A 68,777-nucleotide genomic window follows, 5' to 3' on the forward strand; every position below is an offset into this window, starting at 1 on the left:
AGACCTTCATCCTGCCAGAAGCATGGTGCCAGGATTGCTACTCTCCTGAGGACTTAGTCCCTGAACCCACCAGCCCCCAAACTACAGCCTGTGAATGAGGAAGAAAGCAAATCTGAAGCCTGGTTTCTTCTCCTGGAACCTCTGGAGAACAAGCCAGCAGGAGTACCTTTCCAGAGCTTTGCTCTTGCTATTCCCACAGGAAGGAGGCTTCACCTTAGATGTCATACCTACACATTTCAGAAAAGGTACTTCCTCCAGTTACTGACAATCTACATTAGAAGAACTATCACTCAACGGTTGTGTGATCTTAGGCATGCCACTTGACTTCTCTGGGTTTCAACTTCTCTCATCCATAAAATGGGAAGATACTATTTATCACTTGTCCTACCAAACTCATCAAGTTGTTCGGAAGTTCAAATGAGATACTGTGTATGGAAGATCTGCTGAAAACAGACCTTCTGAGCAAATGCAGAAGAGAGTCTGTGTGTGCCGATCCCTGGAGCTGTGTGCTGATCTGGAACGTGAGGGCCGAGGAGGCACAGGGATAGCAGCCAGAAAGAACACGGAGAACTGGACACTTCCTCACATAGGTGACACTGAGGAGGAAACTGAGAAGTGCAGGAGTAGTTTCTAATAAGTGAATCCTGTCTTTGATTTTACTGATAATAGATCTTATCTACTCCATTCCAGCGGTGCAAGATAAATGAAAATTAGAATATCTGCAAAGGCTAAAGTCAATGAAGGGAAACACGTTGGGTCCCCACCTAAAGTCAAATAACACGTACGTTGGCCAGGGCGCCAATGCATCTTCCGGTGCCCCCCTGCCCTGCCCAATGCCGCTGAGACGGGCAGAGGAGGAGCCCCAGGCCAGTCTTGTGAGCTCACTGAGAATTCAGACATTATCTTCTCTGAAAATATACCACGTCAGTGACAGAACCAGTCAGCAATAATAATTTACCTTTATTTAATCTCCACACTTATGTCCCTTGATCTTTTTATATTTTACTAAAAGGGAGATTGAGAGTAGGTCTTAAAACATGAGGCTGCAGAAAGCCCACATCCATTACTTGCCTTGGGAGAGGTCGGGGCCCGATCCCTCAGTAGGATGTGGACTGTGAGATACTCAAGAAAGACAAGAGACTGGCAGATGCTGGCAGCTCACAAGGAAAACTCGAGATTAGGGAGACGCAGTAAATCCCCACTGTGTAGATATTTCAAACATTATCTCTGCAAGCTGCAGATTAGAACTAGGCCTCTAAAATCCCTCGGGGAACTCAGACCCAAAAGACAAGTGAGGTGAGTGAAACAAAAGACCAGAGATACCACACAGTACAAAATAGTCATTATTTATATTTTCAAAAAGAAAAAAATTAACATTTGGAAGTTCTCCCCTGTAGGAAAAGGGGCGAATTGGAAGGAACAGGACTGGCTCCGATGCAGGTGGCAAGTCAGGTACGAACAGCTGAGCAATCGGGGCTGGGATTTTTTTCACACAGCATTAATAATAAAATTTCCTTTTCTTTTTGTTCTCTTTTTTGTTTTGTGTTTTGTTTTTTTTTTAGAAAAGGGGGGAGGAAGGAGAAATAAAATGAGAAAAATGCCAAAAAACATTTTCCACAATATCTAAAAACAGAGAACCATAGTTCTTGTCAAGACAGTATGAATTCTGGGCGAATTATTTTTTTTCAGTTTTCAACACCAATAAAGATTTTTTGCAAAAGCTACCACATCAGAACACTCATCCTTCAGATCAAATAACCTCCTTCCCCTTTCGCCTTCACTTGTCATTTTTCACAAAGGGATAAAAAGATATATTCTGTTCTTGCAAACAATAAGTGCTAACAACAAGAGAGCTCTTCTGAAACTTGTATGGTGGTGGCGAGTTTTCACAAATATCCAAGTATTAGCACAGTTGGATGGACTGAAATTTCTCTCAACATAAATACTATTAGAATCCACACACTGATTTTTGAGAGATTCTGCAAAAATCCTTTCTTCTTTCCTTTTCTTTCCCCTTCTCTTAAAACTACATGTCCTTTTCCTTTTGCTCCAGGCACCTGATGATTTGTTCTGCTCAGTCAGATGCAGACAGGTATCTCCGAAGTACCACCGCTGGGGTGTCCTCAAGGCCAGCGCCTAAACTGAATCCCCACAGGATCGAACTCCACCAGGCCAAAGGGAACACAGTGACGCAGTGACAGGGTTTTCATTAGGTTGAACAGCCCCGAGTCCCCGGCCCTTCCCTCCCCCCTTTCCCCCCAAGTTTATTTAGTGCTGTTTTAAAAGTCTGGGGCCACGACGCAGTCTTTTCCCCCTACAGCAGAGTAAAAGCTCCACAGATTGCGCTGTCTACCTGGTGGTCAGTGGCAGCAACAGTGGCTGCTGCTTCTGGAAAATAAATGGAGTCTTACAACACGCAGGATCTTACGACTGCTTCAGACGCTTGCGTGGGGGTCCCAGAAATGGGCACTGTGCTGAAGCCAGAGAGCGGTATGCCTCAGCCACCAAGTGGGGATGTGACACCACCATTGACTTCCACCCAGAGGTCTCCAATACATCTGAAGCATGACTAGGAGAAATGAAGAGAGACGGGTTACCAAAGGAGTGAGTGAAGGATGGATTAAACAGCCTCTTAGATAGCCCAATTTCTGAGAGTTTGCTGTAAAGGGTGTCAATGCAAGAAACACTCAGACAGAACCCTTAATATGCACGAGAATTCACTTGTTAGATGATGTGCATACAGGTGACCAGGTTGCAGCTGTTGTAACTCTGGAAACCAGGACTCTGAGCCACACTCTCTTCCACATTGTCAATGCTCTTTATATTCACTGCCAATGCTAATAAAGAGACAGATCTAAGCTTCCAACTGGCTTTGCCATTTACTAGTCCCGTAACCACAGAGGAGATCACAGCCTGGTGCCAATCTGATTATCAAAAAGGAGGGGATAATAACCACACTTCATTAAACGGTTAACATCTAAAGAGCACCAAGCAAGTGTCCAGTACAGAGTGAGCACTCACTAGGCTGAATGTTAGTGGTCTTTTCCCTCCTTCTTTTGCCTCATTCAGTAACTCTTTCGAAACAATCTTACAGACAGACTTAGAGGACCTCGTTTCCTGTTTTGGATCATTTGCGGTGTTGAATAATGTTCACTCATCTACCTGGCAACCTCTTAGACCCATCTTACCCTAGAACTTCTGTTGTGAGGGCTTTATAAGCCCTGATTCTCTTCCTTGGGTTTTTCTCAATATTTGCTCCCCATCATGCCCCACTGAGAATTATTTCAGGAATTAATATGGCCAGGTCATTTGTCATTTAAAATGAAGGAACAGATCTACTGGAATGAGCTTTCTTTCGCAAAACAGTATTTACTGATGATCCCTTCTTTCGCAAAACAGTATCTACTGATGATCCCTTCTCTTTCCTCCCTTCTACAATGGATCATTAGATACATTTTACTAACTCATAAAAAATATACTTCTATTCTACATGTCTTTTTATTAAGCCAGTGCATGTGAAGTAAAGATGTTATCACTTGAGGAATACATATTTTTCAGGCCAGCAAGTTATCATTTTCATCATTTCTGATCGCTACAAGGAAGTAAAAAACCTCACTCAGCAATCAAATTAGACCCATGAAAGCAAAACCATCTTCCACACCGTCAAGCTAAAGGGAAAGATGAAAACTCTATACTTACTACTAAAAGGTTAATGAAGCTTCTCAACTATTTTATTCACTAATTCAAAGTCTTTCTCATTTCTCTAGCTATCCCAACCACCCAGAAAGAAGAACTTTGAAGATGTCAACTCACTAGTTGATGAAATCCACTGCCTGAGTTTTCAGCTGATCTGCGCTGTGGAGGTCGGCCAGAATGAGAATTTCTGCTGCGTTCTCCACAGAGAGGTTACTGCAGAGGGCATCCTCGCACATGACCTTTAAACGCTCCAGGGCATACTGTAAAACACAAGCACTCTGTCAGAGCAGGAATAGCTCTGGGCTGACTGCACTGAAGCTGTTTCCTGCAGCTGTACCATCATGTAACTGGATACCAGAACAAAACTGCACACACCATGAGAAGGTTACTACTGCAATTATAAAACATAACCACACTCAGAAGGCTGAAATAAAGATAGCTAAAATAACTTGCGTAGCTGCCATTCAAGTTCTAAAGTCTACCTATTAGGAAGATGGCAATATGGAATAGACCTATATCCTCAAGTTTACCCTGCCCTAACTATGATTAAAGTGTTTCTTAAATCATCACCACCTACCCTTACAATGAGGCATTCCTCTGCTTCAAGTCACCGGGGACATTACATCTTAAATTTCTGCAATCCTTTTATTTAGAGCCAGACTAGGGTGAATGAAGCACAGTCCTTTCAATTTAAGCATTGTCACTAGTCCCGCTGGGTATCCTAACTGGCCCATCAGGCTGTGCAAAGGAGCCCTGTGGTGACTTTCACTAGCATCTCTGCCACTAGTTATTCCTGAATGAGAGTCAACCAAAGGCCTCCTTTTAAACAGAAAAGGATAAATGGAGGCCTATTTTATTGGGGTTGAGGTTAAGACTCCCAGGGTAGAAGAACAAAGCAACAGAGACCCTGGATCCAGCTTCAGTCTAAATACTTCCTATTTTCTAAGGAAAGGGTATAAATGTTCTGGAAATAAAGGTCTAGATAAATATTGGGAATATTTGATCTAGTTGATTTATTTTGATGCAACTGTACTTACTCCTTGTTCTCAAATATGAGATCGTGAACTTACGAAGGAACTTTAGGGATAAGAAGGAGAAAGGGATAAAAGGCATAAAATAAAATATCATTAATCGGTTCACAGGAAAATGGTTTGCTTTGAGGGTACCCAGAGTCTACATACAGCTCCCTCTTGAGGGCCTCAGAACTCAATGACACAATACTCCTCCAGGCTGAATCATGGCAATCAAACCAGGACAATTTTATTTTTATGAATTCTGGGTGAGGAGGCATAGCTGCTGGCACTGTGATCTCCGGCAGCAAAAAGGGTTTTATTGGTTTTTGGTGCAGCTTTAATTTTTTACATTTGAGTAACTGGAAAGCAGTTTCCATGGAAAACAGGAATGACACTAGACAAGCAAGAAATTAGGTTTTTGTTTTAAAAGGCTGGAAAAGGTTGAGTAAATGTTCGGTTTTCATACAGTGCTGCACAGAGCATTCTTCTCATCTTTTCTCAATACATTCTTTTAAAAAGACTTTTACTGTGAATAGCTCTGATCCCTACTGCATAATTAGACAAAAGTAGCCATTCTTATCCCTTCGGGGACAAAGTTTTTTTCTTAATTATGCTTCTGAAAAACCTGCCTAATGGCAGTACTTGCCCGGGAGAATGAAACTGTATCTTCCAGGCCTGGCCAACGTGTTGTTTTGGTTTTGGTCTAATTACACATGTCCCTAGGAGACTAGAAAAGCTCAGAAGAAGCTGTTTCAGCCTCTTGGGTAAATTCTAGATGTTTAGATCCTTCCATGAAAGATTTCTTATTCTGTTTTCCTGAAGCTCACAAGGAGGTATAAAGGTAAAAATGTTTTCAAATAACCCTGGAGCAAAGACTGTTTAATGGGAAATTCTGAATGGAATTTAAAAACACATCCTTTAGTTACTTCTCATTCAAAAATTTAAAACGCTGCTGTGATTCAACTGCTTTATCTTTTAAAACCATAAGTTAACATATTATACTGAAAATACCATTCTTGGAATGTCGGTGCAGGCTGGTCCCCATGCTCCATGCACTCAGGTTCCCAGCAGGTTCTCTGGCTGAGGAACAGAAATGAAAACCCAGGACATGGATGTCTAACCCGGTCCTGAGATAGACAACTCTGAGCCTCAGTATTTCTGCTAAAAAGTGGGTCTTTCAATACTAGTCATCCTTATGGGAGCTAGAAGATGAGGGGCATAAATGTCTGATGTGTATAAGCACAAGTGACTGCTTCACTGAAAATCAGTGGGCAGATGAGGCAGAATCATTACAAACTCATGTTTATAAAAAGCAGGCACTGGGCTGTGCCGTCAACTTCCCCAGAGCTCACAGTGTATATTTTATTACTATCTCCACTAAAAGCAACTTTCCTCTGGTCAGAACTGAGCTAGACTGGAAGGGCATGGTATGTTCACATTGTTTAATTGTACTAATAAAGTCTTGAAAGGTGATAAGAAGGATAGAGCTATTATTCAATCCTTTTCACCAGTACCATTGATTGAGTTTACATGCCTTATCCTCTACAAACACTCCAAAGAACTGATCAATAAAGGTAAAACCTCCACTGTAAACACAGGCACTTTCCTCTGTCCTCAGCGGGGCAAAGGGAGGTAGAAGGAGGTTATTCCCATAAGTCAGTCCTGGGAAGGCTCTCGCGCCCTTAGGTCAGAGCCAGTTTTGCCCTCAGATGGGTGCTGAAGCATCATGGCAGGAAAAGGAGGCACTTCCAGCAGAAAACATTTTTCTCACAGGGTCTATTGCTGTCTGAATTTAAGCCTTTTTAACACACTTGCCTCAATCCCCTGCCTCCAAAACAAGTAAAGCTTTCACGGGATAAATAGCAAACACACACACACACACACACACAGAGACACACACGTTTTCTCAGACCACAGGGCCTTTGAGGACAGGTCACTGAGCTCTCTGTTGTTATCTACACAATGAAAGTCAGTTTCCCAAAGTGTGTTTTGAGGTACACTAATCACTGGGGTGATGCTTGAAAAAAAAGGATTCCAGTGTTAACTAAACTGGAGAAATCCTGTCTATCATATTCCCTTTTAGAGAACTCACAATGCACATTAACATAATAAAGGTTCTGAGAAATCCTGCAGTAAAATAACAACACGAAAAAATCCCAATTTGACTTGGTTAAACTCACTGCTTCGTTAACCTTTTTCTCTCAAGTTTATTTTGGGAATCACTGCTCTGTTGTTTTAGGTAATCAACATATTTCCTTGCTTCTAAGATCCACATTTTTATTTTCACACTTTAACACTTCTCAAATCAAAATGTATCTTACAATCGAAGTATACACTTACTGTAGTAGTACCTCTTTTTTCCCCAAAGAGCTATTAATTACCTTATACCTTTGAATATGGTATATTTCAATAACTATTAAGGGGAAAGTTAAAAAGCTAACCAGAACACTGGGTAAAAGATTATTCTCTCATTGACAAAGTTTAAACAAAAGTTAATGAATTCGAGAACATTTTGTAAATTATAAAGCCAAATTATAAATTATAAATCCAAATGTCAGTATTATCTACGTCTCTACTATCACTGTGGTTAAATTTGAGATGGGGAAGAAAAGAGAAGTGAACAGCAAACTTATCCTTCTTTTCCATAGGTAAGGTGACCTCATATAATTTACCATTCAAAGCAGGATACTTCTGAAAATAAAAAGGGTGCTGTCAATAATTGTGTTGGAACACAAGTGTAAACCAGGATTGTCCCGACCAAACTAAGATATGCTCATCTTACTTATAATGTAGCTTTCTAGCCCCATCATGAAATTCAAGAGGTCACAGAAACTCCTAGTCTTGTGATTATTTTTCTATTCTTATCTCACCTTGTCAGCAGCTGCCAGCAAATCATCAGCCATTTTGTCGAGGTTTGGAGCCTTTCCCGTATAAATGAAGCACATCATTTCCTTAAAAACTTCAGGCTCTACATCATTGATTTCAACCCGATTCTATGTTAGAAAAACCGAAAGTGAGAAACATTCCAACAGAATAAAATTCTTAAACACTTTTCATGATTTTAAGTTCTGGTGAGGAAAGAAGCTTGTATCATTTAAAACCTAACATGAATGGAAAATTTTGTCTTTGCCCTATTTGATTATAATAGCCTTTTCTCCCATCATATGTACCACCTTTGTTTTCTCAAATACAATAGCAAGATAACGATATCTTTCACTTTTCACTTTTCTTTTCTTGAGTAGAAACACATATCTAATATCCTCACCCAAGACCGTTTGGACACTCTGCCTGGGATAGAGTGAGTCTGCTTCACCTAGAATCCTTCTGGACCACCTCTCTGCTCTCAGAAAGTGTCTGTCTGTTCAGGGAATTTGTACTCCATTTTTATAATACAATAAGAAAATAAATCTGCTGTCAAAGTGGAAGAATCATCTAAATCTAGTCACCTAGCCAAAAAGATGCATCTTCATCCTGTCACATACCTTTTTGCTCTCTTCCATTTCATGTTCAAACATGGCACTAAAAACTGGAGAACGAGCTATAAAGTGAAAGGGAAACAGAGACAGATGTGGTTATCACATTATGAAGAAGAGATCATTTTCTTTTCTGTCCCATTGGTACAGGAAAATCTTAGCCTCAAATTACACCAGAATTATAAAATTCTTTTCTTCTTATACCAATAAGTGAATAATTATAATAAATAGAGGGGAAAAAAACAGGAAAAAAAGAAATCGCTTTTAAAATAACTTATGGGCTCCATTCCAACAATTTACATTTCAAGAAAATTACCCAAATTACCTATGTTAGATGACAATGATATCCTCTGGGTAGATCTGGGAGTTCAAATGGAAGGTCCTTCAAGGTCTAAGCAGGATGTTCTAATACCTAGATTTTTGCCTGGAACAATGATACCTACTTTCCCCACTTCCAGGGACCACACGGCAAGGAGGTCAAGAACAGGGTACAATGGCATCCACTAACTAAATGAAGTGCATGTTTGTTTATGACAGGTTGTCTGTTCCTCCAAGCCATGCATTCTCAACAGAGATGATAATGCTCCAAAGAGTATAAAAAAATCTTAGATACTACAATCATCTGTGACTTTCAAAGCTCAACCCCACCTGAGAAAATATTATCCTTTAGTATTTAATGTCTCTCATTGGAAATAATTTTTTTCCTTAGGGGTGGGGATAATGAAAAAGGTTGAGAGACAGTATTCTAAGCCATTCTAGTCTAATGAACACTATATATAATAAGTAAATGATGAATAAACTTAATTTCAACCATGAAAGTAATAAACTCAAATTTTATCATGTTGTCCAATGAATCCAGATTCTGGTCAAAGCTGAGACTACCAATCTCTACTTAAGAGAGGAAGAACAGATGGAATATACAGCAGGACTCTGAGTGAGCTAACACGTAACTTGAACTTTGACCTGTTTATGTCAGAAAGGACTAATTTTAGATCCACCCTTTTCTAACCACATAATCTTGGGGAAATCACTTAACCCTCTAAGCTTCAACCCTTTAATCTATGCCAAAAATATTAATTCTCATTGTTCTTATCTCAGAAGGGCTGTAGACTAAAAGCTACTAAATAAATAAATACATTACAGAACTTGAAGACTAAAGGGCTGGTGCTTTCAATAAAGATGGAAGGTTTCAAAGCAGTGATATGCTTAAAGGGTCTTCAGTGGATAGACAGAGGCTGATGCTATGCTATGAGAATAAATAAAATCACCCAGGGAGAATATGTAGAGCGAAACAAGAATTGAATTGAGCAGAACCTTAGGGAACAGCAATGGTTAAAGGGACGGGTAAAGAAGAGGGTGGCCACACATCAGAGGTAGTCAGTGAACTAAGAGAAAACCAGGAGAAAGGAGATAAGTAATATATGAACTAAAGAGTCCCTCAAATTTAGGAACTAGCAGGTCATTTAACTTTAGAAAACTGCTTTCACTACATGGAGGTGAAATGAGGATAAGTGGGAGGAAAGAAGTAGAGATAGTGAATGTGCTATGTTAAGCAACTTGGCTCTGAAAAAAAAAAAAAGGAGAAAAAAACTAGAGGGAAGAAGCTTGAGCCTGTTTACAGGTAGAGCGTAAAGGAGATAGAGAGATGGTGAAGATACCAGATAAGGATGTAACACTTCTGAGAAGGCAGTATGAGATATGAAACAGATCAGAAGGAGAATGCACAGTCTGCTTTGGACACAAGGAAGAATAACCCCTCCACTGAGAATGCAGGGGAAATGTAGGTAAGGTGAGAGGCAAGAGCAGAGGGAGAAGAGCCTCAATTTTCTCTTTCTCTTGGAAGAAGTAGCAAGGTCATCTTCTAGGAGTAGGAGAATAAAAGAGAGTGCTAAAGGTCTGAAGTACCTATTGTTGAGAAAATGAAAGGGAGCTAATTGTAGAAAGAGTTCATGGAGCTCCTAGCTGAGTATGGAGACACTAAGTTAATAATTTCCTTTAGCAATACACAGTCACATCTAGTTGAAAAAGGGAGCAGGAAGATGCGTTAGACTGAGCCAGACTCAGATTCTGCCAGGTGTGTTTTAGAATAACAGAGCTGAGGGTCTTGGTAAGAAATTTGTTGCCTGAAGGTTCATGCAATTTCCTCTTATGTCTTATGGCCTGAATAGAAGTTTGTGGCTGACTGCTATGCTTTCGTGTAAGTCAATTCTGCTTTATTAGCTCCTCCTCTGTGCTAGTCTTTCTCGTCTTAAAAACAACGGGCCTATTATTAGAACAAGACCTGATCCTCCGTGTCACTGGTAACGTTCTCATTCTTCAAGAGAGGGCTAAGACCTCCAGGGCTAGGGACTTAGCTAGATGGTGGTTTAGTCCTGAGTCCAGAATCCTCTGTTACATTCTAAGTTGCTGTCTAGTAGTAATACCTGCTCTTAACCAGTGTTTTGATATTTACTCTCTAAGTACAAAGGCATTCAATACATATCATCATCCATTCCTTGAAAATGGAGAGGAAAAACAGAAATACTATTTTTATAGAGAGCAGCCTTTTTGGTTATGGAAATCAATGTCATAATATAAAAATATATTTTTTGCACTAGTTCAAAAAGTTGAAGTTATTCAAAAGGTGATTATGCAGTCACTGTTCTTCCTTGTTTCCCCAAAACTAATGTTCCCCATGAATAAATACCAACCTGCTAAAATAGCTTTGTGAGCCTGGAATTCTTGGCCGGCAACACACAAACAACAGTCTGTGAACCGGGAATTCTCCCACAGTCCTCCTAACTCATCAGCCAACCGGCACTCAGGAACCTTCACCATATTCATGGTATTCTGGCCAGAAATGTTGACAGAATCTTGTACCACACTCACCTGTGAAAGACAAGGAAACACAGTCCAAAGCTTTTGTTACCAGGAATTTTCTTCCCAGCAGGAAGATATATAGATGACTTTTATCTCACTGCCATAGTACATTCAGATACGAATGTTAGTAATATTCTCTTGAAACCACTGAAACAGATCAAGGCTTTATCCTCTGGATCAAGTAATTTCCAATCTATCACAATCATACTTACTCTACACCATCTCAGGATGAGAGAACCCCAAAAATCTTCTCCAACTTCTAATAAGCTCCACTTTCCCTGACCTAAAACCTGGGCAAAGCCACCAGAAGGAAAAAAACTGACAGAAACAAATGTTAAACCTCAAGTCTTTACCTTATTCCGCCTTATTAAGCAAAGGTTAAATACAAAGAACTCCTATAGAAACTACCATTTAAATTAAACTCTTTAAAGAGAAAAATCTAGTAAACACAAAGCACTTCACTTATTTTAGTTAGGCCTAGAACATGAAAATAAAATGCAGCTTCCATAGGGCCTGGTAAATAATTGGCACTTCCTCACAAATGTTAGTTTAATGAACAGGACTGGGCTTGGAAAATCTTTCTGGTAGTGCTAACTAGGTGGGTATCCCACACCATTTATACTCTCAGTCATTTGTGACAATGACAAACAAGATGGCTGGCTCCAGCTAGCCACACACGTATAGCTTTGGAACAGAATCATGGCAACAGGTTTAAAGAGGGATCCAATTTGCCACTATGGCTTCAGCAGTAGCATGTTCAGCTGAACTAACAGTTCCCCCTAGATAAAAACCAAGGTAACTTCTAGAAAGGTCAGTGAAAGTCAGATAAATTTGTTAGGATACCAATACAAAGATTTATAAATTATATAACATTATAAAATAAATTTAAGATACCAAACTGAAGATAAGACCCAGCAGATCAGTCTTCTGCCTAACAACCATTGCTATGCTTCATCTCCTATATCATATTAGGTTAAAAATGTTAAAATCAAAGCAGAATTCATAAATCTTGAGTATCAGCTCTCCACACTTGCTATTCCTGTAAGTTGAGAAAGACAGCTGAGGAACATCCTAAATGACCCAAATTTCCTTTAACCTTCAAAGATGCAAGTCACCCCTTAAATGCAGTCATAAACCCTGAGGCAAAGTTAATGCCCCATCCGAATAACCCTTAGTCCCTTCAGTGCAGGAGAAAGAGATATGTACTATCAGGTCAAGAAATTTATTCATTTGTTTAAAATGAGCAATAGTCTTGAGCAATAAAACAGCCAAGTTAATCAATTATGAATGTGCTTAGCATTAGTAGCACATTTATCAGAGCCAGATTATAACATTATGTTAATATTCTTGAGACAATGCCTAAACCAGCACAAAAAAAAAAAAAAAAAAAAAAAGATTCTCTCTTGTCCCATTTAAGAGCTCTAATTTGGTTCTGCTATTTTCCCATATTAACACCCTTACTTCTTTGATATAATATTAATACCCAAAGTAGAAGTTGCCTGTTTCCAGTTATAGCTTCAAAATACTTCTGATTGAATTAAAAAAAAGAGAAAAAGACCAATTAAACCCAACTTACTCATACATACAGAAAGGCAGGGATCTCTTAAGCTGGCCAATGAAGAGAATGGAGAATGTTTTTGGCACTGAGTTCCTAAGCTTGAATTAAACCAGGCTGACAGGAGCTCAAAGTCATTAACACTTGATGGCAATTTACTAGACTGGGTAAAATGAATTGGCAAGAGATAAGGTGAACTGCAAACTACGGTTACCAATGGACCCTCTGTTGGTTAGATGCATGCCTAGTAATTAGTGAGGCCCAAAGACTATGACTCCTCTCATTGGGACAATTCCTCTCTCTAGACACAGACAGGAACACAGCAGGAAGGAGAATGTACCTTCACTGTCTGAGCCAGACTTGTTCTGTAGATATATGGATGCCTGGAGTCTCCAGAGCTCTGAATGTCTGGCACCTCTTATCAACATTAAATACGCTTAATTAAAAATAAATTTTAAATGGCATTCACAAATGAGTCTTTAGAGCCCAAACTTTTAACTTAGAAAGAGATTGTTTTCCTCTGCAAATGATGATGCTAAAATGAAACCATTTTGAGAAAAACTAAAGATTTTTTTTTTAATGCCTATAAAGTTGACTATGGAGACTCATTCAGAAATACAGCTGTGAAGATGACGTGACTGTGACATTTATGTCATCTGTCTTACGAATGACTGCATAAAAATGTCTCAGGAAGGCTGTATAACCCTCTAAATTTCAAGTTGTAAAAGGGTCTCACTTTTAAAGTCAATTCCTTTTCTTAAAAAAGAAAATTTCATAAAAGGCTAAAGATTGTGCCAATTGTACATTTTATCTAAATGTAAAAAGTCGAAACTAATGGAAATATATTTAACTTCCATATAATTAAAACAATTGAAAAAAAGAACGGACTTTGTATATGGATTGTTTATAGCAGCAGCACTATTTCTAATCAAAAGACTAGCAACAATCTAAATGACCATCAATAAAAGAATGAATAAACTGTTGTATATTCATATAATGGGCTATTTTACAGCACTAAAAACAAATGAACTATAGTTACATCCATAGTATAAATAAATTTTAGAAACATAATGTGAAAAGAGCAAGTCCTTAGATGACTACATTCGTTCTGACAGCATTTTTATAAAGCTCAAAACCAACCAAATCTAAACAATATATTGTTCAGGCATACAAAAAATAAACAAGGGAGTGATATGATACAATTCAAAATAGCTGTTTATGATATCATCTTCTGCATGGAGAGACAATAGGTCTAAGGGATATGGGAGAAACATATGCAGGTTAGTTCCCAGTTACTGGTGATATTGTTGGGTTGGGTTGTAGGTTTCTACTATATTATCATGTTTTATAACCTGTAATAATGTTACATATTAAATCACCATTTTTGTAGGTCAAGAATCAAAGACTAGCATTTTCGTATAGTTCAACTAATATATCCAAATAATCCATTAATAAAATTTTAGATAAAAAAAGGAAAAATGAACAGACCTACATATTTAAAATTTGGCAAAAATCACATTCAGAGGCTATGTAGGAACAGTCCATGTCTGAGAAGGAAAGAAATGTTTTAAGAGTTAACTAGTGTCTAGATATTTCATATTTCCTATATTTCATATTTCAACTTTAATTGCAGCATTACAAAGTACTAGAATCTTATATCTGTCAAAGGTATAAACAATAAACGTGGAATATATGCACCTTTATTGCTAACAGCTACTTGTTTTCAATATAAATAAATGTAAAGAAGGGTCAACAGAAGCTGAAACATTTCATGTATATTTTCTGTGGTCCAAATTATTAACAGAAAATTAAAAGTATTAAGATTTAATGATTCTTTTTTTCATTACCTAAATAAATACTCTCTGCTAAGAACCTGGTAGAGCCCTTGTTTCCCTGGGTGAATGGCATTCAGCTCCACTTAAGAGTGGCACAGCACACTAGAGATGGAAAATGGAGAGCTGACATGGCCCTGACACTAATTTGCTGCACGATGTTAGGAAAAAATTACCTGACCTCCCTAGGCACTGCTTCTCTACCCAGTAACATGAAATGAAGATAACAGAACTGAGCTAGCTCAAAGGACTGTGATAGACAATGCAAGGAATGCTTTGCAAATACGTTAACTAAGCAATATCAACTTGGAAGAACTGCCACGTTTCCTAATAGATAAAAACATCCATCAGAGAGAACTGAAAGTGAACCCAGTGCAGCACATTACAAAGAAGACTACCCTTCCAACATTTTCAGAATTTGCAATCTCATTTCATTTACATATTCATTAATAGTAATACCATTAAAATAAAGCTCAAACACACAAATATGTGATTCTCAGTCTTGCACCTTAGGATTCCCTCTTGTGACCCCACCCCCAAAATTTCATGAAACAACTATATATATTGCATCACAATAGGACAGAAGTGTCTGGGCCAAAGGTTGACTGAGGAATGGAGGAGTAGAGTATTCATAATCTCAATTTGTATGTGGACGTCAGTTTCATAAAAGCCTCTAAAATAAAAAACTAAACCAGTAATAAATAACATAAATATGAACTAGAATAAACTTGTTTATAAACATTCCATTGATAAAAGGGAGCAACAGGTCAAAGGTATAGAATGTGCATCAAAGAATGATTTAGCTTTGTAAAGCGCTAAGAACTTAGATGGAGCTGCAGACATTTTTAAAACCCACATATCCAACACACACCCCCACACAACTGTCTTGCAATGCTGAATGCTACTAAGTCCACAGAGAGCCTTGGAACAGAAATGAGTCTCACTAGGCACAAGCCCAAGTACGAGAAGCAACACTCAGCACCTGTGGCCAACAGAGAAGTGTGAGATGAACAGATGGCATACCTGGTCCGATGGTAAGAAACCGATGGCATCAGCAGAACCCAGCAGACGTTTCCCTGTTCAACATCTCCTCATTTCCAAAGTGTCATCTCACTTCCCTTCTAAGTCAGTAAGGCAAATCTAAACTTAACCACAGGATTTCTCCTAAGAGAATTTCATACGGGGAAGAGAATGGGGAGAGAACGCCTTGGACTTAACTACAGGAGGAGAGATTGCCAAATGAGGGCAGGACAACTGGTTTCCAAACCAAGTCAATACAGGGGTTGGAGCAGATTGGGGGAAGGGGGAAGCATATGAGAAAAGGCTGGACACACAGTAGACTTGAAAATGCTGCAATAAAGGTTAGGGCACTGCCTAAAACACCAGATGCAGTATTTAGAGGAGACAGCTCTTTCTTCAGAGAACAGTTCAAAGATTGGGTTTCATTTCCAACAGAAATTAGAATTTTCCACTATTTTAAAATTTTAAGTCTTTAAGATAGGTGAAGATTAAATTGATGGTCTGTTCATATAACATCTAACCTCACATAAAACCATCTCATTGTTTTCATTTCTTCACCTGAGCAACTGAGTATGTAACTAGTTGGATTTATATAGAATTCAAATTTCAAGTTCATAAGACAAAAAACAACTGCAACAATTTATGTATTTATATAGATGTCATTGGGTTAATAGTTCCTTCTTTTATTTAGCCATTAAAAAGAAGAGAAGGTAGCTATTACACAACTGCATTTTATATATTCAGTGTAGTATTTTAATAAAACATATCCCCAAATTTTCTAACCACCAGGAACCATTCTATGGGAATATTCAATAAGCTGTAACTCGGAAAAGGAACCAGTTGCTGCTGCCCAGGCCTCCTCCACAAAAGGGCAACATTCCTCAGGGACACCTTTCCCAGCTGCACAGGTGGTGACAGGCCTTTGAAAAAGTCGTTAACTCAGTGTGAGCCTATTACTTGACAGAGCACATTGGTAGTTAGGGAATTTGCCTGCACCTTCTCCGTGAAAATACAGTAGTCATTCTCATCAAGTGGTGCTGCTCAGAAAGTGGTTCCTTGACCATACAACGTATAGAAAACACTAACATCTCGGTTGACTGGCGGTTTTAGTCACTTATTATACCGTGAGCTTATGAGTATTTATAAATGTGTTGATAACAGCATGAAATGACTTATTAGTATACACTCATTAACGAAACCACTTTACAACTCACTCGCAGTCTGAGAATTTCTCTTTAAGGCTTCTCCTGTAAACCTGAGAAAGGCTCTTGGGTCATTGGTGAGAGAAGAATTCTCCTAGCTGACTACACATTACTCTCAGCTAACTATGAGTTAGAGAGCTTTACATAACCTTCACTAGAAAAAAAGCCTTCTTACCTTCCTATTTCACAATTATTCTAGCAAGAACAAACTAGAGACATTCAATTCCTGGTAGGTCATCCAGTTCAAAGATCAGGAAAGAAAAGTGATCTATATTTAAAAATATGTAGACTCATATTCAAAGAGAAGTCAAAAGTTTAAGAAACAAACATACATATCTAGTTGCTGTCCATTCTCCTCAGCTTGAAGTGACAGTCTTTACAAATGCTGATAAAACCCGTAATTAAAAAAGGTCAGAACTCAAGCAACTCAAAATTCACACATACCAAGATAGTGCACAATCTTTGTTTTTAAGACTAGTAACAAGTGAAAAGCTGATATGCCCAAGAACCCTGACAACGTGGCACAGTTTTCACTCACATAAGTAACTTTTGTGCAGCACTACTCCACTTGGGGATTTTTCTGTTTCCATCCTTGATACAATAAAATTAAGTCTACCAATACCGATCAGGCCTGGGAAGTGCTAGTCTCAGAGTGGGGTAGAAGGACTCACCTCACAGAAGAGGGTAAGCTTGTCATCAGGGAGAAGCCCGTTGGCCTCATCCAAGAGAAAATCTCTGCGGATGAATTTTTTGAATCCCCAGTCTTTGCCTTGCACAAACCTATATGCCCGTTGACTCTCTGGGGTGAAAAAAAGAATCATATTTAGGGTTACTCGAAAAACCCTATTATGATTCTAGATGTGAAAAAGAATCAAACAAAGAATAGAACATTTACCCATAGCTTTGGTTTCTTCTCCCTTGGCATTCAAGATGGAGAATTTGAATTTTGCCCGAACTTCACTCTTTGGACAGCTGACCAGTAACAGGTAAAGTGACAGGTAATCTTTGCTTTCTTCATCTAGCCCTTTTGGGTTTACTCGCAAACACCTGCCCAAAACATATAGGAAAAAACGTATATGTTGAAAACATCCATGTTTATAGGCTCGTGAAATGACAAGAGAAAACTAGAACATCAAAATCAAGAGAGGGAGATGTTTAAAAAACAAACAAATTCAGGCCCCATAAGCAGGAGATTCTGCTTCAGTAGAATAACTACTTGGGAACCACTTTTCTAGAGTAACCTGAATCACCTTTTAAAAAGCAAACAACAAAAAGGGGCATTCTGGAATCTGAAAACACATCCCTTACATCTCTGCCTCTTTTCTCATAATCTCCCAATCACTCTTCCCCACACAAAATATTTTAAAAGTCAACCTTGTTTTCTATTCTAATCCTCAATCTCAGGAAAGACAGCCCCTAATTTTGTCGGGACTCTGGTGAAACCATGAAAAAAAATGTCAGTGAGCTCTTTAATATCGCCTTGGGAGAGAAAAAGTTTTCTAGAAAAATACGTGAATAGTCTCTAATCTTTTACAGGTATTTTATCAATCTGGTAATAATATTCTAAGATTATAATAAAGGAGGCAGTATGGAAGCACAAATAAAAGCAAACTCCCATTACACAGGGTAGAGCTCCAAGCCAGGCTTCTAAATAGTCAGAAATGCCAATCTGTTACCAATGAATCAAAACAAAATTCAGACAGAATTTAATAGGCTCAACTGAGTAAGTTGTAAATGTCATTAGTTGAACTGCATGTGGTTCAGACACTGTTTCTACCATATATAATACATAGACCATATGTATCCTTAGGCCTTGCCAGTGTTATGGCACCTCTCTCAAACAGGTGGCCTAATCCAGTGCCTCTCTAGGGAGTGAATATGCCACTTATGTCACTATACACCATGCTAAAGATGTGGATTTAAATACAATGCCTAAGAATAAGCATTCTCTCAGTACCCAGTAGTACATTGCTTAATGCACATAGCCAACAAATACTAAATAACTCTTCAATGGGTTATCAGAAGTCAAAACTGGTGGTTCACAGACATGTGCTCTGGTCTTTGCAGTGAGCACATGGTTGTATCCTTAACTGCCTGTCCCTCCTCAAGAGGACATATGGTTTGGATGGGACTGACCCCCACTCCCACACTGTATTCCCCTTGCCACAGAAATTAATTGAGGTAACCTAGGCCTAAACCGATCAGTACATGTATGACGTATTCTTGGCCACACGGTTAGTTCGGAAGAAGTTCAAAAATTTCTGTTGGATGGTAGTGGGTTATGCTCATTACTAGTGCCCGTCATCCTTTAACCCAAGGAAAATTAGACTTAAGATGTTCCACAATGTGGAGAGCAGGGCAGAGCAGAGACGGGGTCCTTAATCTATCCACCGGTCTGCTGGATCAAACTAAGCTGCAATACCATCCTATAGCCTGAGCATTCTAGCTATGTAAGCAAATAAATCTCCTTTATTGTTTTTTAAAAAGGCAATTCAAAAGTTAAGAGATTGTATGTTATAATCTAGATTTCTTGCGATCTTGAACAATTAGAAAATCTGGGAATGGTCAGGCCTTTATTCACACACGTTAAAGTCAGCTGGAGCTGAGGAGCCACCACCCCTTTTAGAAGGACACTCACTAATTTGCCAAGTAGTCAACATTGACACCAGATAGGGATATCATTTATAACACTGGCCCTCTTTACTCATTTACATTACCCTCCAGACAACTGAAATTATGGATCCCTGATATACTTATTAAATTAACACAATAAATATAGAGCGAGCACCTCTATGTGTCAGGCAGTTCTAGGTACTGGGGAATATATTAAGAATAAAACAAAGTCCCTGCCTCCAGGGATCTTACATTCCAGTCAGTCTCCCATAAAACCAAGCAAAACAGTCAACTTTTAGAAAAATTTTTACAGCTAGATATATTCTTCCTCACCATTTCAGTTTATCATTGGCTCCTGATGAAAAGGTTGAACTTTTAATGACTTCACCCATTTCCTCCCGGCAAAAGCTAAAGTTATTGATGGTCCACATGTAGGAGAATTTCACTACCTTGATCTGTTGATAGAAAACCAGGAAGCGATTAAATAGCAAGTGGGCAACCTAAAAAATAGTCTGAAGATCAGATCATCGTCTCCCTTCCCTCCCTCTGCATGATCCCAAGGAAGACAGCACTGTTTGGCCAGCACGAAGGCTCAGCTTTTTCTCGCCTTAGGTCCCTCATTCACATTTTCAGAAATCTCACAGTGACCCAACTGCTTTCGTAACTTTTTTCAGCCTCTGAGAAACACTGAATGGAAAGTGAGAGAAACATTGACGGAGTTGGGAAAGCAGATGATAAAGTCATACCTAAAATGAACCTCTGCTCAAAGCTGTGTTTAACAACTGAGATGTTGACGCCAATACCTGGGGTTGCAAATCTCAAACCTAGTTAGTTTCCCCTTGAGTTGCTCACCAGAGGAACACATTTTAATCAAGGAGGATGTAAAAAGATCTAGTTTCAAAGACTTCCCCCTTTCAACCTTCTGTGAAAAATACTGGCCTAGGGCATTGAGATTCCCCTTGGAGATCCAAGAAATGGAAAACTGACAAAGTTCCTTATCTATCTTCTGTTTGGCAGTTATAAGATTTCTTTCTACACTGGGTTTCCTGTGTAGAAAGAAACCCAGTGTAGAAAGAAATCTTATTCCTTTCACCCATGAAATCCTCCCAAGATCTAAGATTTACAGGGTGGAAAACATGAACTTACCTGTGTGTAGCACCAGCTCTCAGCTACAGGGCCACTCGACATTTCTGCCGGAGGTGGAGGACTTGGAACCCTTGACATCGCCAGTTTGAAGGTTAAACGAGATTTCGAAAGTCAGGGGACAAAGATTTCTGTTCTCTCTTCACCCTAGTCAATCCAAGAAGCAAGAGGATATTTTAGATGGAAGGTACACCATCCTACTGTTTGTATGATCTTCCAAAGACTGGAAACTTTGTCTCTTGCCTGGAATTCTCTACCTGTATCATTCAAATGGCTCCTTAGCATTCTGATCCCAAATTTAAATGTTAACCTCACAGAAGATCACCTAATCTAATCTAGTCTCCTAGTCCCAATGATACCACCCCATTTTAATCCTCTGCACAGTATTTGTCACCATCTTCCTCAAAGGGGATAGAAATCAATGTACTCAAAGGAGATAGAAAGTACATCCATGAAAAGACTGACTGAAGCAGAGACAGCATAGTGAACACCATGCACAACTTTGCCACTGGCTCCTTCAGCTGGGGCACAAATACCCCATTCCTGAAGGAAAATGACCGTGTTACCTCTCTAACTACTGTCTCATCTTCTCCACTTCAGTGCAAACTAATGAGTGGTCTTCTATTCCTCAACTGTTAGCTGTTCTTTTGAAGAGCAATGTTTAACCCTTTCTTAGATGTGTTCCTTTCCCTGCAGCAATAGCGACCTCTCCCTACTTACACTCCATCATTATCCAATTTTCTAGATTCTTCACCTTGCTCTTGCCCTATTTTTTCATCATTTCTCAATCTCTTTTGTTGAATTATCTTCCTCCATTGTTATTCCCATGTTTTAATCCTCAGTCATTTCCTCAATCTACATTCTTTTTTATGGCAATTTTACCCATCCCAACAGTGTCAAACTTCTGCCTTCTACAAATATTTTCCAAGTCTAACTTTGACCTCTCTCATAAGTCTCAGACCATTTTCAAATAATTGCTATACACCTCACCAGAGTGTCCCAGCAGCAAACCAAATCCGACTCAAAATCCAACTGATAATTTGCATTTCTAACAAGTTCCCAGGTGATCCTGATATGCTGGTCACATTCTGAGAACCACTGCCCTACAGAAACTGCACATGGGCACGAGAAGACATAGTCAAGAGTGTTCAATGTGGCATTGTTCATAACAGTGAAAAACTAGAAACAAACTGAAAATTCATTAGAAGAGAAAGCTAACTAAATTGGGTTATTTCCATATCATAAAAAAATATATTTCAGGATTTTAAATTAATAAACTAGATCTATAGAACCATGCAGATGAGTTCAAACACAATGCTAACGAAAAAAAAGCAAGTTTTGGAATGTTATGTGCAGTACACTATTTATGCAAATTTAAGATTATATATTATTTACAGATATATGCATGTAGTAGAAGTAAAAAAACATTGACAAGCTATGCATCAGATTCAGGCTGGGAGAGCAAGGGAGAAGAATAAGACTGGGGAAAAGAACATAAGACATTTCAAGCTGATTGCTCATATTTCGTTTAAAATAAGAATGATCTGAGGAAGATATGACAATATAAATGTGTTAATTAGGGATGATAATTATTTGAGTATATAATATTCTTTGTACTATTCTGCTTTATATGTATTAATTGTAGAAATAATGTAAGGATGTGTTCCATTATATCATACATTGTCTGGTCTGTAACATCCAAGGGAAAAATTTCTTTCCTGAATACTTGGTTTACTTTCAGCTATGGACAGACAATATGTGTTGTCTCTGCTTCATTACTAAGAAGCCCTGAGACAAATTTGTTTCTCTTGAAACTACAGGCTCATACGCTTATCCTATATGCTATAATGTATATAAGGTTCATATGCTCATTCTATAATAGCTTTATTATTTACTTAATGTTGTTATTCCCTTTGCTATAATTCTCTCAACTGATTACTCCTTTATATGTTAAGTATTTTTAGAAACTGCCTCAAAACATTTGTAAAAAGAGGTACAAATGAATATGAAATAATCACTCAACTCACATACATGCACTGACCACCTTAGTAATAATCAGGGAGGGGGATTAATAAAATATAGTTGTACCCTCACAGAGTAATATCATTGATATTACCAGAGTTCCCATTGGTTTTAAACACTATTCTACAGGTATTTACAACTAAAGCATCCCATGTAATCACAGATAAAGTTAACACATGATATGCTATTTTATTTAAGCTAGCAAACTAAGCACTGTGGCATTTGAGCCTCCCTGGTTCATCCAATTCATGATTCCATGATAACATCAAGAAAAAATACCAAATGCTACACCTGATCACCTGATGATCAAGGTAGGCTTGGCATTTGATGGAAAACACATTCTCGCAGAAATGTTCGTTTGTCTAGGAATGAGTAAATGCACCTTAGGCAGTTTTACAAACCCCAGTTACCATAATAATGCCAGGAAGGGCCAGAATGAAATTTTGAAATTCCTACTTAAAACTATCTTTTGGGCAGGTTGGCAAAGAAGATGTGAATTTTACACATTAGTAAGAGCATAAAATTTGGCTCTGAAGGTGTGGGGTGCAGGCTCAGTTCTACACTTAGCGATCACAGAATTTATTTTGAAGTTAAAAAAATACTTCAAATTTATCTAACAATTAACAATTTAAGAATTCTCTAAGAAAAAGACAAATATAAAAATCAGTTTATTTTAATGGCTTAATTGCTGCTACTGAACCATGGTTCATTATTATGACCTGAAAAAGTACTACTTTGGGCTTGGCTATTTTTTTTTCTTTTTTGCTTGTTATTTATTTTGTAGCCAAGTCTTTTTTTTTTTTTTTAATATCACTTTTCTTCTAATTTTTAGAAAATGTCCAACCCAGCAGCTAGGAGAACTGGAGAATCAGCCTTAGACTCTGAGGAGCTCTAACTACACAACCTGCTGAGAGGGAAATTGACTAGGATAGCATAAGTCTAATTAATTTCACTTGTAGTAGGCACCATGGGCAAAGTGTTCATCAGCAAAGCAGCCTGGTGTTACATGAACTCTAGCATTTCATGCCAACTGCTGCAGATACCCAGCAGAAAAACAATTTTAGAAAAGAGGAGGTTTATTTGAGGGTCATGGTTTGAGAACCTTTGCAAGAGATAACTAGTACCAAAATATATTGTTCTTGTCTTCAAACAAGTTAAGACAAGTCTGTCCAAGTTCTCTCATGAGAAATTTATTCTCCAAAGCTTAGCAAACTTCCAAGTAAGATGACAACTTGAGGCTGAACATATCTATTACATACCACCATTTATTTTACTGTTCACTCTATTAAATCTTGACCTATGGGTTATATCTCTTCTGGGTCACACCAAGAAACATATTTTAAAATATCTGTTGATTTTAATACTGCTCAGATGCCAATGAAGGTAATATCAGTTAGCAAGTAATAACAATCTATAGCAGAATGCTTCCTAGCAATGATTATGATATACATATAATGCTTTAAATGGAACCTACACAGTGCACTTCTTTTCTGTTTTCTTTTACACTTATGAACACTTCTGTTGCCTCTAGTAGACTTTAAGTTCCTTAAAAGGAACTTGAAACTATTCTCTGTATCCCCTTTACCACCTAGCACAGCCTGGCAGGAACAAGGCATTCAGCAAAAACACTTTGATGACTGAAACATTTATCCAGTTGCATTCAAGTTCATTAACTTTTCTTGTTTGTTTCTTTCACATATCTCTAAAAGAGCCCTTAGAACAGTGCTGAGTATATTAGATTTGCAATGTAATGAAAATCATCTGTTTGTTCTTTTGGATGAGTTATGCACAAAGCCAAAACCTCCAAGCCTGGCACTCTCAAGCATCAGCCCTGGTAAAAGTGAGTTTTTCGTCCAGTATCAAGTATATATATTCATTCTACATGCAGAGAAAGACTGGTTATAATTTTTCATTTTGAAAACACAAATCAGTAATATGAACTAAACTCTTACATAATCAGGATTCTTTCAGAATAGAAGATGAATCCCTGTACAATATGGGGAAATGTCACAATAGTTTAACCTGCAGTCTATGCAGAGCTAGGCTAGAATATTCTGAAAAGTGTTACATATACAGTTTATGCAGTAATTTTTTACTCTTCTTTTATTCTCTATAAGCATTCCTCCATCTTTGATCTAATTCAGTTATCCAGAGAATTTTTTTTTTTTTTTAAAAACCAACAACTAACAGAGGCATATCACATACAAGATATCTATGAGTTAGCCTCATAGCCATCAGCCTTAAAATTACAGGAGTAAGATTGTGGCGATATGAGCTTGAACCAAATAATTGTTCTGTAGGCCAAGAACAGTAGAATATCAGCAATTTCGTGTGGTTCAACGTAACACAGAAACATGCACAAACTAGATGGCTAGAAACATAGCTTCTTGCTAAAGGATGGTTTGTTATGGATTTTTTAAAAGCCTATCACTTTTTTGTCTTTTGATTTAAAGCCCTGTACAGTTTCCAAGTAAGGAAAAAAATCCCGATGTCATAACTATTTTAAACCTGAGAGACGTTTGCATTTTCCAAAACAGAAGATGCCAAAAAGATTGATAATTAAGCAGGGAGTTGGGAGGGGGGTGGGGGGAGATAGAAACTATAGAAAGACTTGGGTCTTTTTTGAGAAACTGATGTGACCTCAATGGAGTGTTTGTACTTCTTCTGTTACATGTCCTCAATCATATATAGTCCAGGAGGTAATAACTTCTTTCCAATCACCCCAAGGACAGATTATTATAGGTCATACTGACTTCCTCTGTTGCAAGGTTTAGATGACTTTTGAATATTTGCTATGGTAAACTTTTTGCAGTTTAGTCTAACAAAATACTAAATGGCATTTTTAAAATTTAGAGATACTTCTTAAAATGAAACTAAGAGCAATCAGAGAGAAACCTCAATCAGCAAAGGAAAGACTGGGTTTCATTTATGTACTTTATCAGGTTCATGCTTTATAAAATTTACAAGTTAAAGATGACTGCTTTTTAAAACAGATATAATTTGACATATAACATTATATTTATTTTTGCCTTTTTAAATTCTTTAAGAGAGGGATTTAGTATTAAGTAAATCTAAAGACCAAGAAGAAAAAGTCAACAGCCTATAAGAAAAAAAGACAAAGAACAGCCAACAGTTTACAGAAATGTAAATACCAATGGTTCTCCAATGTATGAAAATATTTCCAACTCTCATTGATAATACAATAAATGCAAATTAAACTGCACATTGATTCACCCAGTGAATTGGCAAAGATCAAAAAGTTCAATAATATTTGTCATGGTAAGAAAAACATTTCTGATTAGAGTATAAATTGTACAATCTCCATGAAGGGAAATGTATATCAGAATGCGTAAGAAATGCATATACCCTTTGTTCCAGCAATTTTGCTCCTAGAAATTTACCCTACTGATATACTTAATATGACAAATACAAAAGGTTTCTCATTGTAACACTATTTGTAATCACAAAGGAATAGAAATAACCTAAAAGTTAACCAACAGTGGATTAAATAAATTACGATAGAGACAATGTTTATTAAACTGTCTATTATTACACTGTCTATTAAAAAATGAGGGAGCTCTTTCTATTTAAAGAGGCACAAATATTTTTTTGTTTTAAAATCTCTATCTATCTGGAAAGCTACACAAGATTCTAGGGATACTGGTTACTTCCAAGGAAGGAAACTGAGTACTTGGGAGGAATTCCTATTGTATTCCCTTGAACTTTCTGAATTTTGAACTATGTGACTATATTATTTTTTCAAGTAATAAATTAAAAAATTTAAAATTAGCATTTACAATTAATTTTTCTAAGTTATGAGATGGCTTATAGATCAGACCCTTATGAGACATTGCTATCTGAATAAAATCTACTTCCTGTCATAACCGCCAAGGCCTCAGTGCACCTCGCTAACCTCATCTAACACTTACCTTTCTCAATCACCATGCTTCAGTCACTCGGGCCTTTAATTCTATTTGGTGAACACATCAGGCTCTTTCCTCCACCTGGAAAGCTCTTTCTTCCTTCAGATCTTTCAACAGCTGGCTCCTTCTTGTCATTTAGATGTCCTATCAAATGTAATATCCTCAGAGAGGTCTTCCCTGACCACTCGATCTGAAGTAGCCCCAACTTCTAGCCCATCTCTTTCATCGCATTATTCTATTTTATTTTCTTCTTTATTATCACCATTTGAAATTATCTTTATTTTTTTACTTGTCTATTGGCTTCTCTACTAGAAGTTAAGCTCAATAAGAGAAGAGCACTCCCTGTTCCTAATGGTACAGAGGGCACTCAATAAATATTTGTTCAATTAAATTGTTGTTGAATAACTAGACTCACTGTCTTTTGGGATATTTTTTCTTAATGAGCTCTAGTTAAAATGTGAAAGTTTGGAAGTTGCTGAATGAATAACAGCTACAGGAACCCAGGCACTTTTAACACAATAGAACATTAAAAAAAGAAAACTATCAGTTCATTTCACTCCAATTTTAAAGAATTTATTCAATACATTCCAAACTACACTCTTTTTGATTAAAAAAAAGAAAAAGAAAAATCTAAGAAAATTTGGAAGAAAAGGGAAGCCTACAGGGCTAAACTGAAAGTTCCTGAACCCATAGGACAATGATAATATAAGCACATTTTCCAGAATAAGTCAATCTTTATTATAGAAAGTACCATTACAGCAGCTGTCAGGAACTCAGGCTAGATCTCTATGTTATTTCAAATCTAAATTTTATAGAATAAAATTCTAATATATTGATAGAATGAAGCAGATCCTTAGTATTTACTTAGATTTGACCTATAATTTTCTGACATGGGATTTGATTTCTTTAAAACTGACGTGTAGAGAAAAGATAAATAAATATATACACATTAAATATACACACATGTATACATGTATACATATATGTTTAAGAATAAACATATATATCTTTAAAACATGTCTAGATACATAAGTAAGTTTTTTCTATACAAGGCTAAGATGTAGAATTTGTTTTCTGCCACAGCCAAATATTTATCTAATTAAGAGTTGAATTGTTCTTATAACTGTAGTATAGAAGGAAAACTCAGAAACTAGTATTACGTATGCACGTCAGTACCTTTAAGGTTTTTCTAGTTTACCAATACCTCTTACGCATAAACTCTGAAATGATTGTGAGGATTAGATATGCCTTCATATGTAAAATGGCCAGTTTTCATTCTTTTCAATCTAAGTGTTATTAGATAGTTTTATAGAATAGCTTGGCTAGTAAGGCTCATCCAGACAAAGTCAAGATGAAGATGAACAAGAAGGTACATGAAAGAATCTCAAGTCACAGAAAGCAGTGGGATTACTAACAAAATGCTCCTGACTCCCAATTTTAGTGTGTGCTGGCTGTTTACAGCCTTACTGCCCTTTTCTACAGGTTATAAATAACTTCAAAGTGTCCTTGTCCCTAAAGAGACCTTAGCAGCCAACTCAAAGGTTGAAGTATGGAATAACTCTCACTTTGGATACATTTTTCCAGGTAGCAAAAAAAGAGCAGAAAAATTTATTGCCAATTTAAGTTAAGGGCTGGGGAATCATTCCCTTCCACTGAAAACTATCCATTATGGAAGAGTTGCTGACATAGACATAATAGCAAAATTCCCCACTTCAAAAATATATCCAGGAAGAAAGCAGTAGATGCTCTGCTCCAAAGGTAAAGGTCTATCCTGGAAAGGGGCAGGTGCGACTCGATAGTTTTGTAGGGTACATATCCTTAGACCTTAAAAAGACTTTCTGAGTTTGGCTTTCCCTTAATTTAGGCACCAATCACTAGTGAGTTAAGTATATGCACAAAACAACACCAGAGGAAAAAATTCCTGTCTCCACTTGGATGGAGAATATAGCAGAATAAACCATGACTGCAAAAACAGGTTTCACAAGGTGATAGGCTGCTCTTGTTAATTACAGAACTCTTGCTAGGAAAAAGAAAAACTCCTCCAACTGCTTGGAAAAAAAAAGTCAGATAGGGTTCATCAGATTAAGCTTCTCCAGACATCACTTTCAAAATACATCATTTGGGAGATGTCTGAAATGGAACGACATGAATCCAAATCAGGAAACAAACCTGATTATAAAGGGGCTATTTCACTTCAAAGTGGATCTCAGTTCCAAAGAAAACACCTTTAGAAACGAACTTAGATAGGCAGAACCAAACAATCAGCAACTTCTCTCTTTTCACAAATTATAATAATGTGTTGATTCCACTGAATAGCTTGGGTGAAAATCTCTAAGGCCACAAAGAGCAAACTTTGGAAAGATGAAGATTTTAACACATCCCACGTGTTATCAACGATTTTTTCCTCTAGGAAAAAATTTATATTCTAAAACAAGTGCTGGAACAGAATTTTAAAAAAGAAAAAGGAGGAGGAGAGGGAGAAGGAGGGAGAAAGAGGGAGGAGGGAGAAGGAGGGGGAGGAGAGGGAAGAGGGGAAGGGAGATCAGGGAAAGAAAACCTTATGGCTAAAAACATTCTATTTATAATTATATCCCCAAAGGTGTTTTGAGATTTGAGAGGTTACAGTTTTTTATCCTCTCCCTTACACTACAACTATGAAGAACCTTATAAAATCCAAATAGTAAACAGATGAAAGGCTTGGGTCTAATATAATTTAAGCGTGTCCAATCTGCAAGGAATTAAAAAACAGAAGAATCATTTCATGAAACAAATAGGGAGAGGTTGCATAACCCCACAGGGTCCTCTGGCCTTTACAGAAGCCAAATTCAACATGTAGTTCTCTTTGGCCATCTATACTTTAGTCAAAGCATTTAAAAATACTTCTTGCTAACACCATTTGGCTCCAGAAAGGGCCCAAGGAATGAATATCAAGTCTAAATTAGTCTTAAGTTAAGCAATTTGGAGTAAATTCATTAACTTAGAAGCTGATAAGGCCTGCCTCTTCCAGAGGACTTGATATACCACATGGACACCATTCTCTTCAGCATTAATTACTGTAATACGATCTAGCTTAAAAAAATTTTTTTTAAGTACAGAGTTCAGTATTTTCTGAACACACTTCTCTTTATGACAGACACTTAGACCTCCCTCTAACTATGAGAAATCAAGGTACACATATGCTTTAATCTTCTTTCACTAGAAGTCTTAACTGAAGAAATCTATGACTGTTTACATGGACCCATGCTCCTTGCCTAGCAAATATTTGCAGAAAATAAATTCTTTTTTTCTAAAGTTATTAAAAATAAGCCAATTTCTATGTTCATGTTAAGGTTCTAACTAAATTAAACGGAACGAAGAATGGCCAGGAAGTTCTCAGCTTTAAATGTTCATTCCAAAATTCATGACACAAGGAAAAAGTAAAACCACATAAGCAGACAAAACAGGGGAAAGTTAGGCAGAATGTCTGTCTTAACAGAATTTCCTGGCTTCTGATGATTTGTCATAATTTAAAAGATTAAAATGCAATAACATCTATTTTACTCAATAAAACACTGTAAAAACATTCATAAGCATTAGAGGCAATAATCTTTTACCACAAAGTAAAAGTTTTAAGATGCTAGCCAGAATGGTAGGAAGATTTTTTTTAAGTTACCCCTAGAGAGATGGGCTCTAAGGTACATATACAAAGGCAATCTGCTCAAAATCAAAATCCTTTTACAGAGTAAAATGAAGCCCACAAACTGCTTTAGGTATCTCATTTTATAAACTGTAATTCTAATTTCCCTACAGATCTTTTCTAGGGAGAAAAATAATTTTACTCTAAGGTCTCAAAATCATGTATTATCAACTGTTGATTAAAAATTAAATCCAAATACCTTTTCTCCCCTTCAACATCAGTGTAAACCCTAATCCTATATACAGTAGTCACCAGAGAAGATCTGAATAACTCTGGTTTACTCCAGGAAAGAATATTCAGAATAAAACTTTCGAAGGCACTTATGAAAAATGTTTTTTTCACATTGTTTGTAATGCTCATTATTTAAAATAAAAAAAACCTTACATGCTTACCTTATATGACTTCCAATTTTACATATCATTTGCACTGAAATGAAACAGTAGATTGCACTCAAGATGTGCATTTTTTAAAGTCATGGTAAATATTTCTATGCATTTCATTCCACTTTTTCCTCATCATCTTAAACTATGTTTAAAACAAAAATCATGTAAAAACTCACCAAGTTAAGTCAGCAGGAAAACTCTAATTTGTCTTGTCTAACAGGAAATCTCTGTTGGAAATAGAGATGATGAATCAGACTTAACTAGATACAAGTTCTTACTTTGCCTATTCTATAAGGAGGAAATTTTACAAAAGCAGGTAATACTTTTGCTAAAATTTATAAGTCAAAATTATGATTCTTATATTTCTAGTCTTAAGTGCTCTATTAGTCATTTTTCAAAAATATAATACTTAGAAATTAAAGTCAGAAAAATCCAAGCTAATTCTCCTAATGAATTGGCTTAAACAAAATGCAGTGGCCTGCCCCAAGTCAATAAAAGGGAGTGATCACTTTTGCCAGCTACCTCACAAAATGTTGGAAGAATTACTATGAAGGTTTTGTGTAAAATACTCTTTTAAAAAAGTGCTCTGTGGGCCAATTACACCAAAGCAAAATGCATTTAAACAAAGCTACGTTTCCTACAGTTTAAGTAAATAGCTGCCACACTGAGATTCCTCTTGAAGACTGGTGAGATATCTTGGCTAATCACCACTACCACCCTAATAATCTACCATATCCTAAAAAGTGACTCAAAACAGAAACAGAGATAAGAATGGTTACAAGGCTTCTGGGACCCTAACGTAGGCAGAAGATTCTGGTGCTATCTTCCCATTTGTGGGAAAATGAAGCACTGCATACATCATGGATTAATTCTTTAAAAATAGAACCTTTTCCTGGAAATGTAAACACCATCTTTAACTGGTACACTGGTACAAATAAGCTGCTCTCATTTTGAGAAATAAAGTCTGGTAACTATCAATAATAAAATGAGCCCTCACCAAAACCTGTCCTAAAATATGGTGTTAAAAAAGGACAGTCTTGATCAGAAGACTTAAGAGTAGCAAGAGTCAGGTTAAATTCATTTAACAAATATTTACTGAATATCAACTGTGCAAGGCATTGTTTGAGACACAGTGGTTACACACACACACACACGCGACACACACACACACGACACAAGACACACACGCACGCACGCACACGCACACGCACGCACACATATGCATGCTTCCTGAACCCTCTGAGGGCTTTTAAGACTAAGTAACTACTCCTTAGGCAGAAGATATCAACAAATTCTAACAAATGAAAATGCTCTGAATATATGTGACTCTTAAAGCAGAAACCAATACCTTTAGTCTTTTACTCTCTAATTTTTTAAGGTTTTGGTTTCTCAGTCAATTTGTTAGAATGAACATTATTAGGCCCAAAGATTAGCAAAATTTAAAGAGTCTGACAATACTGGTAAGGACTGGAAGGGACAGGGATACTCTCACACTGTTGGTAGGAGGACGAATAATAAACTTTTGGAAAAAGTTTATTATCTAATAAAACTAAAGATCCAGCCATTCCACTCCCAAATGTGGCCCAGAGAAACTCCTGTACATTACCATCGGCACACGTAATGTTCATAGAAGCACTGTTTATAATAGCTGAAAACATCATCAATAGAATGGCTACATAAATTGTGGTATATTCATATAATGAGATGCTACGTGGCAATGAAATTAAACTGCAGTTCTACACAATGACATAGATGAAAGTTACAAACATACTGTTAGGTTCTGAAAGAAGATGCAAAAGAATATATACAGTATTATTTCATTTTTATAAAGTTCAAAAACAGACAAAATCAAACTATTGTTTTGCAATGAATCCTAGGTAGTAAATTCACAAAGTAAGGAAATGATTATCAGATGTCAGACTAGTCAGCTTCTTCTGGATGTTAGCCATGATATATTTCTAGGTCTTAGTGGTGGTTATATAGGTACTTGCTTTTTATAACTAATATTTACAGTTATGTTTTATATATTTTTGCTATATTTCATAGTGAAAATGTTCAAAACATATATTAAAATAATCCAATAGAGTGTACGTATACAGTTGACCCTTGAACACATGGGTTTAAACTGCATGGGTCCATTTATGTGCAGATTTTTTAAAATAAATACTATAAATATATTTTCTCTTATGATTTTCTTAATAAGTTTCTCTTCTCTAGCTTACCTTATTGTAAGAATACAGTACATAATACATATAACACAACAAAATATGTGTTAATCAACTGTTTATGTTATCAGTAAAGCTGCGAGTCAACAGAAGGCTATTAAGTTTCGGGGAGTCAAAAGTTATATGCAGATTTTTGACTGCAGAGGGGGTCAGCACCCCTAAACCTGGCATTGTTCAAGGGTCAAGTGTGTGTATAAATATTTTATTTACATATTTACTTATTGTTAAATATACTTATTTAATATTTACTATAAATAATATATGTTTATTTTCTCCAATGTCTAAGGGTAAAATACAATGTCTTATACAGAATACACCCTTGATTTTTTTTTTCCCCCAAGACAATTCAGGATGAAAACTAGGTAACAGAGCAGGGCCACTCATGAATAAATAACTATAGACAGGCATTCCTACTGTACTTCCTTTTTTGAATTTATATGCAATACCTAAGATTTGTATTTTGGGAAATTTTGCAGTACTGACATAAACATTTAAATCTATGTATGACTACTCACCAGGAGCCACTAGTTAATACCTGAATTATTATAAAAAATCAAAGCTTCTGAAAAAACAAAGCCAGGATACAAGTTTTATCGTGGCCTCTGATGGAACTGCCAATGATCTCCTCTCTCATTCTGAAAAATAGCCAAAGCTCTTACAATGACTGAATAGGCCCTGCACAATCTGAACCTTATTACCTCTCCGGCCTCATCTCCAATTACATGCTTCTGAGCTCGCCATGTTCCAGCCACACTGCCTTTCTTTGCTGTTGTTCCTCAGACAGAATAGGCTTGTTCCTGCCTCGGGGCTTTGTACTTGCCTTTTTCTCTTCCTAGATAACTATTCCCCAAGATATTCCCTTGGGCACACTCCCTCACCATCATTTGATCTTTCTGTAATAGTCACTATCTCTCTGAGGCCTTCCCTGACATCCTTAAAAATGTAATCCCCTCCCTGTATAGCCCCAATCATATTCTTCCTTATTGTTTTCTATAGCACATAAAGTCACTTACCATACTATATCTGGAATGTATAAAGGCAGACTCTTGTTTTTGCTATACCCTGTAAATGTGTGGCACATGGAAGGTCAGAAATACTTACTGAATGATTGAATTAATCTGTTTCTTTTGGATTTCTATCCTTGAAAGATTAGACAGTAACTCTATACATTTAAAAAACAATGTTTCAGAGACTCATGGACATGGACTATAGACTAGTGGTTACCAGAGGACTATAAACTAGTGGTTACTAGTGGGGTGGGGGAGGAGGGGGTGGTAGACAGGGTAAAGGGGGTCAAATATAGGGTTTAGGGAGAGGGCGAAGTGGGTAAAGGGATCAAATACATAGTAGCTGAAGGAAACTGAACTTTGGGTGGTAAACACACAATAGAATATACTGATGTCAAATGATAATGTATACCTGAAAATTATATAATTGTATTAACCAATGTTACCCCAATAAACGAAATTAAAAATTAAAAAAATAATAATAAAAATTAAAAATAAGAAAAAAATAAAAAACAATGTTTCCTCTCTCTGTCAAATTTCCTAACAAAGTTTGCTTTATTAACAAGTTTCAGGTTTACGTTCTTATTAACATTAATGAGTCACAGATAAGACTTAAATAAAGTTGATTCAAACTAAATTGTATTTTCCCCTAACAAAGGTGCAGTGCCTGTTTTAATAACCATGCTGGGAGAATCGAGAGAGAGACAAAGACTTCTCTATGTGGCTGGTGCAGGTTTACACTGGCACAACCACTATGGGAACTATCTGACAAGATGAAGCATGAAGACTGAGCAGTTGCTTCCTTTAGTTATACTTTTGTTATTTTTTTAAAAAGTTTTTTCAAAATGAGCATGTTTTACTTTTATAGTAAAAAAAAAATTAGATGTTTTAAAGAAAGAATGATGCAAATAAAATATCATTTCAAGAAGAAAGTTCTGTACATTATATTTTGATTCCTAAAGAAACAATAAAGGCTTCTGTTATGTATCCACATGAAATGAACTATCCCAAGAAAGTGATTATGGTTAGAAAAAAAAATTATTTTTGACTTAGGAACTAAAAATTTTTATAGCAGAGTTTCCAGAGTGCTGGGAAAACAAAACTCTATGGTGTTAGCATTCCATATAAAAACACAACTTATTCTAAAGAAAGATTTAAAATAGGAATCTCTCCCCACAGCATAACATGAGGGACTGATATGATAAAGTACAGGTAATGAACTCCATTCAAACAGTGATTACAATGGCATAAGGAAGGTAATTCACTTAATAAAGCCTACTGGTTGACATGAGAGAGACTTCTGAGCACAGAGGTTGAGCTTACACTTTTGATGGAATGCTCAACCTCTGGAATAATCCTAAATTCAAAAGTTACATTCCCACCACAATACTTGTGACCTGAACCATATCCTAAGACATGATAACTCGGAGAAACTACACAGCCATCTCATATCCGACAGTTATATTACTAAGATTTCCATTTTAAGGTCTTATCAATTGTTTTTTAAAATATGTAACACATAAATTCTTCTCAAATTCTTAAGTCAATATATTCATGAGGTAAATATACCATGAATATATTCATGTATGAGGTAGCTGCCCAAACTAGTTAAGGAATTCCTACTCAAATACTTGCAACACGCAGAGTGTATTATTAGAGAAGAGCAACAGTTTTCATTTGTAACACTTCTGCATTCCAAGTGCTCAAAGCTCTGAATAGATCCATATTTAAAGGGGAAAAAAATTAAAAATATACTCAACTTCATAATAATGAATAAAAGTATAGTGGATTAAAGACTCCAGAAAAAAAACTATAAATGAAAACCACTGGTCATTGAAACAAAAGGGCCCTGAACAAAATTTATTTATAATAATTCTAATCTAAGATGAAGGCTTATATTTTTTAAATGCTTAATTTGGCTAAGAATGCTCCAAGAAACCCTTTCATAAATATCAGCTATGTTTAGATCTTGCTGAATTTATAAGGTCACACGGAATTGCATGAACTGGATTGGAAAAGACTAAATAGGCCTACATTTACCAGGTAGAATATTCCAGGAGTTAAAAAATAGTAAATGAAAACTTGGAAGAAGGGGAAAAGGTAACTACTGACATTTATGAAAAAAAGCTATTGGATATGAGACAATAAAACCACAAAATATTAAAATGCAAAGGTTGCCAAATTTATTAGATTTCAAAAGAATCCACAGGAAAAGAACCTGTCAGAACCTCTGGTCCTAGTAAAAGAAAACTGGCATTCCAAGTTATAGAAGATTTTCTTTATCCCTTCCTCTCCCTCAAATGATAACTGTGAATATCAAAGTGGTGGACCAAATGAGAGAACTCAAATAAGAATATATTTAGAACAAAACAAACCTCCAAAGCAACAACAATGAAAAGGAGGAGGTAGAGGAGAAAACCGTAAAAGGGACACATACAAAGTTTTTGTATACTAGAGTTTTGTAACAGCAAAAAAGTGAAAATTTATATATCCATCAAAGAGGTTTGGAAAAACTGTAAAACAGTCATACAGTGAAATAAAAATAAAACAGCTAAAATAAGACCTAGATCTATATGTATTCAGATGAACAGATCTTGAAAAACAAGAGTAAAAAAATGAGTCCCATAGATATTTATACATTTCAACACACACACATTTATATATTTCACACAGGCTGACTGGAAGAATGCACAATTCATGGTAACAGGTTGTCTCTGGGGAGTGAGGGTGGGAAAAAGAACTGAGAAAGTGAATAAAGAGGGCTTAAGCTGAAGGTATTTGTCACAATCTACTTTTAGTTTGGTACTTTTTAAAAAAACTTTTAAAAACAATGAATTCCGAGACAAAAGTAAATTACAAAAATCAACATCAGAGCAATAATTTAAGTAGATAACAATGTAATCTGAATCAAACCGAAAAAAGCCAAAGAACTCAATTCTGATCTTCTCAATGATGGAAAATCTATCTTTTATTGGTAAAATATTTTTCCAAGTTCATGGGAGTCAGAGTACTGGGATTACTTGAAAAGGGAGGGGGTAAACTGACTTCATATACTTCAGTAAGAAAATACATTTTAAATAGAAATAATACTCATAGTAATCCAGCATATCTTCAGAGAGACTATAAATCATAATGAGCCATGTTTCAGCAGAGCATCTTCTCTTTTTAACTTTCTAACCTCTATAGAACCTGTTCTATTCTACTTTCTAACCTCCTGAAGACTTGTCCTCCATCTTTCCCTAATTTTACTCATTTCCCTGAGGACCAATTCCTCCTTTAAGCAATTCAAATTTTAGTACTTATACTCAAAGACAGATTTTTAAAAACTTGAGACTTTTTGAAATGATTTAAGCTTTTTCTCCTCTTTCAATTCCTTTTTTCTCCTTCTTCCTTTACTTTTTCCATCCCTAACCTGTTTTCCTTCCATTCTCATGCTGACCAACAGTGGCTTTCAACTGCTGACAAGCCTCTGCCATGTTTATATTTTTCACTCCTTAAGGAAAAGATACTCCCCAGTAAACCAAACAAAATCTCACTCCATAGCCTGAAGGTCAAATAAAGGGGCAAAAAGTAAGGTGAAAATACTAACCACACTTTGCTGCCTTTCATTTCAGCATTATGGCTAGGGAGGAAGTTATAACTACCAAATGAGAGAGCAATACCAAACCTTATTGTACCTTTTATCCTCTTTATAGCATTTAAATGTATTAAATGAGTCCTCTGTTTCACAAGGTACTTGGGATAGATCTATACAGTTAAGAACTATAGCCTACTAGAACCATAACCTCAAGATTCACAGTAGAGGCACAACCCCAGCCCTCCCATCCCCATCCTTCCCGGCTTCTTTTAAAAAATTTCTAAGGTCCTTTGTGTTAAATGCTTTAAGCTATATAAGCATTCTCTCAAAAGCAGTATTCAGTGCTTCACAGTCTTCAAAGTACTTTTACATTCATGATCTTATTTGGGATTTTTAACAGCTCTGTGAGACATACAGGGCAAATATTTTACAAATAATGAAACAGAAGCTCAAAGGTTAAGATCCATCATGGTCACATGGCTATTAAGGGGTTTGAGTTCAGAACTCAAGTCTTTTAACTGCTAACCCAATACTTTATAATTCTTGTGACTAGATGATTCTCAGATCAGGTATGGTCTTTTATTAAATATGTAGGAATTGGAAAAATATCTGATAAAAGACACATTCACATACCCTAGCTTTTGGTTCTGATTTCATTTTCAAGTGGCAGCTATGTTGAAAAGCATGCTCTTTTGTTCTAATTCTGAGCATCATTATTAATGGAGACCTGGGCAAATCACTGATAGACTCATGTCTACTTTTAAGACTGGACCCTGGGAACAAATCATTATGTTCTAATACTTTTAGGATGACTTTCCACACTTTAGTACCTAATCATCATTAATTTTTTAAAAATAAAATTACTCTGTTCTAACATGTCAAAGTATCTTTTTGTTTTGTTTTTACTTTTCATTTTTTAATTTTTATTTTTCAATTAGAGTTGACATTTAACTAGAGTAATTTCCTAGTCTGAGTTTCTGAGAAACAAGTGTCTTTTCTTCTGGAGATCTCTATCTTCCTTTAGCCACAAGGTTACCGAATCAAAAAGCACAATTTCTATCAATCCTTAATTATATTCATTGAGATGTCTAACATAACTAAAATACTAAATGGCACCATCTTCTACCCAGTTGCTCAACTCCCACACCTATCTTTTCATGTCCCATTTATCAGCAAATCCTGTCAGCTGTCCTGCTTCCTAATATAATCCACATTTATCCATTTCTGTTGTTTTCTCTCACGTCAAACAGTGTTCATTGGTTTCTAATTGATCTCCCAGCTTCCTCTATAGCACAATCTATTCTCCACATAGCAGCCACAATGAACTTTTAAAAAGTAAATCAGATCATGTCACTCTTCCATTAAACCTCACTCAAAATAAAATTCAGTATCTTTACCTGATTCTACAGGGTACTATTTAAGAGCTGGCCCCTACGGCCATGCCACCCTGAACATGCCAGATCTCATCTGGAAGCTAAGCAGGGTTGGGCCTGGTTAGTACTTAGGTGGGAGACTACCTAGGAATACCAGGTGCCATAGGTGTAAAAATGAATGAATGAATGAATGAATGAATGAATAAATAAATAAGAGCTGGCCCATTATACCAAATTCATCACCTACCTGCCTCTGCCTCAGGAATCACTAACTTCACTCCAAACACACTGGCCTTCTTTCTATAAATAAGCTAAATCCTGTTTCCACCTCAGGGCCTTTACATTGTCTTCCCTCAGCCTGGAAGACCCTTCTAGATATTCACATTGCTTGCTTCTTGTTATTTAGGTCTTAGCTCAAAATTCACCTCTTAAAAAAAAAAAAGCCTTTTCTGACCACAGTCAAAAGGAACAGTCCCATCCTCACCTTCTATGAATTTACCCTCTACTGTCTACAGTTTATAGCCTGATCATCTTCTGAGAGCACTTTTAATATTGACATTCCCGAAAAGTTGAAAACCAGAACCTAGGCAGTAGGGAAGGCCAGTTCAAACTTAAAAGTAGGCCCCTGGTCTTTTTTTTTTTAAGCATCCAACAGAAACTCTATTTAAATTCTCTTTTTTCTTTTGGGTATAAAACTTTTAAACAAAGCTATTGTTAATCTTTGAAATCTTTCCTATTATATCCACTTAGGCTTCTCTTTTTAAAAATTATAATATCAAGCCTCTAGTCTCTGTCATTACTTTTTATTTGCCTTAAAGAAATCACTAGTTTTTCTGACCACTAAGTCTTACTCTATAGTACAGTTTCTTTTCTATCAATTAAAGTAAACAACAATTGATCATAATGGGACTGGGGATCCAGAATTCCAAGATGGGAAACTGGCTTATAAATAGAAAAATAAAAGGAAGCAATAAGAACATCTTTGGAGATGTTGGTGTAAGTAATACCAAGAATTTTAACAAATGCCTTACACAGTGATAAAAACTGAGAAAACTTGCTAATACTACTAAATTCTTCTGGAGTAAAAGACTAAAGTGATCTGAATAAAGTGAAGGTCGTTCTTTGCTATTAGCCCAAACTCTTGGAGGGCAAGGGACTTGCACCCACAGCATCCTGTATTATTGTGGCACACAGGGAGTGCTTCATAAACATCTGGTAAATAAATTAGTAAAATAATTCTACAGACATAAACATCCAGTCAAATGATTTTGTTTTATACAGCAGGAAACTGAACCCCAAAGCAGTTTAGTGGCTTGTCCAATGTGATACAGTACACACAAGAGGCCAGGAGCAGAACTGAGAGCAGAACCAAAGCTATTCTATTTCCTCATAGTTATACTGGAAAAAGCATGTACTGGGCTAATGTCAATGTGGGTAAATGAAAGATAATGCATTGGTGAAAAACAATCAAACTATAATTAAGGACACTGAGTTCTATAATGATTTAGAATGTAAAAAAAAATGACCTCGATGAGGCACTACAATTACCCATTATGTAGAGTCCAAATGGACCAACCAAATCCTTTGCTATATTATCAGAAAGAATACTGGAAACAAATAAGAAAACACATGCAACACTGACATCCTCCTACCTAGCTGTCCATGCCTACCTAATGCCACTGTTCAAATTAACTCAGCTGTCAGACTACCCAATTCCATTGCTCAGTCTACATTCACAACAGAAGTAAAGTGGCTATACAAAATAGATTCTTCCCTAAGGATGTCGGGTTACAAAGATAAATTTGCAACTCTATTTGTTCTTGACCCTCTATAACCTTTTCTACTTTTCAATTCAACCAAACCCTTACTGATTAAAACTGCACAGACATGACTTGACTCTGATCCTTAAGATGTGAAAAGGTTCCTTTACTCTATTTCCTGAAAACTCTTTCTTTAAAAAGCAAAGCTTCATCTTATCAGCCTAACCAAATTATTATCAAATAAGTACTCATTTTGAGAGAGGCCTATGGATTAAATTTTGAAAGAGTAATTTTCCCCACCTATACAAGTAGTAGAATCACAAGCAAAGATAGACTTCTATCCTAAGTCCAACAACTAATCTTAACACTAATAAATGTGTTTCTATTGCTTGAGCCCCAAAGTCAATCAACCAAAAAAATATTCACTGAATGCAATTTGGATGTCTGGTCCCACAGTGAACTACCAGCCTTACCACTACCAATTTCTTTGCTTGGTTTGAATAAAGAGAAAATGTTTCTGGCCTTGAAGAGCTAGGAAAAGACAACTTATAATTAAAACAAGAACTGCTCATATTTTCAAGAACTGAGAGATTTTTCTATATAAAAAATTTTCTTCTTTCAAATGATTTTCCTACTATCTTTAATAGTATACTTTGCCTTTAAATGGCAAGCCATTTAGAAGTCACAAAAATTATTTTTCCATCTATTCATTCCTGGATGTTACATGAACAAAAATTTGGTAAAATCAATTTAAAAATTCTAGATAAGTCAGGTATTCAAATCAAAAAGGGAAGCTTTGGACTCCAGACATGAATTCACTTCAAATTTTAAATATTTACAGAACTCACAAATTCACTTTTAGGGGATTGAGTTTCCAAAGTCATGAAATGTGGGTAAGAGTTACCACTACTACTGTACTGCCTCAGGTAGTAACTTTAAGAACTGTCTTACAAAGGTCAACATTTTATTGGGTCTTCCAAAATCAAATCTTCATCGAGAAAAAGACATCAGTTAAATAAACTGTTAGAATAAGAATAGAACAAGCCAATATATTCATAAGCTTTTGCTGTCCTTGGGTCCTGGATTCTAGTGCAGGCTTTGCAGATACTTTCCTAAATTTGAGTTTTCTCATCTTTAAATTGAGGTCAATTGTCCAAGAATTTCTAAGGTCCCTTCCATAGCTAAAGTTCTATGCTCCTTTGAAAATACTATTAAAATTATTTCTGCCTCTCTTCATATGTGCTCTTCAAATCTAAAAACAATACACATACAGCATAAATAATTCAAAAGTTATAGAAGCTGTAATTGAAAAGTGAAAGTTTCCTTCCAGACAAGTCAAATCCCTCTTCTAAAGCCTAAAGATAGCCACTGTTTTCTTTTGTACTCTCAGAAACAAACAAAATTTAACATACAAAACCAAAAAAGGGGCATGTACCAGCAAACATACACTCTCTGTCTCTCTCCACCTATCCCTCCCTTCCTCCCCTCTTCCTCCCTTCCTATCCCCTCCCTACATTGCCTAAAGGCACACATATACCTTATTCTAATGGCTGCAAAGAATTCTACTGTACTCTGATGTGTGGTTTTCAGGATTTTGCTACTGAAAACGAAGTAGCAAATAAATATATTGAACATAAGTACAAGCAAGCCCAAGGGCCTGTACATTATTCACTTTGATGGATATTGCCAAATTGCCCTAAAAAGTATTATACCTGTGATACATAATATATACTGCCCACATGACTCCCAGATTCTTGGCACCTTTGAACATCTACTCTCTTAATATACTATTCATCTAGGATGGCCAGAGACAAAGAGATATAAACAAACCTTTAAGTAGAAAAGCCAATGAGATTTAGACCATTCCCTCCCCAAAAAAGGCCAGAAATGTCTTTTATAAATTAAGTAGACAAACTCCAGCTAAAAATGTGACAGAAGTGATACATGGTACTTGTTTACATGGTTCAACTGTTGCTGTTTCCTTCAGAAGTCTGTAAAAGAAGATATGGGCAGAAAATAAGTTTTGGGGACATGGGGCGGGGGGAGCACAAGGAGAACAGGTGAACAACTTGTACTGCAGATTCTGTAATCTCAAAGAGACACAGTTCTGCTTTAGATCAAGACGTGAATTTAATAACATGTTTGGCTAAATTCTTCCATATATAATCTGGCTACTTTTACCCAGAGACTGTTATCAGCACAGTTAAAAGTCAATTTAGTTCCTTATCATTGGCAAAGGAGCCCTATTAATTTAACTTTTTACTCCAAAATTAATTAGGCTAGTGTATGATTCCAGATGTGATAAAAGTGTTAAAAAAGCACATAGGAAGCAACTCTTGTTATATTTTAAAATATTTTTTATTAAATAATTGGTATAATGCCTAGCATGTAGTACTCAATAAGTAACTGTTAATTAAGTTATTCACACCATCTACTTTGAAAATTATAATCTTCGTTTAACAGGAAGTATTTGCAAAGGGCCATGTAAACATCAGGCAACTTTAGAAGCATGTGTGTGCGTGCGCGCATGCGTGCGTGCGTGTGTGTATGTAGCACATTAAGTTTCTCAAACCAAATTTCTCATTTTACTGTCCTACGATTTGCTATCAGAGCTGGCCTTTGCACAACACGGCTTTGAAATGCATGGGCCCCTTTATTAGCAGATTTTTTTCAATAAATATACAGCCAGCCCTCTGTATCCCCAGGTTTTGCAGCTGCAGGTCCTGTGGATGCAGAGGGTCAACTGTATGCATTGTTCTACATCATTTTACATAAGGAACCGGAGAATCCGAAGATTTTAGTATCTGACTGTGGCGGGGGGGGTCCCAGAACCAATCTCCTGCAGATACTGAGGGAAGGCTGTAGTTAAGTTTTTGAGGAGTCCAAAGTTATACATGGATTTTCAAACTGTGCAGGGTCGTTGCCCCAACCCCCATGTTGTGCAAAGGACAACTGTATAAGTGTTTATTAATCTTCAATTGTAGTATGCTACCACATTTTAGGGGGGAAAAGGAAAAACTATACTTTGGTCTTATACTAAAATGTGAAAAATTTTAAAGTTTAGTTAGAATCAGGGAAATGCAGTATATCTAATGCAACATGTTTGTTTTCAGCAGAAGCTCCCTCTAATTTTATAAGAAAAGTAGGAAAATACAATTTGGGAACACCGACTATGAGATTATTCCCAACACTTTCTTCACCCAAGTACATCAACCACACCTAACACTAAAATCTCTTAAGAAAATTGCACCTAGTTTCTTCTTTTATCAGAAGATCACTTAAAAAAAAACTACTAACAATTTTAAGCATCAATCAGAACTATTAAGAATCAAGGCCAACCTTACATACAGCTGCGTATAAAACTAACCAAGCAGAGCAAGTCCTATGCTGAGGGCCAGAAACATCTCTTTCAAAATGAAAGTGGTCTTTTCAGCCCTTGCTCTGACTACACCTACCACAAATGATCAGTGGAGGCCAACTCCAGACACTGGACTCAAGAGGACATAGTTCCAGATATCCAACAAGGCATCAACTGGGAAAAGGAGTGGGGAATTGAGCTAACTGGGACACATGGTCAAATCAAAGGCTTACTTGGCAAGGGTCCTGTCCCTGATATTATCAAAAAATCATGTAGGAGGTCCCCAAATTCTAACACTAATAAAGAAAGCCTTACCTGTAGGCACATAATTTGGATAGGCCTTTTAAGACTGTTTGCAGCTGAGGAAAATTTAAAGTCTTCTAGGTGTTGGCAAATTCTACTGAATAGAGTTCAATGTCCCATCTACTAGACTGAATTCCACAGATTTGTAGACACAAGCTTTAGGTTAAGTGTTTCCAAATAAAAATTATAAACCAAACAAAAACAAATATTCCAATCACATAATTAAACAGGCAGGTTTCAGACTGAGATGAAATAATTACATCCTTCAATACAATCTACTGTTTCCAAGACACACAAGAATCTGTTTCTTGGACTTGAAATTGGTATTAAGTGGCAATGGATCAAGGAGAGAAAATAAATGACTACTTGAAACTAGTCCAAAAATCAAATCTAAAGGCATTCAATTTAACACTGAGCTTGCACATACTGCCAAGAACAAACTAAAGCAATATTTGGTTGTGTTGCTATGTTAAATGGCAAGCTACTATGACATAAAAAAAAATAATAATAATGGTTCATGATTGGCTGTAGACAGTCTGGTAACCAAAGTGCATATTTATTGGTTACTGCCTATACTTGCCACTAAAGTTTATCTAATCAAATCATGTAATGCAAATACTTCCAAAAGTAGTTTGTTTGTTTTCATTGTATGAGTTTTTTCTAAAAGACAACATTTTCATCAAAGATAGTACAATTTAGTAAAAAGAATGTGATGCTAGGAGGGAGATACTTAAAGTATGTCACTAATTAGCTTCGAATATGATTGTGTACTTTAAAGAGAAAGTCTTTTGAGTTTGTAAAAAGTACTAGTTAGCTCTCAATTATCCATGGTAAAGGAAGTGAAAAAGTGGCATAAATAATTCGAAACAGATAGTAAAAAAGAAATCCTTAACATTTTACTGAGAAATGTATTATGTAATTTCTTCTATAGATTTATATCCAAAATTGAATCTGGGCTGAATAAATAGTAAAAAGTTTTTATACAGCCTGTCTATACATTAAGGACATCACTGGACTGAATTAAAAATTAAAAAAAGCCAGCATGAGATAAATCCCTACCAGTAATTTACATGAGGATCATTTAAAATTATTATTCCTCCCAACCCCACAGCATCCGCTTGAGGCTCAAATCTCAGCCATAAAATTCTTTCAAACGAAAATCTATAAATGTCATTTAGAAATAAAAGATGAGAACAACTGAGTTTCTAAAGGTGACTCAATCTAGACCTGAGAAGCCATGAGAGAATCATCCCATTGAGGATTTTGGCTCCACAGATGTGGAGGTGCACTATTGTGCCTGAAGACTCAGAAGTGGGTATCAGCCTAACTACAGGTCAATTTATTCCATAAAATCATGATATTCTTGAAAGCTTATGTAACAATCTCAGTGCTAGAAAGTATACTTCAATAACCTGACTAAACCCTTTGATTTTATAGAAGAAACTAGGATCCACAAAAGTTGCAGCATGTCTCTCAAACTACATAACAAAATAAATATTTAAGTACTTGGAAGTTCATTAAAATTTTTTTTAGATATAATTAACATATAATACTGTATTAGTTTTAGGTGTACAACATAATGATTTGACATGTATATACTACAAAATAATAAATTTAGTTAACATCCATCACCATACAGTTACAAAAAAAATTTTTTTCTTGTGATGAGAGCTTTTAAGATCTACAGGAAGTTCATTATTTAAACTCACTTACATAAGCAATTAATCTCCTACATTTCTTGTAGAGAGACTTTAATGTATTCAGTTTGCTTAAATTAGGCCAGATATTTATCTGCTTTATTTATCTGCTTTATCTTATAGATCCATATTGCACAACTTCAGATGTACTAAAAATAAAATCAGTCCCTTTGGATATAACTTTATTCCCATACAAGCCTCTCTACTATACCACAAGATGAACCCTACTCTCCCATTAGTCTAGCAGCTAGACTATGTGTCTTCCGCAAATTTGTTCTGAAAGCCAGGAATGGTCTCCCACCTCTTATTTGACTATTACTCTTCTGGGTCCAGGTCAAGTTTCACTTCGTCTTGAAGCTTTTTTTATCATCCAGTTCACTCTGAATTCCTATCATATTTATTGTCACTTTCTTGGCAGTTAACAAATGTTACTTAGAATGCCTTACCTGATAATTAACATAGATGCCCAGAACTGTAATTGTTCTGTGAATATGTCTTTCCCTATCTCAAAATTCTCTTTTGGTAGGTATAGTGAGACCTGGAAATAGGTACTTAAGAAACAAAACAGCTGGTAGAAGAACAAAATAGTTTTTTTTCCTTTATTAAAATGTCCTATAATGCTGTTTTAATTTTTTTTACTATAAAAATATATAAAGAGTAATTAGGAAAAAAATAGAACATTGCATACCCTTTACAACAATTCCACTTTCACTTCCGCTTCCGGAATCCATCCTAAGAAATCAATCTGTAATGTATAAAAATTTATATACAAGGATGTTCATCACAGCATAATTTATAAGCAAAAACTGGAGAAAAAGGAAGTTCATTAATAGGAACTTAGCCAAATAAAATATGATGCATCTATACCATAGAAGTCTTTGAAGTGACTTTAAAAGATTATTTTTAAATAACATAAAATTTTTAACTTTTAATTTCTATTTTTTCTATTTTTCCATTTTTATTACAGAAAAATCAAATCTTTTGATTACGAAAAAATATAGGGTAGACTTTTAAATTATACACAACTCTTTTTAAGGATTTGTGTGTAGAGCACATTACTCACATTTACTACTATTACCACCACCTAAGGAGTGACACACTAGCTCATGAAGAGAAACAGTTCCTAACAATGTACTGAAGTCAATATGCAAATAATTTCTCTGCTGTTTTCATGTTTCTTCAAGCAAGAAGTTTCTGAAATAATTAACCAACAATTTTCACTGAAGGAAGTTTCTCATCTATGCTAAGCAGGTTTCCATAAGCAGTGACAGGAAGGCAATGAGTCAAAGTCATCACCAAGACAAGTTATATTCCAAAGATCAGCCATCACCACCAGGACCACCCCATCATCAGACCACCAGGGTGGAGGGGAACTACCATAAATCGATTTAGCATCTCTGGTCAACAGATGTGAGTACTGGAGTATACTAAGACCAACATGGTACTCTGTGTCCTTGTGTTGACAGGATTTCAACTTCAATGTCTCACACAGCTATTCCACTTCAGATGCTCATCTACACCCTCATACCTTAGAAAAAATCTCTTGGAATTTCTCTACTTCTCAGATATCAATTTCTGAATTTTTTTCTATTACCTCTACCAAGAGGAAGAGAAGAATCAAGATGAGAAGACAGAAACTGTAAAAGTCCTGAGGGAGGACATAGCTGGGTACACTGGAAGATCAGAAGGAAAGCTGGTGCATCTTGAACATGGTGGACAAAAGAAAACACTGTGCAAGAAACAGGCAGGGACCATATATATCTCAGAGGGCCTATCGGGTCATGATAAAGACTTTGGATTTTGTTATTTTCATAAATTTTGCCACTCTCATGGTGAATCAATTTTTTTATAAATGAAAACCTAGATCTGTTTCAAACCTCATCTTCTCTTCCAAAACCCAGTGTAATAGATTCAACTGCCAGCCTGCTAGGCAGCCTCTCCTAAATGCCAATACATGCAAAGCCAAACACTATCTTTTTTCCCCAAACCATCTCCTCCTATTTTATATCTGCTAACAGACAGATCATTCATCCAGGCTCGATATCTCAAAGCTCTCTTTCATTCTTTGCCTACTGTCTACTGCCACTATATACAGGCTCACAGGTCCTCAAATTCCCAATCTACTCTTTCTATTCTAGCCCCATTGCCACAATCCTAGTTCGCACTAGCACCAATTCTTGTTCGGATTACTGGAATAGGCTAACCAGTTATTTCCCCCATCAAATTTACCCTAAATGATGTCATTTAGATACTTTTAAGACCACCAATAAGCAGATAATATACAAATCTATTACCTCTAGTTCTGACTTCTCTTCAAGCTCCACTCATATATCTGCCTACTTAACATATTTATACTTAGCTTCATTCGCATCTCAAATTTAACATGTCTAAAATTGAACTCCTGATTTCTGATCTTCCCTCCAAATCCCACACTTACTCCTCCCATTCCTATTTATCTCCCACTCCCATCTTAGTAAGTAGCACTTCTACCCATCCAGTTACTTGAGCCAGAAACCTGGGAGTCATCCTTGACACTTTCTTCTCCCTCAACTCTCACATTCAATCTATAATTAAATAGATTCTTTCTTTAACATACTTCTCAAATCCATCTACTTCTCTTCATTGCCTCTGCCACCAAGCCCCACCTACAAAGATTCCTATTTAAATAGTATGAGGTGCAGCCCAGGCATCAGGATTTTTAAAAGCTCCCCAGGTGATTTTAACATGCAGGTGAGAACCACTGCTCTACAGCTTTTGGACTCTCACCAACCTTTGTGATCTTATTTCTACTATTCTCCCTTCTTCACTTAATCCCAGCTGCATTGGCCTCCCTGCTGATTCCTTGAACTTGCCAGGCACATACATTCCTCATGGCTTTTGCCTTGCTATTCCTTCTCTCTGAGTTCTGGTTCACTCTTTTATCTTCAACAGATATTTACTCAAGTATTACCCTTGTAGTGACTTAAGTTCCCTGGCCATTCTACCTAAAATTGCAATACCCACCCCAATCCCAATACTCCCTACCTCTTTATCTGGCTTTATTTTTCTCCTTGGGACTTACCACCTTTTAACATAGCATATATTTTATTTATCTCATTTATGCACTTCATGAAAGCAGGGATTTTTGTCTGTTTGGTTTCTTAACTATACCTTCAACACCTAAAACGGCATTTAGTATAAGGTAGGTAATTAATATTTAACTCCACAGAGCAAGGCCTTCCCAGATTCCCCCAACTAAATTTAACTTCCCTGTTATTCCTCTAATAGTAATTTATTTCTCTCCTTGATAACATTTACAGTAATTTGTAATTATATTTGTGTTTATTTGAAGCTTCTTTTCTAGACTATAAATTCTATGAGAACAGGGATATTTTGTTTGGCTCAACATTATATACAACAATCCTCATGCTTAATTAAGTGGCACAGAGTAACTATTTAAAAAATAGTCAATGAATGAATAAATAAATGAGGTCAAATACATTTTATGAAAGCATACTCTGATCATGTCCCCCCCGCCCCGCCCCAATCAAAAACTTTCAAAGTCTCATCATATTAAACCCTAAATGCCTGGCCTTGGTAGAAAACCTTCCATGGTCTCGGCCACTTTACTTTCCTGCCTTATCTCCCATTATCCCATGCGTCTTTTGATTCAGCTACACTGTTCATTATTTCTGGTATACACCCAAAACTAACAAACACTGCCATTTTGTGGAGGTGTCCACATTTTTGCTCATGACATTCCTTCTCCCCTAATTCTCTCCCCATCTCTGACAATCAAAATTCCAGCCTTCAAAATACCACCCCCTCAAAACTCAGCTCAAAGTAACCTTCACAAAGATAGCCTTTGGCATAAGGTGGATAATTATGACTCCACCCCAACTTCTCCAATTGAATGATCTCTTCCTCTTCTAAATACCAAAAAATACTGGCTTAACTTCCCACTCATTTAAGAACATACCCCTCCCCTACCTTTTATAAAACCTTTTGTTTATATTCACTAAATAGATAGTTGTTGAAATGAAGTCAGTTAACACGACTACTCCCCTTTCTGTCATAAAATATATTTAAATTGGGGGGGGTGGTTATCTTTAGACAGACCCTTTAATGACTAAAAGATACAAAATTGGAATGGCCTTCCCTTACATGGCTTTTCTGAAAAGGCAAGATCTGCCCAAATGCAAGTTTTGGAGCTCAGATTTTTAAATGCATTCAACTGCTTGAAAAAAATGTTAAGCTGCAATGTGCTACTATGATGACATAAATTTCATAAGCTATATTAAAATGAGTTACCCTAAGATTATCACATACTTGAAAGACTATCTGGCTGAAAATCTGAATACCTTAAATTCTGCTGTCTGAAATATTAAGTTACTAGAAAAACATATCCGCTCAACAAGAAATATGAAACTTTTTGATCTTTTAAAACATCCCATTCATTTCTATATCATGTTAAGTAAGCGAATGTTAAGTAACAGCAAAATTCTACCAGGAAACACCTGTTGTATCTCAAGTAACAGATTTCTGTTTCTCAACCCACTCTCTCTAAGGTTGTGTTTCCCAAAGTGCAGTCCATCAACCCCTGCAGGTCTCTTTCGAGGAGTCTGTGAAGTTGAAACTATTTTCATAATACTAAGAAACTGCCTTTTTCATTGTGTTGACATTTGCCCTGGTGATACAAAATCAATAATAGGTAAAACCGCAGCTGATGCCTTAGCATCAAACTGTACTAGTCATGTGTCTTTCACCACCATGTACTGGTGATTTAAAAAAGTCAAAATCAGTTTCACTTTAAGAATGTTCTTGATGAAGCAATAAAAATTATTAGTTTTTTTATAAAACCCTTGAGTACATATCTTTTGAATATTCTTTGTGTTGAAATGAGAAGTATGCAAAAAGCACTTCTGAAGGATACTCGAGTACAATGGCTGTCTCCAGGAAAAGCACTTGTGACTCTATTTGAGCTATGAGTTGAACTGCTTTTATCATGGAACACTACTTTTACTTGGAACAAAAAACAAACTGGTTATTCAGTCATGAATATTTAGCAGACATTTTCTTAAAAATGAAGTGAGTCTGTCACTTCAAGAAAAAAAAAGACAGTATTTGTTGCCAATAATATCTGAGCTTTTAATCAAAAATTAGAATTTTGAAAATCTTGTGGCTGCTTGACAGATTCCTAAACTTACACACTTTTTTTTTTTTTTTAAATTTTTATTTATTTTTAGGCGAGGCAACCCTTGGTTGACCTCACAGATTGCAAGGACCTTGTCGGCTTACCATCCCTTATTTCGTAATTTTTTTATTTTTATTTACTTATTTATTTTTTACGCCTACAGCACCTGGTCTTCCTAGGTAATCTCCCAGTCAAGTATTAACCAGGCCTGACCCTGCTTAGCTTCCGAGGTCAGATGGGATTGGGCTTGTTCAGGGTAGCATGGCCACAGACTTAGAGACTTTTCTGATGAGAGAGGTAGTGATATTAACTAACATAGTTTTTTGATATTGCATTATGAAATATGTCATTTGGCAGATCGGCTTAACTCAATGAACCAATATTTCCCAAACAACCAATACATATTATAAATCATGTATTGATAAAAGATCCATTCAAAGTACACAACAGACCCATGGATTTTAATGTAACAGTAACTTCAATACGATTTCAGGTTCCACATTATAACTTATAAGAAACTACCAATTGTCAAGTTTTGGTATAGTACCAGAAAATAATATGTGTAATTATCTGAAAAAACTATTCCCTCTTCCAACTACATATCTTTTGAGGCCATAATTTCTTCATATACTTCAATCAAAATAATCTATTACATCAGATTGAATATAGAAGCAGATATGAGAATCTGTCTTATATTAAGCTAGATATTTATGAGATTTGCAAAAATGTAAAAAAATTCTACTCACTAATTTTTTTAAAAAGTTATTTTTCATAAAAAATGTTATTTATGTTAACATGAGATAGTTTTTTTTTAAGTAATTAATATTTCTAAACATTTTTGTCTCGATTTCTAATTTGGTCAGTAGCAATCGATATAAACCACATAAACGAAAGCTCTTGGGGTCCTCAATAATTTTAAAGAGTACAAAGAGTCCTGAGACCAAAAAGTTTGAGAACCACTGCTCTAAGAACCACCCCCAACATTACTATTTGTACCAAATCTCCCTTCCCTCATTTTCAACCACAGTTGAAACTCAGGCAGATATCAGGCCCAAGGGAAATCAAGCCTTAGATTGACCAAATCACATATCACTCAGGAATCTGAATTAAGCCCCATAGATACAGAGGTCTATTTATGGCTGAACACTAGAGTCCATTAACTCTTATAGCTGAAGTCCCTAGAACTGTTTTGCTTCCATCCTTTTTTGAGGCCTAGTTTTCAGCTTTTCCTTGCATTCTACGACAGCTATTTCCTTTTGATAAATGTTTCATATGAACTATTCTAAATAGGTTTCTTTTCCTTATGATCAAAGAAGCCATAACACCATAGAACCTAAATGCCATTAACAAAAGTGTTTTATTTGATGTCCTTATCTGAGACACCAAATTATAATAAGGTTACTTTTCACTTAAAAGACCATATCCCTACATAAAAATGAAAATCACCCCCCAAAAAACTAAAACTTGAATGGAAGTTATAGGCTCATTCAGAACAAGAGACAATTTAATGATGAGCTGCTAGATAAGGGAGGCTTGATTTTTTTTTTTTCTCTCTTTTAGAGAAGGCTATTCCATGAATTGTGTCAATATACTTTAGACAGCAAATGTGTATTTCATTAAAATACACCAATCTGACAGGGTTTTTCAGGGAGGCTGATAAACAGAAAAAGAACAAGGTTAGTGAGAGTTGTCATATCAGATACAAACAATTATTACAAAGCTATGATAATTAAGACGGTGCAGTACTAGCACAAGCGACTCTGAGCTGTGAGTTGAACTGATATGCAAACGTATTAGTGGCATGGAATAGAAAATACAGATTATAAGCTCTCATGTAACATAAAAATGGCATAATAAAGTAGTTAGGGGGTAGACATGACTATTTAATAAATGATGCTGGTAACCAAGTTATCCTTATGGGAAGAAAATTAAATACTGACTTCAGAGTTATCATTACGGGGAAAAAAAAAATTAGATACCTACTTCATACCAAAAATCAACATAAATTCCAATTACGAAAAGCAAAACTTTAAAACTTTTAGAAGAAAATATAACATGTAACTATCACCTGAGTAGAGAAGGAATCCTTCATTAAAACACACAAAAAAAAACAGACCACAAATGGAAAACATAATAAATCTGACTCTTCTAAAGTTTAAAACTTAGTTTCAATAAAAGATAAAATAAAGTTAAAAAAAAATGAAACCAAACCAAAAAAACCCCCAAAACAGAAAATAACAAGTATTGGGGAGAATGCAGAGAAATTGGAATCCTTGTTCACTGTTGGTAGAAATGAAAAATGGTGCAGCCATTACAGAAAACAGTACGGCAATTCTTCAAAAAAAAAAAAAAAATTAAAGATAGGATTACAATACGATTCAGCAATTCCACTTCTGGGTACATCCAAAATAAATGAAATCAGGGTCTCCCCATGTTCACAGTTGCATTATTCACAACAGCCAAAAGGTAGAAGCAACCTAAGTGTTCAATGACAGATGAATAAACAAAATGTGGTATACACATACCATGGAATATTATTCTGCTTTTAAAAAAATAGGAAATTCCAACATATGCTACAACATGGATGAACTTTGAGGGCATTATGTTAAGTGAAATAAGCCAGATATAAAATAAGCCAAATACTGCATGATTCCACTCATATGAAGTTTCTAAGGTAGACGAAATCATAGAAATAGAAAGCAGTACCTGTTTCTAAACAACAAAAAAGAATGTAAACCTCAAATTTAAGAGAAAAATGATTACATATATATTTTTTTTCTTACAAATAAATAAATAGGCGGATGGGAAGAATTAGAGGCTTTTAGAGAACTACTGCAAGTCCTTCTTTGATGCAGCTGGTATCGCAGCAGGAAGATTTATGCCAACAGCTTCTTAAAAACAGTCAAGAATAAAGGTCTTCATGGCCAAATAAGGGTTACTGTCTGAATGTTTCATTCTCATTCTGAGGTCTCCATCTCCCAAAGTGGTATGACCAGCTTTGCCACACAGAGCAGCCAGGCAACTCCTGCCAATTCTATTAAAACATGACCATAGCTGTAAGAATGAAGGCCCAAGCATTTCCTAATGAGGCTCTACTTTAGAATCTTTTTTCCTATAATGGAAGCTTGTCAAAAACAAAAGTAAAAGAAGCTACTGGATCTTACTAGCAAATGTGTCAGAATAGCCTTTCAGAGTGATTCACCATGCCTGAAAACACACACAAGAAACAGGTGTGCTTCCCTGAAGACACAACCAGAATTTAATATGGGGCTAGTATTGTTTTATGAAACCAAGATGAGAATAACTTTATAAAGTCTGGAAGTAAATATGACGAAATAGTAAAAAGAAAAATGATTTTCAGATAAATATCAAAATACTGTTATTCTCAGGCTTTGAATAACTTGAAATCAGTAAGATCACTCAAAATACCACTATATTGTAAGAGTTTAAAAAACATTTTCTGCTAAATGGCAGGAAATGGCAGGAATCAGTCCAGTCCCTAAACCTAGCTTTAGAATGCAGTTCCACTGTATCTTTCATTTGTATTAACCTTCATTAGTCTGATAGAGTTAGAGAAAACACTGTGGATGCAACAATCATTTCTCCTGAGTCTATAGTAGATGATAGAAATCCACAGGATTCAGCGCTGTTCTGAGTTAAGACAGCTAGATATCAGAGTTCATGGCCTATCTGAAATTTTTCCCTAATTAAGAACAATTTGTCTCCCTCTTTTTTCATTATGAAAATCTGATGATAAAGAAAAAAATGCTATTATGGAATAACCTTACATAACACTCCAACTGTGTGGAGAAATGCATGTAAATGAGGAAGAGAGGAAAGACAAATACATACTTGTGCATATACATACAGTGATGTTTTTATATAACAATCAAAACCTCACATCTCCCAGAAAGCTTATGAACACAATTTCAGTCTCTAAATTTCATTCTGTGTACGTTTCATCTCAGAAAAAAAGCAAGGCTGCTCAAGAAAGAAGAAAATCCCCCAGTTTCTTCTACAGCTAACCTTATGTTAAAGGAGGAAGGGAGTTGTGGGGAAGCAATGCTCTCCTCAGAAATACTACCTGTCTTTCACAAAGAGTATTCAAGACAAGGAATCTGTGAGGTCTAAGATCCAGAATCCAGCCTTGCCAGCAGCACAGAAGTGAGTCAAACACTAAGTGCTTTGTGTTAAAACAAAGGCACCTTTAGTTTTTAGAATCTGGTTCCAGAAGCGATATAGGGAGATGAACAACAATTTATTAAAAGGGAAGACTATGTGATATCTATACCTATACACAGGGGAGCTCTCTCTCACACACACACACGCACGTGCAAGCACAGATGTGAGGGTTCCACATCCGGGACAGGAGAATATAAAGCCAGGAACTTCTTGTACTAGAGGACAAGGAAGTGCTCATACACCAAGTTTAAAAGGGCTCCCACAGGCCAAATATGAGACATTTTGAGCATCAAAAAAAGTCTGTGATTGTTGGTAAAACACAGAATAAATTAAAACCCATGAGTTTATGATTCTAAAACAAGGAGAGAAAAAGAAATAATTCATTTGCCACCATTGGAATTGATAGTTATACCTTCTAAGAAAATTGTTAAAAGGAAAATTAGGAATTTACCTGAACTTTTTGGTAGAAATTACAGTTTATTCCTAACTGATGAAGAAAACATTTACAGAATATTGGGGGAATGGCAGAATTAGAAAATTACCATTTTGCAACAACCAAAAATAACTGATTCAGGCAAGGATCATCATCATTAGATTAAAGGTTGCTGGAGAAATATAATAAAGAGTATGGTGCCAAAGCGTCATCACTCTGCAGATTATCTGCTAATTACATAGGGAAAAAAAAGTCTTTACAATGGAGAGATCTGGTATTTATCATATTAAAGAATGATCAAACAAACTCAGCATCATTAATAGTGGGACATTATGACATTACGTTTCTCTTAGTGTGACACAATAAGAGGTACAGAGCAACACCTATTAAGTATTCGTATCAAAAATGTTTAACCTGAATCTAATCAAGCCTTTAGACTTCACTGACAGTTATAGGAAATTCGGGGATAAAGAAACAAATTAAATGAAACTGTGAGGAAACAATCAGAAAATTCCAGAAGTGATATACTCTGTAAGATAAATGGCCTAGTCTCTTCAAAAAGTCAGTATCGTTTGGGTTCTAAATAAACTCCTAGACTTAAAAAGACTAAAGAGACATGTTTGGAGAAAATACCAATAGCTAAAAGGTGTCAACTTTGAGTCAACTGGGAAAATCTGAACATGAATTGGGTATTAGCTGGCATTAGGAAATTACTAGTAATTGCTTTAACTGTGACAATGTATTATAAGAATAATTAAGTAAAATAAAGTATTTACTTTAAGAAGATGCATCTAATGTAAAGTATTAAAGTATTAAGGTGTCGAGATGTCTGCAATATAAAAATTTATATATTATATATATAAACACACATGCACATATATAGATAAAGCAAATATAGCAAAATGAGAACAACTGTTGAATCTAGGGGATAATTAGTATAAAGGTGACAACTGTACTATTCTTTCAATTTTTCTGTTTAACATTTTTCACTTACACAGTTGTAAAAAGAAAAAAGAAAGAGGGAACACGAAATGCACCATCATCAGAAAGGTGTCTCAAATGAACTCTCCTCTAAATCTTAATCACTCATTTACAAAGTCCTCACAGCACTGGACACAGTGTACTACTATTACTGTTCTGTTTTCTAACTATTCTCTTATTATTTCATATATTCAGTAGATCTGGTTTTCCAGTTAGACTATAAGCTCCTTCAGGCACAGATATAGTGAAGTACTCCGCAATCAACAGACTTTTAAAAAGTACTAGTACCAATATTCTGTGTAGCACTCAGTAAAGTACCATAACTGAGTTAGCTTTTCAATTCCTCAACATAATGGCAGTTCACTTGTATAAACAATTTTGAGTCACAGCTATCAAAAGGAAATCTTAAAACTTCATTTATGGGCTTATAGTACTTCACAAAGAAAAACCAGCATCTAACAAAGAAAAAAATTAGAATATAATATAGGTTTTACATGTCTTTCTAGCATTGCAACAGGTGTGTTGTGTTATCCAGGAATATAACTTGATTCTCATGACATTATTCTTCAATTGAATAGTATCTACCACCACTACACTACTATCTGCAAAAGAGTGACAGTATTTATCCACAACTCCTGGGTGTAATGAAGCTTAACAAGCTACATAATTAATTTTAAAATCTTAGATAAAAGGCTGCATATAGATTTTTAAAAATTTTTGACAGTACAGTGTTGGTGAGTAAAGAGGCAGACTCATACTCTGCTGGCAGGAATATAAGTTCATATTATAAAACCTCTCTGGAAAGCAATTTAACAATATCTAACAACATTAAAAATGCATATATCCTCTGATTCAGCACTTTCACTATGAATTTACCCAACAGACCCCATGTACATAAAAAGTACATACAGGGAATTAATTGCAGCTCTGGAAACAACCTAAGTATCCAATGAGGTGGATGAATGATGGTACAGCTATACAAAGGAATACCTGCCATCTTACAAAAAGAGATACCCTATGTACTGTATGGAATGATGGTCAAGATATATTAAATGAAAAAAGCAAAGTGCAAAATAGTGGGTATAGTTTCGTACCATTTGTGTAAAACAACAACAAAAAATAAAAAACACCAAAGAATATATAGTTGTATATGCTTGTAAAAGCATCAACTATCTCTGGAAGGGTAAACAAGATACAAACCAAACATTATGAAGAGCTCTAAAAGGAGAAGTTACCAAAGTACCAAACGGACACCAACCACCCCACTCTAAGAGTGGGGTTGTCACAATAACATACTCTTCAGTGTTCACACAAGAAAAAAAAAGTGTCCAGCTCTTTCCCAGGACACAGGAGGAGATGCACCCCTCAAACTCCTATGCTTCCATGTCATCTCTTGGCGCCACTGTAACCATGGCAACAGAAAACAGCACAAAAGATAGCTGAGCCATGCAAAGGCCAGAGTTAAATGGGAAAATGAAAAATATATATATATATACTTTAAGGGCCAAGAACCTAGGGTCCTAGAGTTAAAAATGGCCTAAAAAACCAAAAAAAAAAAAAAAAAAAAGCTTTGGAAGGAGAATACCAAAGAAACAACACAAAGGAAAGGAACAGAAAATAAGTCTTACTAACATATCCCATTCCCAGTTATCCAGATAGAAGACACGGTTGGCCAAAGTAAGCAAAAAACACAGAAAATGCTCCCTCCATAACAATTCAGCTATTCATGTTAATGCCATTCAGCAAACCTGTTTATAAGAGTTTATCATTTTCTCACCCTGTTCTGATGGCAGAGGTAAGAAGCAGCAAAGTATGCAAAAGAGCAGGTTAAAGGACCATGGATAATCTGCCAACGGAAAACCCAGGACCTAGATCACTAAAATAGTACTGTACTTTAAAGTTCCTTGTTTAAAATTGCTGTTTGTTACTTGTAAATGTGAAAAAAACTTCATTCTCATTAAAGTCAAAACTTCCACTAGGTAAGTTATCATCCACCAGTAGTTTCAGATTGCTTTTGTTTGCATGTGATGTTCACAGAGCATTAATAATGTACAGCTAAAACGGAAGCTACAGAGATCTTTTACAAAGAAAGAGGCAAATGGGTCACACAAAGTAAGAGGGCTGGAGATGAGAGAACCTCATGTCTTGATTTACAGCTACTACTCTAAGCCTTATATTGTGTGCTATTTATCTCTACCTTACTTAGTTCTGTGAAGATAATTATTTTACTAAACGAACCGCCCCCCCCTTGCTTTCTTTTTTGACCCTTAAATCCTCCTCAGAAGGCCTACCAAAATCCCCTGCCAGAGTAACTGAATACTTTGGAGCACCTACTCCTAAATTTCGGGATGTTTGCATTAAAGGTACAGCATGACGATGAGAGTGAAAAAAAGTAATGTTAGAACTAGAAGTTGCAGTGACAGTTTCAAAAGAAGGGTCAGCGTGGGACACCGCTGGCTCTGGGAGGCGTTTGTAGCCAGGGAGTCTCTAACGCCAACACCAGATGCAAACAGTGCTTTGACAATAAGTCCCTCAAACAATTCCAATCCTCTCTTTTGGATAGGCGCAACAGGCTCACTATCTGGCAGCAACTCTAGCGTACTGTATGGGAAGAAGGCGGACGCGTGGTCAAGGGGCTCTTTATCCCGCAGGTCCCTGCAACACAGCTATGCGCATGCGCCCCGAAGGCACCGAACAAGCACCCCCTAGCTCGTTCACACTCGCGCATGCGCAGTCACCCATCTCGCCGCAGGCGACAGCTCACTATTTGTCAAGGGGGATGGGGCTGGGAAAATGATGGGGCTGAAGGCAGGGGCACGTTTGTGTCTCTTGAATGCTTGGGATTGGGAGAAGGAACGGTTGATTAGGCTCTGTACACACCACGTAACCCGGGTTGTGGGAATGGGGCAGATATGTGTGGGGGGGTGAGGGAGGCAGGGGAGTAATCACTCCCCTTAAAGGCGCCCCCCACTCCAACAGGAAAACCCCTCTCCCTCGACCTCTCCTCCCCACTCACCTGAAAGCGGCGGCGACAGCTGCTGGTCCCCGTCCCCTGCTTTCGCCTCATACTGTCCGGCCATCGGGACCTGCGGGACCGCCGATACAATAAATACACACACACACACACACACACACACACACACACTTGGAGCGCGCACACTCACACACATACACACACACCGATACACACCGGCCGAGGCGTCATGGCGTCAGCACGTCGACGCAGCGAGCGCGTACCCGCCAGGCCCCACCCCGCGCGGCCTCCTCCCACTTTACTCCCCTCCCCTCTCTGGGTTCTCCAGCCCTTCCTCCCTCTTCCTCAAGACTCCGCCTACTTTCCTAGCGCGCATGCGTCCCGGGGGTCTCACCAGGGCCAGGGGATTTGAGGGGAAGGAGGGGCCTCAGAAGAAAGAGGCGGGAACTCGGAGGAGGTCGCGTGCAGGGCGCCTCGGGCTGCTCCGAGGTGCGAGGACCATATAGAGGCACACCAAGGAGAGTCGGGGTGGTGGCGTAACAATAAAGGCATTTATCAGCAGCAACTTATATTTGCAAGCAGTTTACGGATTATCAAAGTCTTTTACCTCTTTTTTTCTAACCAACTCTTAGTCAAAGGTGTTTTGGACTTGATGATAATGCTAGAGACTTTTCGGTAACTTTTAAATTTTAGCATTTGGAAACAGAAATAAGTACCATAGGGGGGGCATATAAGTGACAATTTAAAGGAGTTGATTAATAATTTGTTGTCTTGGACACCTAGATCCCCAGTAGGTCTCACATTCTAGATCCCAAGAGCCATCAGTGATTCTTGAGTTTAGCAAAGGAAAAAGCCTCAGAGCATCTTGGACCTGCGAGGAAAAAAAAAAGTCATCTCTCCGTTGTAGTAATAACATCAGTAATGGGATTTTATTGCTATGATTCTTTCCTTTAGCTTAAACTTTGAAAATTATTCTTATTGAATCAAGCCAAATAATCCAGAGTAGGCACTGTCTCTTTTCCGTACTGAGACAGTATTATATGTTGAACACACACACACACACGCGCGCGCGCGCCCTTGAGAAGGCATTGGACCCAAAAGAGCAATCAAATGAACTTGTGGGTCATGAGGTGACAAAGTGTGAGCCCTGCCTTGGGAACAGCTTCCGGAAGCCCTGCTGTTGTGGCACTGTCTCCAGGAGACAGTGCTCACAGTCTCCTGCCACATGCGTGCTGGCGCCAAGTGGCTGGTGAGTCTGTTGAGCAAGGGAGCCTGGGAACCCCTGAGCAAAGCCACAGGAGTTTGGAAAGAAACCCCTGACAGTACCAGGCTGTCTTCCACTTTCAAATATACAAGCAGACCTTGCAGTCTCACAGCTTAAAAGGTCCTAGGACTCATGGATGAAACACTCCCAACTCCTAGAGCTTGCCCAACCTGAATTTCAGTAAAAATGATCAAGAAATGGAGATCTTAAATTGGACAATGATGTGGTTACTGTGTCTGACCTGCTTGAAACAAAGAGCTTTTGTCACCTATTAGGCTAGTGCTTGAAACTTTCCAATTAGATTTCACTCAACATCATCACCAAGAAACATTCCTTGGGCTGAAACCAGCAAGGTTTTCAGTCCTTGTGAAAATTCAGAGTGCCTCACAGGCAACCCAGAAACCTGTCACTAGTAACTGACTCCTGGTGTCATGATGCTGTTCAATTCTTGTTGTCTTAATTTTGGATTTTGCAGGACAGCAGAGAAGAAAGAAAAGGAGGACACCTTGGAGATTAGAGCATGGAGGTAGGGAAGGGGTGCAGGAGGAAGAAACTGAACGCATGGACAACATACTTTAGTTACCTCACAACTGGAACTCATCATTACAGTTTAGTCAGATTCTGCCTAGGACCTGGGAGGGAACTCCTCGGGGCTAGTGGATCTGTACCAGCAGCTCGTCCAGGCTGGCCTTGAATCTCCAGAGATCTGGAAGGACATAAGAGTCCTATCCCCATCTGTAGTCTGGTGTGATAACGTTCCCATTCTACTGTAGGGACCATCCCACCCATATGAGATGTGATCCCACTAGCCTCTGTACAAAGGACTTTGATTTGGTGTGGATCTGATTAAATGACTGTAGATGTCCTTGGAAGCACTGTGTGGAAGAATTTTAAACAGCTTCTCCTTTTTAATATGCACTTCCTCTTCGATTTTAATTATTTTGTTCCTACATTTTCCCTTTCAATTTACTAAAATCTAGAAATGTAATTAGAGCAGAGGCTGGGCTCAGAGAAAGCTGCCAGGATTTCTACGGCATGATTAAATATACTAGGCATCCCTTTAGTATGGGACTGAAAAATAGGATTCTCATTATTATCTTTCCTTATCCAGGGAAGAATCAGCACCACGTACAGATACGGATTTATTGAAAATGCAGCACTAATTAAAAACTCACTCAGCCTCTTGACGAGGTTTGTGGGGAAAAGTACAGTTATTTAATTATTTCCTCCATTTACTGTTTTGTTGTTGTAACCACGACAAGCTAGAAGCCCCCCTCACTTCTGTCCTCAGAATAAAATTCTTCTCTCCTCAGGAGGGACTTAATGAGGCTTTTTTCTATGCAACAACAATCAAGTTTACAATGGCACCAATTCAATTTGCTGCTCTTTGTGATGGTAGAAAACATGCAGAACTCGTTTTCTTAATTCCAAAACACAAATGACAAAGTGTTCATTGGCCATCAGGAGCCAGGTCTGGGCAAGGACTCTGTCCCAAATGAGACCCTGAGATGTCTGGTATTTATTCTGCCAGTGAATATCTTCGGCTCCATTTTACACTCCAGTAAACAAAGCCATGGTTTCCCTTGCAGCTGTAGGGAAAGTGGGGGCAGGCCGGACCAAACAGAAGAGTATAAACATCCATTTTGATTATAAGCACTGTCGGAAGATGAAGAAGCCCTTCTCTCCTCTCTATACAGTTGTTCAGTTGGCCAGTCAATGAATGCCTGGCCCAGTGGCCTGCCATAGTGGAACCCCACATGGACATCAGAGATGGATATGCAGGAAGAACCTTAGTAGGGCAGAGTCCTGCGCTCTGGAGGTCTCCAGTCTAAAGAAACAGAGATAGATGACACACTCTGGGGCACAGATATAGGACCATACACAAAGAAGCACTCCAACAAGAACACATTGGTGAGACTGTGCTGGGACCACAGAAAATCCGCAGTGGAAAAGTATTTATTTATTGATTAAATTTCATAGTGAGGCAGCTGTGGCTTAATGAATGAGATCCAGCCTCCTTGTCTGGAGATTCATGTTCAAACCCAGCACTAACACTTACAAACTTGAACAAACCTCTCTGAGCCTCAGTTTTTCTATCTGAACAATGAAGAAAATAATCATATTGTGAGAATTAACTGAAATAATATTTGAACATAGCATAGTCCCTGGCAAAGAGTAGACCCCACTTATTTATGGATATGTTACTGAATGTAGATTTTTGAGGTAGTGTTCATATACCTGCTGGTCTTCAAGACCCACTCTAATCTGGTACTATGCTCACTCCTTTTCTCTACACCCTTCTTTAGAATTCTTTGGGAAGCATGAAATCAAGGAAGTAGCAGACTTCTCAGTCAGAACATTACTACTTGCTAGCTGAGGGCCCTGAACAAGCTCTCTGATTGAGGAGATTGGTTAGGGTTTCTGGTTGCAAGAACTGTACCAACTCTAGCTATATCAACCAAAACTACAATTTACTGAAGACATATCTCTGGCTTGACAAGAGCTGAAGAATCAGACTTGGAAATCTGGCTGAAAACCAAAGGCTAGTGGAGAAAGAACAATCTTCTTTAGCAACACTTTCTGGTCAGGAGGTTCAATTGCTGGGCACTGCCACAATGCCACCACCAGATACACGGCCACAGCTGCTGCCACTGGGAAAGATGTCTAACATTCCTTCTATCTCTGTGCCCCATGCTGCAAAATCAAACCCAGGCAATGGCACTCTGTTTGGCCAACCTTAGGCCACATCCTGAGACCTGATCATCATGGCAGTCAATGATTACGGTCTTGCTGCCATGATGCCCATGGTGTAGTATCCTTCTCACTGACTCTATCCACAGCAGGGGACTCATTCCAAACAGAAAGCAGATCAGATGCTGGACTGTCAATCCTCTCATCTCATTTGTGAAATGGGACATTCATCATCAGGTAATAAGCAGCATCCAATGACATGACATTTGTTCAAAAGTGCTTGGCTTATAAAAGGCATTGTTATTTTACTTTCCTCTTTAATAAAACAAAAGGCGTGGAATGGTGTAATTATCTGAGGATTTGATCAATGTACCTATAGATATTGAAGTTCTGAGTTTTCAACCTGGGAAAATGGCTAGGAAACATGATATCTGAAAAAGTGGCGTGCCCAGCAAAGAAGCAGCAGTGGAAAAGAGGACAGGAAATGGTAAGTTTGAGTCTAACTTTTCTTTGATTTTTGTCTTGGACTGCTAACACAGCTCCATCGCCATCTCATTCATCTTTAAAACAGGTCTAAAAAATTGCCTGAAGTCATTGCTTCAAATTAATTTTAAGAGGATTAATATTTGTTTTCAATAAAGAACATATTACCAAATATAAATTATATTCATTGTTATGAATTATTTTCAGTGTTTTTTTTTTTTTTGGTTCGCTTCTGAATGAGCTTGATCCACTACCTGTTGGCATTTGCCTTAAAATAACATTTACCTAACTTTAGATAGTTTAGTGTAAACACATTTTTTTCTCTGCCTCAACTCAAATAGAAAGTACTTCAGATTTTATAATTTTAGATTATCCTTGCCATGGCTCTACTTTATCAAGGTAAATTAATTTCAATTGAAAGTTTAAGTTAGAATCCTATTTTAAAAAGGGAATTTAATCTAAAATTCAATTACAGAAGGTCTGTGCCAAAGTGAACAGTCAATGAGTACTTACTGAATGTTCCCTGGGTACAGAGCTCTACCAAGGTAACTACAGGAGAAGTCAAAAGAAGTATTGTCCCTATTCACAGAGAGTTTTCAGTTTCAAATAAAAAATAACATTCAAGACTGGAAGGAACCATAAAGATTCTCCAACTCAGTGGTTTTTGAAAGGTTCTTGCTTCTCGAGCTTTGGGCTTCTGAAGATTTGTCCCAGGCGTTCCAAGGTGGGGTGTTCGAATGGGACTCAGGCAGATCAAGCCAAGCTAGCCTGGTACTCTTTCCATTCATTCAGGCCAGAAATTAGGCATCATCCATGCCTCCTCTTTCCCCCTGATACCTCACATCTAATCCATCAGGAATTCCCATAAGTTCTAGTTTCAAAGTGTCCCTGGAATCCATCCACGCTCTCCATCTTCCCAGTCCTACTCAAGTTCTAGCCACTACCCTCTTTTACCTGAATCACAATGAAAGGGTCCTAATTAGTCTTCTTAATTCTTTGCTTGGCTCTCAATCAATCCCTTCTTCGCTCAGCACCCAAGGCAATCTAATTAAAACTTAAGTCACATCATGCTGCCCGCCCCCTTAAGATTTTTGAACAGCTTCACACTGTACCAAGAATAAAATCCAAACTTTGTACCACTGCCTACAAGAGTCATATTCAGCCACACCTTGTGTCACTTTCTCTGTCTTCACTTTCACTGCACAAGCCATCTACTAATTTCTGAATTGATAAAAACCCATCAAGCTCTTTCCCTCCACAGGCTTTATATTTGCTATTCTCTCTGCTTGGAACACTTTCCCCCTAGCTCTTCACATGGCTGGTTCTGCCTCTTCTTTCAGATATCAGTTTAATTTTCACATCCACAGAGAGCCTTCTCTGACCACCTACAACATCCAAAATAAGGACCTTCTGTTATTTTCTATTATGGTATTCTGTTTACTTCCTTTACAACACTAACAACAATTTATAATTGTTTTAAGTACTTACTTGTTTATTCTCAGTCTCCCCTACTCAACTGACAACTCCATAGGGGCCTGTTTTGCTCATCACAATGTCCCAACATTCAGCACAGTCTGACACATGGACAGAAGGTGCTTCGAACTGAATGAGTGAGTGAGTGAGTGAGTGAGTGAGTGAATGAATGAATGAATGAATGAATGAAGAACACAAAGCCCTGGTCTTGTCTGAAATGTTAGAGAAGGCTTGAGCAGAAGTTGGAAGCCTGAATGGAAGGTTAGTAGGCAAAGGGTGTGGAGAAGGGGAATGAGGAAGGAAAGCAGTCCAGAGAGATAAAGATCCTAAAGCCAGAGAGCACGGAATTTTTGAGAAACCCAAAGATAACTAGTGTGGGTGGAGTATAGAGAGCAAGTGAGAGGCTGTGGGAGGTGGGTCAGGAGGGTCAGGTAGAGCCAGCCAGCATCTCACCCCAAGGATCCAGACCACAGTACTGAGAGCAGGGGAGAAATGCATTCCCCAAAGGAAGATTGACGCACTCTTGTTAGAAGGGGGAAATGAATGCTGGCGGCCAACGACAGACCATTGCTTCTGGTTTTCCTTCTAGCTCTTTGGCTGCTTCCTTTAGCCATCCTTTGAATATAGGCTTTCTTTGGATTCTTTGCAGTTCCTCTCCTCTTCACACTGTCCTCACTTGCCTTGAGATCGTTCATTCGCTCTTATGGCTCCACTGTCATCCATCTGCTAAAGAACATTCCAACTCTATCTCGAGCCAGGTCTTTCTCTTGAGCTCTACATTTATACACCCAACTACCAACCTGATATCTTTGGCTGGATGTTCCACAGGCACTAATAGTCAGCATATCTAAAACTTCTTTCTTTTTCAGGCTTGTCTCACCAAGTAGTTCCAGCCTAGGAATTGGGAATTACTCCTGATTCCTCAAGCCCATTTTTAATTCAACACTAAGTTCAGACAATTCTATATGTTAGTCATCACTGAGTTCTACCTACTTCCTTCCATCTTTACTGACATTTCCCCCATTCTTCCCTGGATCACAGCAGTCTGCTCACTCGCCTCCCAGACTCTGGTCTTCCCCTTTCCAATTCATTCTCTGCTCCGCAGCCAGAATGAGCTTTCTAAAATGCCAGTCTGCTCAAGTCAATTCTTTGCATACAATCCTTCAATGGCTCCCTATTGCCCTCAAGATAAAGTGCACACTCCTTAACAGGAATGAAAGACACTTTACCAGTGACCACGCCTTTGTCTCTAGGGGCTCTCTACCCCTCCCCACCCGGTTTAGCAATCTGGTTTCCAGTCATACACAGAACTACTTTCAATCCCCTGAGTAAATCAAGTTCTCTCTTTTTACACATGTTGTTACTTCTTCACAGAACAATGTACTCCATACCTTCTCTCACCCCAACCCCCACCTTTCCCAGGTTAATTCTCTGCTGATTCTTCAGGCTCACCCATCTATTCCTCCGGGAAGCTGTGCATGTTCCTAACCCTGAGCTATGTCTCTCCATATTTCTCCTCCCACTGCACTATCCTCTGTGCAACTCTTGGTTGCCTGATTCCCTCTCTGTGTCCCTCACTGGATGGTAAGCTCCTTGGGGTCAGAGATCTCCTTTTTCTTTTTCTCTGTGGTGTTTTCAGCACCAAGCAGCATTCCTGGCACATAGTAAGTATTCAGAGAAATGCTTGTGTGATGAATAAATGGATGAATGAGAAAAATAAACATTCCTTTCAGGAACTGGGTTGCTGTAGTTGCAGGCACAGAAGCCTCTAGCAGCTTCCTCTTCCTGCAACCACTGTTTGGCCACAGGCTGGTCAGTAGCCTGGTTAGCAGCCCACAAGAACTCTGAACATTCTCTCAAGAGGCTCTTTGACTCACACCCTCTTCTGGGAGCCCAGTCTTCCCTTAAAAGGCCACCTTATTGGAAAGTTCCTATGATGGCATTTATGAACTCTATTTTTATCTATGTTGGAAAAGTCTCAAAGTTAATTCCCAAGCCAAAGACATTAAACTCAGGAACGTGGATGAGTGAGGAAGCATCTACGCGATGCCTTTGAGTCACAGCTTTGTTTTCCATGGCAAGGGCCTCCATTCCTTTCCATCACTAGGCCCTTGTTTTTAAGGACTGGCTGACTCTAAAAAGCTTTTGATCCCATGTTCATTAAAACTAGATCTTGCGGCCCTTAATGGTCTATGAAATGGTGTCCCCTTCCCTAGGAGTCTCTTATCTCTGCTAGGGCCCTCAGAGCAGAACACAGAACTGATTGCCAAACATCTCCCAGTTTGTTTAAACCAGCTTTCCACTCCCCATCCCCAAATGGATATGAATCGTGGGCGATAGCATTGCTAGCAGAAGAAGGAGGCAGGGTGGCCAGAGGAGAGGGCTCCCAATGAGTCTGGCCAAAGAAATAATTGGACAGAAGCTACAGATATGAGGAGAGTAACTCAGCAGGGCTGGCGAGCAAGTCGAGGGCCTATGCCAGGGAAAGGATTCACCATCAGAATCGGTGTGAGGTGGGGGGTGGGGGAGTGTGGAGAGAAGAAAATGCCAGTGAAGGATCCAAGGAAGGAAGGGCAGGCAGGAGAGAAGCAGGAAGCAGCAGCAGAGATGGAAGGAATCAGATAGTTTGTGGGAAAAGTAAAGAGAAGAGAGGGAACACGAATTCCTTTTCATCTAAATGGGGTGGGTAATTTGGGGAAAGAGGGTGTTGGAGAGTCAAGTGGAAGCACCAGAGTAGTGGTTAGTCACCGCACCCTGCCCCCACCAGCCCCAGCAGATTAAACACGAGAGCCGAGGAATATATCAAAGAATATTCTCACTCCCAGATTCAAGGTACTAAATTTGTCACCAACCCTGCCTCTGGGTAAGATAGATTTTGTCGAAGGGTGCTGGAACCAGAGGATTCAAGCCACCATTGACTCTCCCTCCCCTTGTCCTTAGCAAAAGCCTAAACTATTCATGATCCACACCCAGAAGTCCCTGTCTCCTCCATCCCCCCACCCTGCAGTGCATGCACAACCCAAAGTCACAGCCCGCTGTGTGCCTCTGCCTCTGCTGGCTACTATGGGACAAGGACCAGGCTTAGTGCTTAGAGTCTGGGCTGAGTCAGCACTGCCTGTAGGAGAGATTGCTTCCTGGAAAGTTTCACTTCAAAGCTTCTGGCCAAGCGCTGGCAGGAAGTAAGAGGCACCTTGGAAGCTAAAGGTAGCTTTGGCTTTCAAGATACTCTCAGCAAAGAGAATCATGGGATAGAAATGTCCATAGTTCAGCTTAAAGCGTGACTCCAATGTACCTCAGGCTGCCCAATACCCTCCACCCTCTCCGATTCTGAAAATAGCATTTTCCAGGCCTCACAAGAGATTTCAGGGCTAAGATGGAAGCTCTGATTCCTAAGTGATCTAGTTACTTCTGAA

General features: G+C 37.4%; 1 protein-coding gene and 2 pseudogenes across 5 annotated transcripts; 1 reads left to right on the forward strand and 2 right to left on the reverse strand.

Annotated features, from left to right (window-relative positions):
• Nucleotides 1–1,330: 1,330 nt before the first annotated feature.
• SPOP (speckle type BTB/POZ protein) lies at nucleotides 1,331–59,743 on the reverse strand. 5 transcript variants are annotated; one of them, XM_039846275.1, is made up of 13 exons: nucleotides 59,496–59,571; nucleotides 30,587–30,637; nucleotides 30,420–30,453; nucleotides 26,358–26,495; nucleotides 20,410–20,553; nucleotides 19,597–19,718; nucleotides 17,546–17,697; nucleotides 17,322–17,449; nucleotides 10,873–11,050; nucleotides 8,192–8,247; nucleotides 7,580–7,702; nucleotides 3,814–3,956; nucleotides 1,331–2,569 (listed from the first exon to the last, which is right to left on the reverse strand). In XM_039846275.1, exons 5-13 carry the CDS (start codon nucleotides 20,485–20,487, stop codon nucleotides 2,425–2,427), a joined length of 1,125 nt encoding a protein of 374 aa, XP_039702209.1. In that variant the 5' UTR covers nucleotides 20,488–20,553; nucleotides 26,358–26,495; nucleotides 30,420–30,453; nucleotides 30,587–30,637; nucleotides 59,496–59,571; the 3' UTR covers nucleotides 1,331–2,424. The 5 variants fall into 5 exon arrangements, with proteins under 5 accessions (XP_039702209.1, XP_039702208.1, XP_039702205.1 ...); XM_039846274.1 differs by lacking the exon at nucleotides 30,420–30,453; XM_039846271.1 differs by lacking the exons at nucleotides 26,358–26,495; nucleotides 30,420–30,453 and having other exon boundaries at nucleotides 59,496–59,743.
• Nucleotides 38,649–38,761, forward strand: LOC120589008 (uncharacterized; annotated as a pseudogene).
• On the reverse strand, nucleotides 51,038–51,156 carry LOC120588997 (uncharacterized; annotated as a pseudogene).
• Nucleotides 59,744–68,777: the final 9,034 nt, after the last annotated feature.

Source organism: Pteropus medius, unplaced genomic scaffold (assembly GCF_902729225.1).
Source record: "Pteropus medius unplaced genomic scaffold, Ma_sr-lr_union100, whole genome shotgun sequence".
NCBI lineage: Eukaryota > Metazoa > Chordata > Mammalia > Chiroptera > Pteropodidae > Pteropus > Pteropus medius.

Excerpts from the sequence above, each read along its gene's own strand:
- SPOP (XM_039846271.1), bottom strand. The coding sequence starts at position 20,487 with ATGTCAAGGGTTCCAAGTCCTCCACCTCCGGCAGAAATGTCGAGTGGC. Across the intron at positions 19,719-20,409 it reads AGAGCTGGTGCTACACACAG|ATCAAGGTAGTGAAATTCTC; the intron begins GTAAGTTCATGT and ends TTCTATCAACAG. Across the intron at positions 17,450-17,545 it reads AGAAGAAACCAAAGCTATGG|AGAGTCAACGGGCATATAGG; the intron begins GTAAATGTTCTA and ends TTTTCACCCCAG.